At 32.0% G+C, this 72,089-nt stretch overlaps 4 protein-coding genes and 1 long non-coding RNA gene across 9 annotated transcripts in view; all 5 read left to right on the top strand.

Annotated features, from left to right (window-relative positions):
* The window catches only part of LOC135138866 (uncharacterized), a 4,863-nt gene extending 339 nt beyond the window's left edge, over window positions 1–4,524 (top strand). The window contains exons 3-4 of one of the 2 annotated variants that reach the window (XR_010282075.1): window positions 129–734; window positions 4,070–4,524. This is a non-coding gene — a long non-coding RNA (uncharacterized LOC135138866). Of the gene's footprint in view, window positions 735–4,069 lie in introns of both variants that reach the window. The other variant, XR_010282074.1, reaches the window with a different exon arrangement.
* A 26,495-nt stretch (window positions 4,525–31,019) lies between these two features.
* Window positions 31,020–32,744, top strand: LOC135138126 (cytochrome P450 6k1-like). Its single transcript, XM_064068001.1, has 3 exons — window positions 31,020–32,192; window positions 32,245–32,496; window positions 32,547–32,744. The coding sequence occupies exons 1-3, from the start codon at window positions 31,127–31,129 to the stop codon at window positions 32,708–32,710; spliced, it is 1,482 nt and encodes a 493-aa protein (XP_063924071.1). The 5' UTR covers window positions 31,020–31,126; the 3' UTR covers window positions 32,711–32,744.
* A 4-nt stretch (window positions 32,745–32,748) lies between these two features.
* On the top strand, window positions 32,749–45,666 carry LOC135138125 (uncharacterized). The gene is made up of 4 exons (XM_064068000.1): window positions 32,749–32,917; window positions 41,152–41,322; window positions 41,402–41,500; window positions 41,622–45,666. The coding sequence occupies exons 2-4, from the start codon at window positions 41,164–41,166 to the stop codon at window positions 45,414–45,416; spliced, it is 4,053 nt and encodes a 1,350-aa protein (XP_063924070.1). The 5' UTR covers window positions 32,749–32,917; window positions 41,152–41,163; the 3' UTR covers window positions 45,417–45,666.
* Window positions 45,667–47,474: 1,808 nt separating this feature from the next.
* LOC135138796 (uncharacterized) lies at window positions 47,475–53,269 on the top strand. 3 transcript variants are annotated; one of them, XM_064068816.1, is made up of 5 exons: window positions 47,475–47,566; window positions 48,885–49,067; window positions 49,149–49,256; window positions 49,411–49,900; window positions 49,958–53,269. In XM_064068816.1, the coding sequence occupies exons 2-5, from the start codon at window positions 48,903–48,905 to the stop codon at window positions 53,185–53,187; spliced, it is 3,993 nt and encodes a 1,330-aa protein (XP_063924886.1). In that variant the 5' UTR covers window positions 47,475–47,566; window positions 48,885–48,902; the 3' UTR covers window positions 53,188–53,269. The 3 variants fall into 3 exon arrangements, with proteins under 3 accessions (XP_063924886.1, XP_063924885.1, XP_063924887.1); XM_064068815.1 differs by having other exon boundaries at window positions 49,411–53,269; XM_064068817.1 differs by lacking the exon at window positions 49,149–49,256 and having other exon boundaries at window positions 49,411–53,269.
* A 3,247-nt stretch (window positions 53,270–56,516) lies between these two features.
* On the top strand, window positions 56,517–58,810 carry LOC135138324 (uncharacterized). Of its 2 annotated transcripts, none has more exons than XR_010282027.1 (4): window positions 56,517–57,746; window positions 57,799–58,024; window positions 58,103–58,431; window positions 58,483–58,810. XR_010282027.1 is itself a non-coding variant. In XM_064068275.1 (4 exons), exons 2-4 carry the CDS (start codon window positions 57,923–57,925, stop codon window positions 58,501–58,503), a joined length of 480 nt encoding a protein of 159 aa, XP_063924345.1. In that variant the 5' UTR covers window positions 56,517–57,746; window positions 57,799–57,922; the 3' UTR covers window positions 58,504–58,810. The 2 variants fall into 2 exon arrangements, 1 of the variants encoding a protein (XP_063924345.1); XM_064068275.1 differs by having other exon boundaries at window positions 58,075–58,431.
* The last annotated feature ends 13,279 nt before the right edge of the window (window positions 58,811–72,089 follow it).

The raw sequence follows: 72,089 nt of genomic DNA, 5'->3' as shown, positions 1-72,089 counted from the left end.
TTTACTGCACCTAGATATAGAATTAGATAAGAACAAGTACAAAAGTCTCCTAACGTATCAAACTGTAATGGTCGTATACCTCGTAAACATTACTTTAAGCGTAGAAGATATCGCTGCATTAATTTCAGAAAAATCGGCCGTTGGTCAGTATACAATTTGGGATGTCCCTCGTTTGAACTTGTCCCCATCATGGTTTTACCAATGGATTCCCTATGATGTACTGCGCTTACTAGATTTCTGCGTTAACCCAAAATTAAGAACTGCCATATTAACGATAGAAAACTTGCCGAAAGTTGTTGCAAAAAAAATAAACGTTCTTCCAAGGGTGCCTTCTTTGGTGGAACTGGCTAGAGACGCCTCCAGGAAACACATCGTTGAAAGATTTGAGGTGAAAACAGCAAAAGAGTTTTATTCAATAGTGAACGGTCTTCCTATAGGCGAAAGTAACAAGAAAATAATCAAATTTGAAACGCCGTTATACCATATGTACGTGCCTAGTGATGAGGAAGGTAATGGACATGGTCGATAACCGTTACAATTTATTGTCACCGCCATTTTCAGGTGACTACAACATTAACAGTGACAGTGACAGCGACAGAATTGAAGAACTTCTGTACGATATGTACGTGCCCACGGACAGTGAAGAGGTAGAAAGTGACGATGAGAGTGAAAGTGAAAATTTTGAAGAGGATATGTTGTGATTTAGCTGAAAAATGTCTCCCATTTGAAATTTGGTAAGTAAATTTTGTATATTTTTTAAACGTGCAAATTTCATTTTCTTTTAACACAAATGCGGCCGCTGATGTGTGTTATCAGAACGTGCTATATTATGAACATAAACAGTTGAAGTTATTTGATTTATACACATTTCATTCGTCTGCATTTGTGCGAACCGCCCCCTGCCACGTTAATATTTACGCCACTGGTTTTTACTGTATGGTTTTTCTAAAATTTCGGGTTACTTTAACCATTGTTTCAGTATATTGGAAAATCGTGAAAATAAAAAAAAAAAATGGACAATCGAAAATTTAAAAATTCCGAAAACTGAAAAATTGAAATATGAAAAAACTGAAAACTCAAAAAATCTAAAAAAATTAATAATTTAAAAATTGAAAAGTCAAAATTGAAAAATCGAAAAACTGAAAAATCACAAAATTGAACGAAATATTTAAAAGTATGTATTTTTCAATTACGCTCCACCCCTAACAACGGAGGGGTTAATCTTCGTGTTTTTTTTTTTAATACATAGAGCTTTCTTCCAACAACAAGATACTTCATATGTTTTCTGTTTCTTGGAAGGAAAAAAGACTTCGTATATTAAGAGAAAATGCACAATATATAAGCCCCACCCACCCACCCCTTCTCAATTGTGATGAATTTTTTTATTCATCCTGAGCTGAAGGAAGGAGCTTAGTTGCAAAATTTGCATTTCTCTACAAGAAATGACCATATGAAACATGTTTTTAAAAGGGTAGAACTTTCTAGGGAAATTTTTAAATTACATTTATAAAACTAGGAAAGATATCGCAGAATTGTATAAAAGAAAAACAAAAAATTGAAAAATTTCAAATGGAAAAATTAACGAAACGAAAAATTAAAGAAAAAGTGAAACTGAAAATCAAAAAATTATAAAAACTAAAACGAAAAATTGCAAATTCAAAAGTTGGAAAGTCGAAAAAACAAAACAAAAAAATGAAAAATTGAAGAACTGAAAATTTCAAGTCTATAATAAATTAAAAAAGAAAAGGTGGGGTGAGACGCACCATTTTACTTACTGCTAATTTGTCCCTTTTTTTGGTGCTATAAACATACAGATTTTTGGGGAAAAATTCAAAACTGTGTAACATTTTACAACTTAACTTTGAAATTGTAAGGCCTTCCCAAAAAATTATGAGATCATCTTGGAATTCTGCCGATCAAATGTTCTTTAAATTTTATAAAATAACACATTCTTGCATGTGTGGTTTATGAATCTGTGTCGAGTTTTTACCCTTAGCATCCAGGCTATTGGGAAAAAACAACATTCTATAACAATATTTTACAATGTAACTTTGAAACTGCAAAAACCGAATGCTGTGAAATCGTGAAAAATTTTAAAATTATTTGAAACTTCATAAATCGTTGGTCAAAATTTATCCGTCATCTTACATTTTTCCCGAATTTTTTCAAATTTATGAACGTTTTTGTGAAAAAAACTGGGTATGAATTAATCGATCAGTCCATTCCTCTGCGCTGAGGACACAAAATCAACCAAATTTCATTTTTTTAATCGGTGTTGTTTGTGCTAGTAGTTGAATTTCGTCCTTATCATCCTTTTTCGTCCTTATCGTCCTTTTCGTCCTTTTCGTATTTTTCGTCCTTTTCGTCCTGTTTGTATTTTTTGTCCTTTTCGTCCTTTTTGTTCTTTTAGTCCTGTCAGTCTTTTCAGTAGTTTTAGTCCTTTTAGTCCTTGTCTTTCAACAGGAAAGTTAAACATGTTTTCAGTTTCTTTTTGGGAAAAGACCTTTCATCCTTTCTTGTCCTTTTTACAGTTTTTCGTCTTTTTCGTTTTTTTTCGTCCTTTTTCGTCCTTTTCGTCCTTTTCTGTCCTTTCTCGTTCTTGTTATCCTTTTTCGTCTTTTTCGTCCGTATTATACTTTTTCGTCCTTATTCGTCCTTTGTCGTCCTTTTTCGTCCTTGTTCGTCCTTTTCGGCCTTTTTCATCCTTTTCGTCCTTATTGTCCTTTTTCGTCCTTTTTCATCCTTGTTCGGCCTTTTCGTCCTTTTTCGTTCTTTTCGTATTTTTCGTCCTTTTCCCCCTTTTCGTCCTTTTTGTATTTTCTGTCCTTTTCGTCCTTTTCATCTTTTGGTCCTTTTAGTCCTTTTCTTTCAACAACAGGAAAGTTAAACATCTCTTCAGTTTCTTTTTGGGAAAAGAAGACTTCGTCTATTAAAAAAATAGACAAAATATAATAAGCACACAATTTTTTGACACAAAGAACAAAAGATATAATAAAAAACAGTATCGATATATTATTCAATAATTTTGCAATGTACTTCTAATGTAAGCCACGTAGAATAACTTGAACTTTCTCGTGTTTCTCGAAAAACTGAAGAAATGAAAAACTGAAAATGTAAAAATTAAAAAATTAAAAATTCAAAACTCGGAAATTTCAAATCGAAAACTGCAAACTCTAAAAATTGAAACTCGAAAATTTAAAAATGAAAACTCGAAGAGATGCCGCAGAATTGTTGAAAAGAAGAACAAAAAATTGAAAAAAGTAAAATTGAAAAAACAAAAAATTATAAAATCGGAACATTGAAAAAGTGTAAAAATAAAGAAAATAAAAAACAACGAAAAATTGCAAATGGAAAAATTAAAAATTGAAATCGAAAAAATGAAAGATTGAAGAACTGAAAAATTCAAGTCAAAAAAGCTGAGAGACGGTTATTTACACAAATGGATTTTACTTTAAAAGGGATATCAGAAAACAAAAATTGCAAAAACAAAATAAAATTGTTCGAAAAAGCGGGATTTATTTGGCTGCACTTCAGAGGCGAGGAAAGTTCTCTTGAAATAACCTTCGACTAGTTTTTATTAACACCGAAATTTTCTCAAGATTGTTTAGAAAATGTATTTTCCCAAATTCGGTCAAGACATCCGGCAAATATTTTGTAATTTGAGAGATCATTTAAAGAATAATAATTTTTGCACTGGTAATGTTTTGGAAGTCCTGAAATGAGAAATTTGACAACAATTTTGACAGCATGAAATCCACAACGCATTTTATTTATTTATTTATTTATTTATTTATTTATTTATTTTTCTAAAATAGATATAATGTCAGGTTTATGGAATTAATTTCACCACATTAATAATAATCTATAGGTACTTACAATTTTCCCACAAGCTTTCAGAACAATTCGTCGTTTTCTATTTGAAAAACATCTTTGTTTCCATCCATTCCTTCAACTTGTCTTTTATGGACGATTTGACTTTGGACATTTTTAAAAATACTAGATGATAAATAATTGTTTGATAATTTACCTTTTTTAGTTACACAGTATTGAACTCTTTTTTTCATTTCAGGAAAGAAATACCTATTTGGCGTCCACCCATCTATCGCTTCAGAATGCCTGTATATTCGTACCTGGATGTCTCTCCATTTCATCTGCCTAGACCATGGCTTGGACCCAAATTTTATCCACAAAGACAAGAAGACCATTTTCCGCCTTATTTTGGATGGGTTTCATTGGAACGGAATCTACGATGAACGCCTAGACGAGACGGTAGCCATGTTACTCTATTATGGAGGCAACCCCGCAATAGAAAGTCGCACTGATAACTGCTCCGAATTGTTTGGTCCATACAGCGCGTTCGACTTTGTGTCGCTGCAGATGTATGATCAAGTATCAAATTTTGTTTTCCAGGAACTGTTCATGCATACCATGAACGATGACTCCAAGTATGGCAAACTGCGTTTGCAGACGTTTCTTCACCTAGTCTACAAGCAAAAGTTCTTGGAGAAATCACAAGACCGCAATCACGTGAAAATATTTCTAGTCGATAGATTAATTAACTACGATTTAGAATTTGTGATCAATGACAATAAAGATCACGCATTTTTGCTAATATGTTTGATGGGAATGGATTTCGAGCGCTTCTAAACAGTAGTCCGGAGACACCCGGAGGCTGTGAGAGCTGCTTTGGAGTCACAAGAGGTGCCGAATTGTATTTATAGATCCTTTTCTGTCTTCCAGGAAAGGATGGAATATTTATTGTCTACAAACGACTTCTATTTCAATTGCGTTATAGAATTCTTCGAAAGAGTGGACGGCAGAAGTATTTGTAAATCTGGAGATTCAGAACTAGAAGCCACAATATTCGTTTTGTTCATGGTCGAGTATGGTATGAAGTGCGATATGGACATGTGCCACATCGTCTACAGAAGGTTCGGTGATTGCATCCTCTTTCGGACTTTACTGCACCTAGATATAGAATTAGATACGAACAAGTACAAAAGTCTCCTAACGTATCAAACTGTAATGGTCGTATACCTCGTAAACATTACTTTAAGCGTAGAAGATATCGCTGCATTAATTTCAGAAAAATCGGCCGTTGGTCAGTATACAATTTGGGATGTCCCTCGTTTGAACTTGTCCCCATCATGGTTTTACCAATGGATTCCCTATGATGTACTGCGCTTACTAGATTTCTGCGTTAACCCAAAATTAAGAACTGCCATATTAACGATAGAAAACTTGCCGAAAGTTGTTGCAAAAAAATAGACGTTCTTCCAAGGGTGCCTTCTTTAGTGGAACTGGCTAGAGACGCCTCCAGGAAACACATCGTTGAAAGATTTGAGGTGAAAACAGCAAAAGAGTATTATTCAATAGTGAACGGTCTTCCTATAGGCGAAAGTAACAAGAAAATAATCAAATTTGAAACGCCGTTATACCATATGTACGTGCCTAGTGATGAGGAAGGTAATCACATGGTCGATAACCGTTACAATTTAATGTCACCGCCATCGTCAGGTAGAAAGTAACGATGAGAGTGAAAGTGAAAATTTTGAAGAGGATATGTTGAGATTTAGCTGAAAAATGTCTTCCAATTGAAATTTTGTAAATAAATTTTGTATATTTTTTAAACGTGCAAATTTCATTTTCTTTTAGCACAAATGCGGCCGCTGATGTGTGTTATCAGAACGTGCTATAATATGAACATAAACAGTTGAAGTTATTTGATTTATACACATTTCATTCGTCTGCATTTGTGCGAACCACCCCCTGCCACGATAATATTTACGCCAGTGGTTTTGACTGTATAGTTTTTCTAAAATTTCTGGTTGCTTTAACCATTGATTAAGTATATTGGAAAATCGTAAAAAAAAAAATTGGACAATCGAAAATTTAAAAATTCCGAAAATTGAAAAATTGAAATATGGAAGAACTGAAAACTCAAAAAATCGAAAAAAATTAATAATGTAAAAATTGAAAAGTTAAAATTGAGAAATCGAAAAACTGAAAAATCACAAAATTGAACGAAATATCCAAAAATTAGGAAATTAAAAAACTGAGGAACGGAAAAGTCAAAAAAGCAGAGTCGAAAAATCGCAAATTAAAAAATCGAAAAATTGAAAAATCAAAACCTGATAAAAGAAAAATTGAAGAACTGAAGAACTGAAAAATCAAAGTAGAGAAATGGGAATATAAAAAAAATAGATTAATTGAGAAATCCGGAAACTAAAATTTCAGAAACGTCAAAATTTGAAAAATAAAAAAATATTGACGAACTCAAAAATCGAAAAATCTAAAATTTAAAACATTGAAAAGTTAAAATATCCTAAAACTGAAAATGGAGAAATCCAAACATCAAAAAATTAAAAAAATTAAAATTCGAAAATCTAAAATTTAAAAATCGATCGAGAATAGAAAATTTAAAAAATTGGAAAATTGAAAAATCGAATAAATCAAAAATCGAAACATCGAAAAATCGAGAAACCGAAAAGCAAAAAATCGAAAAACCAACAAATCGAAAAATCGAAACATTGTAAAATTAAAATATTGAGACATCGAGAAATCGAAAAATCAAAAAATTGAGAAACCGAAATAGGCCAAAATCGAAAAATCGAAATCTTAAATATGGAAAAATTGATAAAGCTAGAGATTGAATAATCAAAGCATCCGAATCTCAATAATTTGAGATATCAAAAAATTCGGAATTTTGAAGAATTAAAATATAGAACTGGAAACTCGAGAAACCGAAAAATCTAGAAATTTAAAAATTAAAATATGGAAAAGTTGAAAACTTGAGAAATTGAAATATAAAACAATCGAAAAATTGAAAAATCCAAAGTATAAAAAACAAAAAACTGAAAATCCAAAAATAAAAAATTGAAAAATCTAGAAGTCGAAACATCAAAGAATCTAAGTATTGAAAAATCGAAACTTTGAGAAGTGGGAAAATCAAAAATAGATTAATTGAGAAATCAGAAAACTGAAAATTTAACGCAGAAATTTGAAAAATTGAAAAATTTAAATACTGAAGAACTGAAAAGTCAAAAAATCTAGAAAACGAAAAATGTAAAATTCAAAACATTGATTAATTAAAATATCGCAAAATTGAAGAATCGAGAAATCCAATTCAATTTGAAAAATTGAAAAATCAGGACGTTGAAAAATTGGAAAATCCAGAAATTGAAAAGCTCAAAAGGAAAAAATCGAAAAACCGAGAAATCCAAAAATCGAAACATCGAAAAATTCAAAAACTGAGACTTCGAGAAAAGTTAAAAATTAAAAAATTGAACAATCAAAACAACGAAACATCTGAATTCAATAAATTGAGAAATTAAAAAATTGAATAATCGAAAAATTTTAACAAAGAAAAACAGAAAATCGAAAATTAAAATTCAAAAAATCGAAAAATTGAAATATACCTAGAAGAATTGAAAACTCGAAATTTCGAAAAGCATAGAAATTTAAAAAATGAAATATTAAAACATCGAAAAGTGCAAAAATTGAGAAATCGAAGCATTAAACAGTCGCAGAATTGAAAAATCTAAAGTTTACAATAAATTGAAAATCCAAAAAGTAAAAAATCGTGAAATCAAAAAAAATCCATCAATTCAAAAATCGAAAAGTCGAAAAATCTAAAATTTGAAACATTGAAAAGTTAAAATATTCTAAAACTGAAAATGGAGAAATCTAAACATGAAAAAATTAAAAAAATTCAAATTCGAAGATCTAAAATTTAAAAATCGAAAAACTGAAAAATTAACGAATCGAGAAGTCGAAAATTTAAAAAATTGGAAAATTGAAAAATCGGATAAATCAAAAATCAAAACATTAGTATTAAGACCCACCACTGACCCGGAAATGACCGGCATTCAGGCAAGACTTCTATCATTACGGGTACTAAGACCAAGTAATGATATGAATTGATTAGATTAACAGAACAACTTTCGAGATTCTAGAATTACAGCATACAAATTAGTCTGCTATTATTCTCTAATCTCACCCCATCCCCAAAAGTCCAGCGTAACTACCGACCATTTATCCGCGCATCACATGAAAAGTGACCTACACTACTCTGACCTACTGGTGCTAATCTAATCTGACTGACATGATCAGACTGTTCAAGAAACTTACGAACAATATGACATGTTCCTAACAAAACAGCTTTTTGAATTTTGACAATTATTGAATCATTCAAATGCAAAGACTTTAAATTCTCAACTAAGCTATTTGGAACTACACCTACATTAGAGATAACTAGGGGTAGAATTGAAATTTTTTTAAGATTCAACATGGATTTCATTTCTATCGATAATTGTAGATATTTTGAAATCTTGGTGTCGTATGTTTGAATAATGTTGTTTGTGTTAGGAATAGCAATGTCAATAAGAATGGCTTCGTTCGTGTGTTTTTTGATAAGTATGATGTCTGGTCTGTTAGCTGTAATGTTTAAGTCTGTAAGTATTGTACGATCCCAGTATAATTTGTATTTGTTATTTTCAAGGAATGGAGACGGAATGTAAGTGTAATAGGGTGTCGTATCTTCGATTAAGTTCATAAGTGTTGCTAATTCTTTGTGAATGATTTTGGCTGCGTTGTCGTGTCTAGCTTTGTAATCAGTTTGTGCTAGGATGCTGCAAGAAGAGATTATGTGCTGGATCGTTTCAGGTTTTGCTTTGCATAGGCGACAGCAGTCGTTTTTTATGTTCGGATCTTTGATGATGTATTTTCTATAATTCTTGGTATTGATTACTTGGTCTTGAATAGCAAACACAAATCCTTCTGTTTCGGCATACAAACTTGATTTTTTTAACCAAATCAATGACATCTTCTTATTGACATGATTTTCTTCTAAGTCTTTGTAGAATTTTCCATGTAGTTGTTTTTGTTTTAGCCCACTTATTATTTTATCTATTGTGTGGGGGGTGTGGATTTCTTCGGTGTTCGACAGATTTAAGGGTGTGTGGTTCAAATCTGCTCTTGTGATGGTGCGAAACATTTCATTTCTTTCCGCTCGTTTCAAGAAATACTTCTTCAAATCTGAAATTTGTATCTGATTATTATTATTATTATTATTAATTATTTTATTATTGACTAGCAGTTACCCGCAGCTCCGCTTGCGTGGATTTCCCAATTAGGACACATTATTTTTCATCCTCTGATTTATTTTTTGATTTAAATTTTATTATCCACCCACCATCCTTAGGTGGATGAAATAAGGACTGAAAGGTTGGAGTTAAGAGCCCCGTGAATTTTTAAATCGAGGAGGGGGGTGAAACAAAGCTATTTTATAACATAGGAGTATAATATAGCGCATGGTCATAGCAATTCCCATGTTAAATTTTATACTCCATGTTAACTTATGTTTGAGTAAAGATTCAAAGCTGAAATTTTTATTGGATATAATTTGGGTTATCTTTTGTCTATTTTATTAAAAGTCATGTTTCAAATTAAAGGATATTTCTTTGAAAAAGTTAAAATATTTGGATATTTTTGTCGCTAATGGCTGTAGGCAGCCATGTAAAAACAAACATTTACCTAACCTATCTAACTTGGTTGTAAATTTGATATTATTCTGTATTTAATAAACTTTCGTTGTGCCTATAAAAGTATGTCATAGCTAATCTCTCTGAGATAGTCTCTATTTTGTATGACTTCTTCACGTCTTACAGATTGAGGCAAACCATAGTACTCTAAACATTGTCTTCCTAAAGACAGCACCGTGGATGGAAATCAGACACTTGTTGTACAGTTCATTTATAATCTGAACATTCTCTTGACACTCTGACTGAACTTGACAAACCCAAAGCTTTGCATGATGACTGGTATGTGGAATAAACGACACTATCAATAGTTTTTAAATCCGAGAATTATGTTGACCCTCTGATTGCATGAAGAAGAGGATCAAGGTAGAAACATTCGGCGTTATTAGGGTGAACGGTGTACACTCTACCCAAAGCTTGATCTCTTTTGACTCCCGGCGCACCATCAACATTATTTTCACGTTTTCATCTCTCAAATTTGGTACTTTTCCACACATAGTATGAAGGTACTTCAACATAAAGAAGGATGTTTGCAAAATTATCCGTTTTGCAAAGCTCAAAAAATGATAGAAGAGTAGTTTTCTGTGAATTATTTACCTTTTCAGTTACATTATTAAAGTCGTTAGGATTAAAATAGACAGCAGGCCATTTTCCAAGTGCACTACAAGATGAAAAACCGCTGGAAATTGTTGCTAATATATCGACCACTTTTATATAATTTGACTTCATATCATTGTCATTATCAAGACCAAATAATCCTGGTTGGATCCTTTATTACCATATTTGCATATACCTATATTTAATAGATTTTACAGAGTTACAATACTCTATGTTGATATGAGCAGCAAAAGTTCAAGACAAAACTGGATTGTACGGTACCACCCATCTGTTATCTAGGGTTACACCATGGAATTCAACCGTGAATCCACCATCCGCGGGACCTCTTCGCCGGTATTGAGGGTAACTGTCATCGCCTGTTTGGGTTTCTTTCAGGAGAATTCAAGGAAATTTTTTGCTACAACTGCCTCCTTTCATACATGGGAACACAAAATTAGAATACTTGGGGAGAAATACTCTTACAATTCGTGACATAAAACCGACCCTAGACCGCGTTCGCGTCGCAGTAGCTTACCCGGTGACGTCGCGCCCTGCCTATTTCCATACAACTTCTTAAATTTCGAAAGCTTACGACTGATTTTTCCAATAATCCTACTACGTCTAATATGCGAAAAACATATTTAACTACTTATGTTAAACTTTGATTTTTAACCACTTTTGGATTAATACTTATCTTCTCCTGTTTCTCACATTTCCACCCAAATTATATCCCGTTGGGGATGAATATCAAAAAAAAAAAATTAAAATCAGTGAGTCAAGACAAACAGTTTTACATGATTACCAAATTTCAAGTAACAAATGTGTTAGAGGGTATTAATACAACATTTCAAGTAAACATCGCCATGCAAATATTTTTTCTCATATAAACTTTGTCATCTCATTTGATCTTCTTAGGGGTAGAATCTCAAAAACAGCTGAAATACACGTTACATTATTTGTGTTGAAGAGCATTAATATCAAGTTCCACACAAAAATTTACAACAGAAATATTTTTCCCATACACAATTAGTTACCACTTTTCACCCCCTTAGGGGTTGAATCTTGGAAAATGCTGAAATACGTGTTTCATTATATGTGTTGAAGAGCATTAATAGCAAGTTCTACGTGAAAATGTACAACAGAAGTAGTTTTCCCGCACAAATTTAGCCACCACTTTTTACCCCCTTAGGGGTTGAATTTCGGAAAATGGTGAAATACGGGTTTCGTTATTTGTGTTGAAAAGCATTAATACCAAGTTTCACGTAAATATTAACAACAGAAGTGGTTAGAAAATAGTCTTCCTGTACAAACTTTACCACCCCTTTCCACCCTTTTAGGGGTGGAATTTCCCAAGTTCCTTCCTTAGTGGATGCTTACATCACAAAAGGAAACTACTGTCCAAAATTGATGTTCCTAGCTTCAGTAGTTTAGGCTCTGCGTTGATGAATCAGTCAGTCAGGACAAACAATTTTATATGTATAGATTACAGTGTCCAACGGGTAATAACCCAATTACAGGACAAGGGGAACAAGCAAATTCAACAAGCAATCAGAACTGACAGTTAGTAAGATATCGTCTAATGTCATTAATCGTGCAATTAAATATGTCTCTGTCATTCTTCTCTAGGCTTGTACAGTTAGATAGCATTTGCATTAAAGGAGAAGCAACAGCACTGAGAGGGCGGACTGCAGGAAGAAAAAAAATGATTTTATTTCGAGCATTTGCTCTGTTGATCTTAAAGTTTAAATTGAAGAGTATAGCCGGACATTCATGTACATACACCTTGAAGAATTTTAAAAAGAAGTATCAAGAAATGTTCAATACGCCTGGTCAACAAGGAAGAAAAAGAAAATCTAGCAAGCAGCGATTGCTGAGAAAAACCTCTGGGTGGATAAGTACCATCCACAATATAAACCATCGTTTTTAAAAATCTTCTTTGAATTCTCTCAAGAAAAGCAATATGAATATTATATATAGGAGACCATATAATAGAAGCGTATTCCATTCGCGTAAATAAATATTGTATGCTTCACGTATTTTGGACTTCAACTGAGCTCTGATGGTTTTAAGTATTAATTAATCATTTTGCGATTTAGATTTGTTGTATTTTTTCCAGGCTTTGTTTTTATATTTCAAATCTTTAATGACATCAGTGTTGAACCAAATGGGGTAATTACCACTAGGATTTTTTTTCTTTGGTAGGTACGTGTTTCTGAAAAATTTGATCCAATATAAGGTAGAGTTGGGAAAGTGCATCATCAACGTTGGAGTAGCCATTAAGAAAATACCAATTTACTGATAGTAGTGCTTCATAAAGCGAAATAAAGTTGCATTTTTTGAAGTTATAATCTGAATGAAATGAGGTGGGAAATTTCTTAATACGAGATTTTGACAAAAACAAATCAATTTCTAAAGCAGGGTGGTGTTCATCTTCTCTTATGAATGGTTCATTTGATTTTGAGACAGTACATTGAATTTCGTTGTTAATTAAAACTAGATCTAAGAGTCTATTATTGCCATTTAATACATTATTGTATTGCTTTAAGTCAAGAAGGATATAAAACTGTTGATGCATCTATACGAACTAGAAGGTGGCCTTACATTTAACGTTGATAAGACAAAATCAGCACAGTTAAAGTCACCAACAACAAAAAACTGAGATCCATATAGACAAGACATAGACATTAAAAGATCGAAAAAAATTATGTAATCATTGCAGATGGCATGTAGACGACTAGAACATAAATATCACAGAAATTTAAACATATTTTCACTATCAAAAAATCAATCAGAGGTAAAATTTCACAGATAGAGTCACAAATGGAATTATCACAGACATTAACAGGAATCGTACGATTAATGGCTAATAAGACTCCCCCACCTTTGGTATAATTACAGGATTTATAATTGCGATCTTTCCGAAAAACGTTATACCTTGTTAGATCAAATAATTCTGCATCTTTTACATTATCATTTAACCAAGTTTCGGAGAGAGCAAATAAAGTAATATGAGATGCAGATATAGAAGATAAATAAAAGTTACCGGTTTTTGTACATAGACCTCTAACATTTTGATAATAACATATTAAGGACGATGAATCGCACAAAACAGTAGATGAACATTCACTTATTCGTTCGTGAGAGGTAGAATTTACAATTGAAATATCCAGTACTGATTGCTGTGATTGCTATTTGGTACTCAATACCCTGGATTTAAGTTCTCCAATCGTTTTTTATAAACTACACAATTGTCATAATCATAGCTGGCATGATTCGAATTAACCTCAGGGTTACTTTTTTTTAAGATTATCACAATGTATACACTTACACTTACTAGTTTGTTGTTCAACACTTACAGTATTTGGTGGTTCTTTGTCAATTAACTTGTTCATAAATTCATTATGAGATTGAAGTGATTCGCTCTGCTTAACTATAGCAGATACACATTTATCCACAGATTCTTTAAGTACATCTAATTTTGATGTACCGTCAAATACAAGACAAGAATCACAGATAAAACGAAAATTTTCATTCTTACCCAAAATTTTTAGTTCAGCATCTTCAATTTTCAGATATTTCTTATGAACTTTATTGCCACAGGTAAAGCATTTTTGGCACTTATCAAAATTTTTTATATTAACATCACAAGTTTTACACATCGGCATTCTAGCTCACAAAAACTTATCTAAAGATAACCGCTTAGGTACACCTGTACCAAGCGTAGAGAAATTGCAAGAATCGCTCGCAATTGAAGTCAGTAACGAAAACCAAAGTGCTGTAATCACACCATTCTTCATTGAAAGTTCCTTCGTTATACCAGCGATTAACAATAAACGTAATTTAGATACAATTTTGCAGATATAAAACGCAGAGCAATTCACGACACATCTACACACTTCGACCACCACGAACGATTTCGTAAAATCGAATAATCGAGAAACCGAAAAGCAAAAAATCGAAACATTGTAAAATTCAAAAATTGAGACATCGAGAAATCGAAAAATCACAAGATAAAAAAATCGAGAAGTTGAAAAATCAAAAAATTGAGAAACCGAAATAGGCCAAAATCGAAAAATCGGAAACTTTAATATGGAAAAATTGATAAAGCGAGAGATTGAATAATGAAAACATCGAAACATCCGAATCTGAATAAATTGAGATCTCAAAAAATTTAAAAATTCGGAAATTTGAAGAATTAAAATATAGAACTCGAGAAACCGAAAAATCTAGAAATTTAAAAATTAAAATATGGAAAAGTTGAAAACATGAGAAATTGAAATATGTATAAAACAATCGAAAAATTGAAAAATCTAAAGTATAAAACACAAAAAACTGAAAATCCAAAAATAAATAATAGAAACATCTAGAAGTCGAAAAATCAAAGAATCTAAGTGTTGAAAAATCGAAACTTTGAGAAGTGGGAAAATCAAAAATTGATTAATTGAGAAATCAGAAAACTGAAAATTTAACGCAAAAATTTGAAAAATTGAAAAATTTAAATACTGAAGAACTGAAAAGTCAAAAAATCGAGAAATCGAAAAATCTAAAATTCAAAACATTGATTAATTAAAATATCGCAAAATTGAAGAATCGAGAAATTCAATTCAATTTGAAAAACTGAAAAATTGAAAAACTGAAAAATCCAGACATTGAAAAGCCCAAAAGAAAAAAATCGAAAAACCGAGAAATCCAAAAATCGAAACATCGAAAAATTCAAAAACTGAGACTTCGAGAAATCGAAAAATCGGAGGATCGAGAAATTGAGGAGTCGGAAGCCGAAAAGGAAAGTTAAAAATTGAAAAATTGAGAAATTGAACAATCAAAACAAAATAATTTTTCCAAAACGCCAATGTCTCCAGCAAAACCGAAAATAATAATAGTATTAATAATATCCAAACAACATCTGTATAAAATACGACAGGCCCCCACTATATAAATTCACGGTGGACCCCCATGTCTCTGTCTGTCTCTCTATCTATCTGTGTTTGCCCGTGTGGATTTTGTCTAGACATATAATAATCTCTAAAGCTACCGGACAGATTGTTACATTTTTTTTACTGAAAATTATATATATAATTACAATAATTGTGGAGTCCCATTTTGATTTACAATTTCGTGCTGAATAAAAAACAATTGCGCGAAACGGCATTTAAATAAATTGAATTTGGAAAATAAGTCAGCAATGCTAGTCACTAACATTGGCAAACACGCATAGATATTTTCGGTTAGAGATTATTAGGATTGGAAAGTACAGCAGGTAGAAAATTTAGGGTCACTCGACCGGCTTATTTCGTACCTGTAGTGTCCTAATCCCTTGACTGATAAGAGCACCGATGTAAACTCCACAAAAATTTTACCCGTCGCTATTGAAATTTCAAATTTAAAATTCAGAAAAATAACAACAAAATCGACATGCACTAACTAAAGAAATTATACAACGGCAGAACTTTATAACGCAATAAATTTTGCAGTCCAACGAAAACTGCATACGATTACAGGACCAAAATGTGTAGGAAATAAGTAACAACAAATGACTGTTTTACAACTGCGCCAGCGCAGTAGAAATCACCTTCTTCTCGTCCGAGAGCTTCTTATCATTGTTGTTAATATTCTTTGTCCAAAGCTCCAAGCTGACTGTAGACCGAAGTTGAAATATCGTTCGACCTTAATCACAGTTGAAGTTCTCCGGCTTTTTAGACGCGTTGCGTAATTTCTAGTGTATCGGTCTTGGTGTGGTGTTATAAAGGTACGTTAAATTTAGTTTTAGTTTCGTAAGATTGCAATTGTTTAGAGGGAAATACCGATGCCACAGTTTTTTTTCAAGTCAAACATGTAGTGTCAATGGTTTTTCTATGCTATATATTCTATAACTAACGTTTGTGGATGTTTTTTCTTAATCATGTAATACGTTATAACACACTACTTAATTTTTCACTCGAGATTGCTAGAAAGCACACAATAGCTACGTAGGTAGCAGCTGTTCTGAAAACAACATTATTTGACACGCAACATTTTTTTGTTTTGTGATATTTTAGCATCATACATTTTTAACAACATTATTTATGCTTCTAAGTTTAATATAACTACCTATTTGAAAATTTAATAACGGATCTAAAAACTATCTACTTAGAATTTGGGTCGTTGACAAAATTACCAGGAACCGAAATTTAATCACTTTAAGGACGTCGGCTTAAAATTTTTGTACTTGACCATTCTAGGTAACAACCCGGATTTTCCCGCTAGTAGTTCATTTATGGCATTTAAACTGATCTAAAACTTGGTCCATTTTGAGTTAAAGCACCTTGCAAATTGAATCTCGTGGACTCGAAAAACGGGAAGCTTTTAACATTTTCTTACAAGCGTAATAGTTTGTTTCGGCTTGAACTGAGCAATCATTTATTTGTGATTTTGATATTGATCGTAGTGAATATGTGTTTATTTTTTTGTTTGTACGTGGTGCTCATTTTTTCCTCAGCCCGAAATTGTAATTCAAGCTGGGACACCACAATATCGTAAATAAATAATGATTAGTTTTATTTCAATAATCTATATTAAGCAGATTTGCACTAAAATGAGATAATAACATGTTTTCTAACATTAATATTATTTTGTTGTTAAACCACGGTGTTTTGAAGTTTTTGTTAATTGAAATTGTCGTGTTGTTGGGTTAACACTTGTCTATCTGAAATTAAATGATATCTAAAATTAATAAGAAATAAAGGACCGTTTATTTATTTAACTCGAGAAGCAAATTTGGAAAATTTTCTTCTGACTAGCTTCCTATTTGGGAAGAGTTTCTTTAATAAATCGGTTGTAAATGTTATCAAACATTTGTTTCACCGTTGTCTTCAAAATTATTTCACACACTGAGTTTTTGTGTATGAAATACTGTATGCAAGATTGAAATAATTTGTCTACATGTTTTCACAATTTTCAGGAATGGTAACATTTTCTGTGAAAGTTTGGCGATTTGTTTCACTAGTCCACGAAACTAGTATTTGGACATCGTACAAAAAGTTTAGTCTTTTTCTCTTGTGTTTTTGTTTTGTTGTAATATTAAAACATTTATTTATATTAATTCGTGATTTCGCAATTATTTTTCCAATTTTCAATTTTTTTAATAATGCAATTCTGAGTTAACCGATTTTCCGATTTTTTATTTTCCAGTATTTCGAATTTACAATTTACGTTTTTTCGATTTGTAATGCCCGTTTTTACCCCACTTTTAATCACAGATTTGATAGATTTTTTACCATAACTGTAGCGTTCTTTTCACAAAAAAATACTTAAAACATGTTGAAAATGGTAAATTTTTGTAGAGAAATATGTATTTTGCAATTACGCTCCGCTCCTCGGTCTAACAACGAATGAAAAATTCCTCACCATTGAGATCGGGGGGGGGGGGGATAATCTTCGTGTTTATTTTTTTAATATGTATATAGAGCTTTCTTCCAACAACAAGATAGTTCATATGTTTTCTGTTTCTTGGTAGGAAAAAACACTTCGTATATTAAGAAAAAAAATGGACAAAATATAAGCCCCACCCACCCGCCCCCTCTCAATTGTGATCAATTTTTTATTCATCCTGAGCTGAAGAGTGGAGCTTAGTTGCAAAATTTGCATTTCTCTACAAGAAATTACCATATGAAACATGTTTTTAAAAGGGTAGAACTTTCTTGGGAAATTTTTAAATTAAATTGTATAAAAGAAAAACAAAAAATTGAAAAATTTCAAATGGAAAAATTGACGAAACGAAAAATTAAAGAAAAAGTGAAACTGAAAAAGCAAAAAATTATAAAAACTAAAACAAAAATTGCAGATGGAAAAATTAAAAATCGAAAACTCGAGAAACTCAATTCGAAAAAGTGCAAAATCTATAAATTGAAAAATTCAAAAGTTGGAAAGTCGAAAAAATGAAACAAAAAAATGAAAGATTGAAGAACTGAAAAATTCAAGTCTATAATTAATTAAAAAAGAAAATGTGGGGTGAAACGCACCATTTTACTTACTGCTAATTTGCCCCTTTTTTTGGTGCTATAAGCATCCAGAATTTTGGGGAAAAATTCAAAACTGTGTAACATTTTACAACTTAACTTTGAAATTGTAAGGCCTTCCCAAAAAATTATGACATCATCTTAGAATTCTGCCGATCAAATATTCTTTAAATTTTATAAACTAACACATTCCTGCATGTGTGATTTATGAATCTGTGTCGAGTTTTTAACCTCAGCATCCAGGTTTTTGAAAAAAAACAACATTGTATAACAATATTTTACAACGTAACTTTGAAATTGCAAAAACCGAATGCTGTGAAATCGTGAAAAATTTTAAGATTGTTTTAAACTTCATAAATCGTTGGTCAAAATTTATCCGTCATCTTACATTTTTCCCGAATTTCTTCAAATTTATGAACGTTTTTGTGAAAAAACCTGGGTATGAATTAATCGATCAGTCCTTTCCTCTGCCTTGAGGACACAAAATCAACCAAATTTCATTTTTTTTAATCGTTGATGTTTGTGGTAGTAGTTGAATTCGGTCGAAGTATAACATAAACAGTTGAAGTTACACATATGGTGCGAAATTGAAATTGTCTACATTTTTTGCGTTAGTTAGCTATATATATTTCATATTTAAAGACGTAGGGGTTGCGGGAATGTTAATTACGCCACTTTGTAGAGGTTAACAGTTATCACAAAACGAAATCGCAGAATCTAATTTTATATATTTTTAAAGAGGCGGAATTTATCGGACCGTACTTCAAAAGCGAGGGAAGTTCGGTCAAAATGACCTTCTACAATTTTTTTACTAGCTTTGTTTTCTTGGTAGTGTCATCAACATTCCAAAAACAACATAATTTTTCCAAAACGCTAATGTCGCCAGCAAAACCGAAAATAATAATAGTAATAATAATACCCAAACAACATCTGTATAAAATATACACTTTATAAATTCACGGTGGACCCCCATGTCCGCAGTCTCCGATACTGTCTCCGTCTGTCTCTCTATCTATCTGTTTGCCCGTGTGGATTTTTTAGACATATACTAATCTCTAAAACTACCGGACAGATTGTTACATTTTTTTTGCGCGAAACGGCATTTAAATAAATTTAATGTGGAAAATAAGTTAGGAATGCTAGTCACTAACCTTGGCAACCACGCCTAGATATTTTCGGTTAGAGATTATTAGGATTGGAAAGTACAGCAGGTAGAAAATTTCGGATCACTCGACCGGCTTATTTCGTACCTGGAGTGTCCTAATCCCTTGACTGATAAGAGCACCCATGTAAACTCTACAAAAATTTTACCCGGCCCTATTGAAATTTCAAATTTAAAATTCAGAAAAATAACAACAAAATCGACATGCACTAACTAAAGAAATTATACAACGGGAGAACTTTATAACGTAATAAATTTTGAAGTTCAATAAAAACTGGATACGATTACAGGACTAAAATAGGTAGGAAATAAGTAACAACAAATGACTGTCTTACAACTGCGCTTGCGCAGTAGAAATCACCTTCTTCTCGTCCGAGAGCTTCTTATCATTGTTGTTAATATTCTTTGGCCAAAGCTCGAAGGCGACTGTAGACCGAAGTTAAATTGTCGCCCGACCTTTATCACAGTTGAAGTTCTCCCGCTTTGTAGACGCGTTGCGTAATTTCTAGTGTATCGGTCTTCGTGTCGTGTTATAAAGGTACGTTAAATTAAGTTTTAGTTTCGTAAAATAGCAATTGTTAAGAGGAAAATACCGATGCCACAGTTTAGTTTTTTCTCGTGTCAAACATGTAGTGTCAAGTGTAAATTTGTAGATGTTTTTTCCTAATAATGTAATACTTTATAACACAAAACAACATTATTTGATACCCAACATTTTTTTGTTTTGTGATATTTTAGCATCAAACATTTTTAACAGCATTATTTACGCTTCTAAGTTTGATATAACTACCTATTTGAAAATTTAATAACGCATCTAAAAACTATCTACTTAGAATTTGGGTCGTTGATAAAATTACCAGGAACCGAAATTTAATCCTTTTAACGACGTCGCGTCGGCTTAAAATTTTTGTACTTGACCATTCTGGGTAACAACCCGGATTTTCCCCCTATTCGTTCATTTATGGCATTTAAACTGATCTAAAAGTTGGTCCATTTTGAGAGAAAGCACCTTCAAATTTTTTCTCTTACAAGCGTAACAGTTTGTTTCTGCTTAAATTGAGCAATCATTTATCTGATTTTGATTTTGATCGTATTGAACATGTGTTTATTTTTTTGTTTGTACGTGATGCTCATAATATTATTAATATAGTCATGGAATTAGAAAATTTCTATTTATGAATAAACACCTGCACAGAAGAGAACATGGATCAAGCGAAACGGTAAATGTACACAGGTAAATAATAATACAAAGGGTGTATGTACCCTAAGTCCTTCGGCGTTTTCTACCATACCCCTGTGCAAGTGTTTATTTATAAATAGCAAGTTAGGTATGCCACTTTTGCTTACCAGGAGTATACCAGAAATAACTTGCTACCTACATTCCAATCCTAACCATCTGCGACTGAAAGTCTCCACATGTTTATGACTAATATTATTAATTTATTTTTTAAATTCAAATTATCCAAATGCAGTTACGCGCGTTTTTTTTTTACAGCGCGAAATTGTAATTCAAACTGAGACACCACAATATTGTAATTAAGTAATGATTAATTTTATTTCAATAATCTATAATATGCAGATTTGCACTAAAATGAGATAATAACACGTTTTCTACTATTAACATTATTTTGTTGTTAAACCACGGAGTTTTGAAGTTTTTGTTAATTGAATTTGTCGTATTGTTGGGTTAACACGTGTCTATCTGAATTTGAAGAATACCTAAAATTAATATGAAATAAAAGGACCGTTTATTTATTTAACTCGAGAAGCAAATTTGGGGAATTTTCTTCCGACTAGCTTCCTATTTGGGATAAATTTCTTTATTAAGTCGGTTGTAAATGATATCAAACATTTGTTTCACCGTTGTCTTCAAAATTATTTCACACACTGAGTTTTTGTGTATGAAATACTGTATGCAAGATTGAAATAATTTGTCTACATGTTTTCTCAATTTTCAGGAATGGTAACATTTTGTGTGAAAGTTTGGCGATTTGTTTCACTAGTCCCACGAAACAATTCGCAATTATTTTTCCAATTTTCAATTTTTTTAGTAATGCAATTTTTAGATTTCTCAGTTATTCGATTTTCCGATTTTTTAATTTCCACTATTTCGAATTAACAATATTTCGGTTTTTCGATTTGATTAACGTTATGTTTTGTTTAATTTGACAGATTTGATTGACTTTTTTATCAAACCTGTAGCCTTCTTTTCACAACAAACACTTAAAACATGTTGAAAATGGTAAATTTTTGTAGAGAAATATGTATTTTGCAATTACGTTCCACCCCTCGGTCTAACAACGAATGAAAAATTCACCACAATTGAGATCTGGGCGGGTGGGGGGGTTAATGTTCGTGTTTTTTTTTTTAATATGTAGAACTTTGTTCCAACAACAGGATAGTTCATATGTTTTCTGTTTCTTGGTAGGAAAAAAGACTTCGTATATTAAGAACAAATGGACAAAATGTAAGCCCCACCCGCCCGCCCCTTCTCAATTGTAATGAATTTTTCAATTTTTTAAATTCTGGAGTTTCGATTTCTCGATTTGTCGATTTTTCAGTTTTTCGATTTTGAAATTTTAGATTTTCGAATTTTAATTTTTGATTTCTAATGTTTGGACTTCTCGACTTTTCAATTTTGCGATATTTTAATTGTTCAGTGTTTTAAATTTTAGATTTTTCGATTTCTCGATTTTTTGATATTTGACTTCTACAGTATTTCTATTTTTCAATTTTTCGAATTTTGACGTTGCTAAATTTCCAGTTTTCCGTTGTCTCAATTAATTTATTTTTTGATTTTCCCATTTCTCGATTTCGCAAACTTTCTATTTTTCAATTCTTCGATTTTTCGACTTTGCTTTACTGGTTTTAGATTTCTCAAGTTTCCAATTTTTTAATTTCTCAAGTTTTGGATATTTCTTTCAGTTTTGGAGTTTTTCAATATTTCGATTTTTTGACTTCTGGATTTTTCAATTTTTTGACTGTTTTATAATTCGATTTCTAAATTTTTCAACTTTTCCATATTTTAATTTTTCAATTTTCAAAATTTTTAAATTTTCGATTTTTCAATTTTTTGGGGTCTCGATTTATCGAGATTCGGATGACTCGATGTTTTGATTGTTCAATCTCTCGATTTATCAGTTTTTCAATTTTTAACTTTTCGATTTTTCGATTTCCGCCTATTTCGGATTTTCAATTTTTCGACTTCTCTACTTTTCGACTCCTCGATTTCTCAATCTTTTAATCTTTTCGATTTCTCGATGTCTCAGTTTTTTAATTATTCGATGTTTAGGTTCATCAATGTTTCGATTTTTGAATTATCCGATTTTTCAATTTTCCAATTTTTTTAATTTTTGCATTTTGATTTCTCAATTTGATGATTTTTCAGTTTTCGATTTTTTAATTTTAGATTTTCAAATTTTTATTTTCTAAATTTTTTGATGTTTGGATTTTTCCATCTTTCAGTTTTACGATATTTTAATTCTTCGGTGTTTTAAAGATTGAACATTTCGATTTTTCGGTTTTTTAGTTCTACAAAATTTTTTAATTTTGACGTTTCTGAATTTTCTGTTTTCCAATTTCTAAGTCTATTTTTTGATTTTCCCATTTCTCAACTTTCCAAAGTTTCGATCTTTCAGTTCTTAAATTTTTCGATTTTTCAGGTTTTGGATTTTTCAATTTTTCGATTTTTTAAATTTGAGATTTTTTGACTTCGCTTTTTTGATTTTTCGATTTCTCAGTTTTTCAATTTTTAAATTTCCCAATTTTTGGATTTTTCTTTCAGTGGGATTTTTCAGTTTCTCGATTTTTCAATTTTCAAAGTTTTAATTTTTTAGATTTCTCGAGTTTTCAGTTCTTACATATATCTAATTTCAATTTTTGGATTTTTTAATTTCGCCATCAAATGGAAAAATTGACGAAACGAAAAATTAAAGAAAAATTGGAACTGAAAAAACAAAAAATTATAAAAAGTAAAACGAAAAACTGCAAATGGAAAAATTAAAAATTGAAAACTCGAGGAACTCAATTCGAAAAATTACAAAATCTATAAATTGAAAAATCCAAAGTCGAAAACTCGAAAAATTGAAATCCAAAAAAATTAAAGATTGAAGAACTGAAAACTTCAAGTCAAAAAAGCTGTGAGACCGTTATTTACGCCACTGGATTTTACTTTAAAGGAGATATCAGAAAACAAAAATTGCAAAAACAAAATAAAATTTTTCGAAACAGCGGGATTTATTTGGCTACGCTTCAGAGGCGAGGAAAGTTCTCTTGAAATAACCTTCGACCAGTTTTTATTAACATCGACATTTTCTCAAGATTGTTTAGAAAATGTATTTTCCCAAATTCGGTCAAGACATCCGGCAAATATTTTGTAATTTGAAAGATTATTTAAAGAATAATAATTTTTGCACTGGTAATGTTTTGGAAGTCCTGAAATGATAAATTTGACAACAATTTTGACAGGATGAAATCCACAACGCATTTTATTTATTTATTTATTTATTAATTAATTTATTTTTCAAAAATAGATATAATGTCAAATTTATGGAATTAATTTCACCACATTAATAATAATCTATAGGTACTTACAATTTTCCCACAAGCTTTCAGAACAATTCGTCGTTTTCTATTTGAAACACGTCTTTGTTTCCATCCATTCTTTCAATTTGTCTTTTATAGACGATTTGACTTTGGACATTTTTAAAAATACTAGGTGATAAATAATTGTTTGATAATTTACCTTTTTTAGTTCCACAGTATTGAACCCTTTTTTTCATTTCAGGAAAGAAATACCTATTTGGCGTCCACCCATCTACCGCTTCAAAATGGCTGTATATTCGTACCTGGAGGTCTCCCCATTTCATCTACAATTAGATAGAATCCAACCCACTTTGCACAGCTTTCACCGCGCTAATAATCTTCCACTATACAACAGCACAGACCCTGCGGAAATAAAATTCTGCCTAGACCATGGCTTGGACCCAAATTTTATCCACAAAGACAAGAAGACCATTTTCCGCCTTATTTTGGATGGGTTTCATTGGAACGGAATCTACGATGAAAGCCTAGACGAGACGGTAGCCATGTTACTCTATTATGGAGGCAACCCCGCAATAGAAAGTCGCACTGATAACTGCTCCGAATTTTTTGGTCCATACAACGCGTTCGACTTTGTGTCGCTGCAGATGTATGATCAAGTATCAAATTTTGTTTTCCAGGAATTGTTCATGCATACCATGAACGATGACTCCAAGTGTGGCAAACTGCGTTTGCAGACGTTTCTTCACCTAGTCTACAAGCAAAAGTTCTTGGAGAAATCACAAGACCGCAATCACGTGAAAATATTTCTGGTCGATAGATTAATTAACTACGATTTAGAATTTGTGATCAATGACAACAAAGATCACTCATTTTTGCTAATATGTTTGATGGGAATGGATTTCGAGCGCTTCAAAACAGTAGTCCGGAGACACCCGGAGGCTGTAAGAGCTGCTCTGGAGTCACAAGAGGTGCCGAATTGTATTTTTAGATCCTTTTCTGTCTTCCAGGAAAGGATGGAATATTTATTGTCCACAAACGACTTCTATTTCAATTGCGTTATAGAATTTTTCGAAAGAGTGGACGGCATAAGTATTTGTGAATCTGGAGATTCAGAACTAGAAGCCACAACATTCGTTTTGTTCATGGTCGAGTATGGTATGAAGTGCGATATGGACATGTGCCACATCGTCTACAGAAGGTTCGGTGATTGCATCCTCTTTCGGACTTTACTGCACCTAGATATAGAATTAGATACGAACAAGTACAAAAGTCTCCTAACGTATCAAACTGTAATGGTCGTATACCTCGTAAACATTACTTTAAGCGTAGAAGATATCGCTGCATTAATTTCAGAAAAATCGGCCGTTGGTCAGTATACAATTTGGGATGTCCCTCGTTTGAACTTGTCCCCATCATGGTTTTACCAATGGATTCCCTATGATGTACTGCGCTTACTAGATTTCTGCGTTAACCCAAAATTAAGAACTGCCATATTAACGATAGAAAACTTGCCGAAAGTTGTTGCAAAAAAAATAGACGTTCTTCCAAGGGTGCCTTCTTTAGTGGAACTGGCTAGAGACGCCTCCAGGAAACACATCGTTGAAATATTTGAGGTGAAAACAGCAAAAGAGTTTTATTCAATAGTGAACGGTCTTCCTATAGGCGAAAGTAACAAGAAAATAATCAAATTTGAAACGCCGTTATACCATATGTACGTTAGTGATGAGGAAGGTAATGACATGGTCGATGACCGTTACAATTTATTGTCAGCGCCATCGTCAGGTGACTACAACATTAACAGTGACAGTGACAGCGACAGAATTGAAGAACTTCTTTATGATTTGTGCGTGCCCACGGACAGTGAAGACGTAGAAAGTGACGATGAGAGTGAAAGTGAAAATTTTGAAGAGGATATGTTGAGATTAGGCTGAAAAATGTCTCCCACCTGAAATTTTGTAAATAAATTTTGTATATTTTTTAAACGTGCAAATTTCATTTTCTCTTAACACAAATGCGGCCGCTGATGAGTGTTATCAGAACGTGCTTAATATGAACATAAACAGTTGAAGTTATTTAATTTATACACATTTCATTCGTCTGCATTTGTGCGAACCGCCCCCTGCCACGATAATATTTACGCCACTGGTTTTGACTGTACAGTTTTTCTAAAATTTCTGGTTACTTTAACCATTGTTTCAGTATATTGAAAAATCGTAAAAATAAAAAAAATTGGACAATCGAAAATTTAAAAATTCCGAAAATTGAAAAATTGAAATATGGAAGAACTGAAAACTCAAAAAATCGAAAAAAAATAATAATTTAAAAAAAGTTAAAATTGAGAAATCGAAAAACTGAAAAATCACAAAATTGAACGAAATATCCAAAAATTAGGAAATTAAAAAATCGAAAAATTGAAAAATCAAAAACTTGAAAAAACGAAAAATTGAAGAACTGAAGAACTGAAAAATCGAAACTTCAGGAAGTGGAGAAATGGGAACATAAAAAATAGATTAATTGAGAAATCCCGAAATTAAAAATTCAGAAACGTCAAAATATGAAAAATAAAAAAATATTGAAGAACTGAAAAATCGAAAAATCTAAAATTTAAAACATTGAAAAGTTAAAATATCCTAAAACTGAAAATGGAGAAATTCAAATATCAAAAAATCAAAAAAATAAAAATTCGAAAATCTAAAATTTAAAATTCGAAAAACTGAAAAATCAACGAATCGAGAAGTCGAAAATTTAAAAAATTGAGATATCGAGAAATCGAAAAATCAAAAAATTGAGAAACCGAAATAAGCCAAAATCGAAAAATCTAAAACTTAAATATGGGAAAATTGATAGAGAGATTAAATAATCAAAACATCGAAACATCCGAATCTCAATAAATGGAGATCTCAAAAAATTTAAAAATTCGGAAATTTGAAGAATTAAAATATAGAACTGGAAGCTCGAGAAACCGAAAAATCTAGAAAAATAAAAATTAAACTATGGAAATTCAAATATAAAACAGTACAGTCGAAAAATTGAAAAATCTAGAAGTCGAAAAATCAAAGAATCGAAGTATTGAAAAATATCAAAACTGAAAGAAATATCCAAAAATTGAGAAATCGTAAAACTAATAAAGCGAAGTCGAAAAATCGAAGATTTGAAGAACTGAAAAATCGAAACTTTCAGAAGTGGGAAAATCAAAAATAGATTAATTGAGAAATCAGAAAACTGAAAATTTGACGCAAAAATTCGAAAAATTGAAAAATTTAAATACTGAAGACCTGAAAATTCAAAAAATCGAGAAATCGAAAAATTTAAAATTCAAAACACTGATTAATTAAAATATCGCAAAATTGAAGAATCGAAAAATCCAATTCAATTTGAAAAATTGAAAAATTGAAAAATCTTGACATTGAAAAATTGGAAAATCCAGAAATTGAAAAGCTCAAAAGAAAAAAATCGAAAAACCGAGAAATCCAAAAATCGAAACTTAGAAAAATTCAAAAACTGAGACTTCGAGAAATCGAAAAATCGGAGGATCGAGAAATTGAGGAGTCGGAAGCCGAAAAGAAAAGTGAAAAATTGAAAAATTGAGAAATTGAACAATCAAAACAACGAAACATCTGAATTCGATAAATTGAGAAATTAAAATTCAAAAAATCGAAAAATCGAAAAATTGAAATATAGAAGAATTGAAATCTCGAGATATCAAAAAGCCTAGAATTTTAAAAAATGAAATGCTAAAACATCGAAAAGTTGAAAAATTGAGAAATCGAAGCATTAAACAGTCGCGAAACTGAAAAATCTAAAGTTAACAATAAATTGAAAATCCAGAAAGTAAAAAATCGAGAAATCAAAAAAAATCCATCAATTCAAAAATCGAAAAGTCGAAAAATCTAAAATTTAAAACATTGAGAAGTTAAAATATCCTAAAACTAAAGATGGAGAAATCCAAACATCAAAAAATCAAAAAAATAAAAATTCGAAAATCTAAAATTTAAAAATCGAAAAACTGAAAAATCAACGAATCGGGAAGTCGAAAATTTAAAAAATCGGATAAATCAAAAATCGAAAAATCGAGAAACTGAAAAGCAAAAAATCGAAAAACCAAAAAATCGAAAAATCGAAACATTGTAAAATTCAAAAATTGAGACTTCGAGAAATCGAAAAATCAAAAGACAAAATCGAGGAGTCGAAAAATCGAGAAGTCGAAAAATAAAAAAATTGAGAAACCGAAATAGGCCAAAATCGAAAAATCTAAAACTTAATTATGGAAAAATTCATAAAGCGAGAGACTGAATAATCTAAACATCGAAACATCCGTATCTCAATAAACTGAGATGTCAAAAAATGTAAAAATTCGGAAATGTGAAGAATTAAAATATAGAACTGGAAACTCGAGAAACCGAAAAATCTAGAAATTTAAAAATTAAAATATGGAAAAGTTGAAAACTTGAGAAATTGAAATATAAAACAATCGAAAAATTGAAAAATCTAAAGTATAAAAAACAAAAAACTGAAAATCCAAAAATAAAAAATAGAAAAATCTAGAAGTCGAAAAACCAAAGAATCGAAGTATTGAAAAATATCAAATCTGAAAGAAATATCCAAAAATTGAGAAATCGAAAAACCAACAAAGCGAAGTCGAAAAATCGAAGAATTGAAGAACTGAAAAATCGAAACTTTGAGAAGTGGGAAAATCCAGAAATTGAAAAGCTCAAAAGAAAAAAATCGAAAAACCGAGAAATCCAAAAATCGAAACATCGAAAAATTCAAAAACTGAGACTTCGAGAAATCGAAAAATCTTAGGATTGAAAAATTGAGAAACTGAACAATCAAAACAACGAAACATCAGTATTCGATAAATTGAGAAATTAAAAAATTGAATAATCGAAAAATTTTTAAAAAGAAAAAATGGAAAATAGAAAATTAAAATTCAAAATATCGAAAAATTGAAAAATTGAAATATAGAAGAATTGAAAACTCGAGATATCGAAAAGCCTAGAATTTTAAAAAATGAAATGTTAAAACATCGAAAAGTTAAAAAATTGAGAAATGGAAGGCATTAAACTGTCGTAGAATTGAAAAATCTAAAGTTTGAAAATCCAAAAAGTAAAAAATCGAGAAATCACAAAAAAACATCAATTCAAAAATCGAAAAGTCGAAAAATCTAATATTTAAAACATTGAAAAGTTAAAATACCCTAAAACTAAAAATGGAGAAATCCAAACATCAAAAAATCAAAAAAATAAAAATTCGAAATTCTAAAATTTAAAAATCGAAAAACAAAAATCAACGAATCGAGAAGTAGAAAATTTAAAAAATCGGATAAGTAAATCAAAAATCGAAACATCGAAACATCTAGAAACCGAAAAGCAAAAAATCGAAAAACGGACAAATCAAAAAATCGAAACATTGTAAAATTAAAAAATTGAGATATCGAGAGATAGAAAAATCAAAAGACAAAAAAATTAAGGAGTCGAAAAATCGAGAAGTCGAAAAATCAAAAAATTGAGAAACCGAAATAGGCCAAAATCGAAAAATCGAAAACTTAAATATGGAAAAATTGATAAAGCGAGAGATTGAACAATCAAAACATCGAAACATCCGAATCTCAATAAATTAAGATCTCAAAAAATTTAAAAATTCGGAAAATTTGACGCAAAAATTTGAAAAATTGAAAAATTTAAATAATGAAAAACTGAAAATTCAAAAAATCGAGAAATCGAAAAATCTAAAATTCAAAACATTGATTAATTAAAATATCGCAAAATTGAAAAATCGGGACATTGAAAAATTGGAAAATCCAGAAATTGAAAAGCTCAAAAGAAAAAAATCGAAAAACCGAGAAACCCAAAAACTGAGACTTGAAAAATTGAAAACTCGTGATATCGAAAAGCCTAGAAATAAATAAATTGAAAATCCAAAAAGTAAAAAATCGATTAATCAAAAAAAATCCATCAATTCAAAAATCGAGAAGTCGAAAAATTGAAATATCGAAAAATCTCATAACTTAAAGAAATATTAAAAAAATTGAGAAAAGAAAAAATTGGAAAATTGAGAAATCGAAAATCTAAAAAAGCAAAATCGAAAAATCGTAATCTTAAAAAATCGAAAAACTGAGGAATTGAAGCTGTGAAAAATCGAAACTTTAGGAAGTCCAGACATGGACAAATAAAAAAATACTTTAGAAATCGCCAAACTGAAAATTTAGAAACATGAAAATTTGAAAAATTGAAAAATCGAAATATTTAAAAACCGTAAAATTGAAGAGGACAAAAATTGAGAAATCGTATCATTGAAACATCGAAAGATTGAGAAATCGAAAAATAAAAAAATCGAGAAATAGAAAATTTGAAGAATGGAAGAATCGGAAAAGCCCAAAATTGAAATATTGAAAAATTGAAACATTTAAAGTTGAAAAATTAAAATTTGTATTAGGTTGTCCAACTATAATATACTTAGACAATGCTTTAACATACTTACTATCTCCTCTCAGCAACACTGCCAAATTCTGAGGTCATAAGCGTAACTGATAAAAAAGTTCATCGTAAAAAAAAATAAGGATCAAGAAGTATAGCTAAAAATACTACTTATAAAGTTAAAACAAAAAGCAAAAGAAAAACAACACAACCACGGTCTAACTCAGGCACTAAATTTGTATTATCAAAACAAAAAGCAAAAAAATATACTCGTACAAATTTTAAAAATAAAATAATTAAAGTTCGCATGCACTAAAGAACTAAAATTATCTGGTCAAGGTCTTGAAAGTGTTGACATTGGCAATAATGTGATAACTATAGTACTGTAGAGGAGAAGAGACAAAAATGGCCAATTTTTATTCACACTGTTTGAATTTTTTTTTCAATCGTTATTTAGAAGTTTTATGATGTATGATACACCATATATTTGAGTCATGTGTTTCTAAGAAAACACAAAAGTTAAGTGGGCCATATCTCTATCCGGATTTAGGTAATCACTTACGAATTTCCAATTCCACTTATATGCAATGATTGATCTTATCATGATTCATTTATTGTTTGCAGCATCTAATCTACGATCTAATCATCCACACCTGGCTGATCTTCCACAAACAAGTGATAATTAAAATTATGTAACATTAGTCAGCCTAATGTCATTTACTCTCCCATATCTGATTGCAAATTTCCATAAATCACACAAAAGCGACCGACCTATAAATTTATCGCCAGATAACACCGTCGCAAAGTTCCGCCGAAACTGATACCCACAATTTTTAAGCCAACCTCACGAAGAACACACGCTCCTCACCCGAAATGTTGGCCCTCATTCTAACGTGTTTGTTCCTCATCTTGTACTACCTCTACACCAAAAACTACAACTTCTGGAAGTCCCGGAATGTCCCTTACGAAAAACCGGTCTTCCTCTTCGGCAGCTTCTACAACATAGTCCGAAGAAAAGAGCACATCCTCGAACGCCTCTGCAACATCTACAACCAATTCCCCACACCCTACGTCGGAATGTTCATCTTCCACCAGCCAGTTCTGCTCATCAGAAGCCCCGACCTCTTGAAGAAAATCCTAGTCAAAGACTTCAACAAATTCCCCAATAGGAAAATCGCGGCGAACGAAAAAGCAGACCCTTTGGCATTCCACGCCCTCTTCATTGCACGAGATGCCATCTGGCGCAACATGCGTGCCAAAATATCGCCGGTCTTCACATCCGGGAAGATGAAGCTGATGTTTCCGCTCATGCAAGAGTGCGTAGACGACTTGTACGATTTTTGCGAGACGCACCCGAACGAAGAAGTCGACGTGAAGATGATGATGAAGAAGTACACGGTTGATATAATCTCGAGCTGCGCCTTCGGTATTAAAACAAACTGCTTCAAAGACGAAGAGTCCGAGATCTTGAAAGTTGCAACGAAAATGGTGGATTTTGGTTCAGTGGTTCGTGGATTTTCGATCTTCTGTTTCTTCTTTTTGCACAGTTTCGTCGACTTCTTTAAGCTGACGTTTGGTGATAAGTATTGTACAGATTATTTGTTTAACGTGTTCACGACGACGCTGCACGAAAGAGAGAAGAAGAAAATTGTGAGGAACGACCTCATCGACTTGCTGATTAATTTGAGAAAAATTGAGACGATTACTGATGGTTACAAGTTTGACGACGAAGTTAAGATGGCCGGTCAAGCGATTCCTTTCTTTTCAGCTGGAAACGACACGACTTCTATAACTCTAGCTTTGACGTGCTACGAGCTTGCTTTGCATACAGAAATCCAGGACCGGCTAAGGAAAGAAGTGACCGAAATCTTCCAAGAAAGTGGTACTTTCACCTATGAAAACCTCCAAGAAATGAAATACATGGACATGGTCATCAATGGTAAGTCGCAAGATTTTCGCATATCGTCATTTATTCCTATCTATGATTTTAGAAACCTTGAGGAAGTACCCTTTGGCACCATTTTTGATGCGCGAAGCCGCCGAGGACTACACTTTTGAAGAAACCGGTTTCACTCTGGAAAAAGGCGTTTCCCTTCTTGTTCCTATTTCTGGGTTACACTATGACCCTAAATATTACCCAGAACCGGAAAAGTACGACCCTGAGCGGTTCAGTGACGACAACAAGAGGAATTTGACGCCGTATACGTACCTACCGTTCGGGGAAGGACCAAGGAATTGTATTGGTAAGTCAGGTTTTTAAGTTTTCCGGTGTCACAAGTACGTTGTTTTGCAGGTCAAAGATTTGCGCTTCTAGTCAGCAAAGTGGCTTTGGCCCGTATTATCAAGGATTTTGTCTTTGAAGCCACCGAGAAGACGCCTGTGCCGCTACAGCTTGACCCTGGTTCGTTGTTTGTGCAAAACAAAGGAGGTCTTTATGTAAATGTGCGAAAAGTTTGAAATTTAGAGAAATTGAAATACAGTTTTATTTTTATGTTATGTGTTTTTATATTTTATTTACTATATCTTATCTTATCAATGGAACTAACCCATGTTGATTCAAATATATACGCCATGTTAATTTAACACCCATTCTCGTCGGTTAAAGTTGTTCCACATGGTATATAGTTTTGTATCCTGATTTTATACAATTACGTGGATCTTGGGGTAAGTTAAACTGAATAATAAATTAATAAATTAAGAAATTTAACCATTTAAATTCAACTCTTACAAATATTTTTCCTCATCCAAATTGTTATTAAGTATTATTTACTGCATTTTTATTTTTTATAACTTTAATTGTTCCACACACAATACCTATAAATTTGTAAGTACTGGATCAAGATAACAGAAATTTCTTGGTAATAAAATAATCTTTATCACATTGCTAATGATCAAACAATTGTTTGATACTTTTCCCTGATGACGTCATTAACTCTCTAGAGAGTAAATAAATATATAAACTGTTATCGTTGATTCGTAATCATTAAATCAATGTTAGTATATATTTTGCAAACATCCCAAAAAATCGTTTCATGAATCTGAAGACTAAAATTAGTAAAATTAGTTTTTATAAATTTTGTACTTTTTCACTTGTCGCTGACGTTGCTGTTCGCCGTTGACGTTGGCGTTGACGTGTGGTTTTCAACCAATCAAACTGCGATAGTGTGCAGTACTTCCAACTTGAATGGAGCTTGGGCTGGATATGGGTGGGGCTTAATTTTTAGCTTGTTTTGCAATTAAACTCATTTTTTTTTTAATGTTCAAAAGTTGTGTGCCAAATTTTAGTCGAAATTCACTGAAGAAACGTTTGATAATTTTTCTTCCAGTTGTCTACCAGTTAAAAGGGATAAACTCTTCAATTTGATAGCACTGAAGGTCATTTGTAAACGTTCTTATGAAACTGCATTATTTTAAAAAAGGACGACATAAACGCGAGCGCAGCGAGCACGTTCAGGTGTTAATAAAAATTAATCGTTACTCTCCTTGAGAAGCTAAATTACTAATAAAATTTGTATTGTTTAAAAAAGGCGAATCCTAAAAATATTTGTAGAAATTCTAAAGATTCTTGGGATTCTAAAATGCCCAAAATTTCCAAAGATTCGAAGGACTCAAAAAATTTTAAGAACATAGGCACTCTGAGGAATGTAGAAACTGTAAAGACTGTAAAGACTCTTGGAATTTTAAAAAAGCAAAAGTTCTAAAATTTCTAAAAATTCCAAAAATTTTAAATATTGCGAAATTTCTACAAATTCTTCAGGGATTCCACACACTCCAGAGACTGTAGAAATTCTAAAGATGCCTGAAAACTCTAGGTGATCCTGAAATGTCCAAAAATTCCAAAGATTCTAAACGTTCTGAAGACATTAAAGACCATGAGAACTCTAAAGGGTGTAGAGGTTCTAAAGATTCTAAAAATTCTAAACGTTTCAAAGTGTCTAGCGATTATTAAAATTGTAAAGGTGATAAAATCGCCAAAGATCAGAAAATTCTTAAAAATTCTAGAGATACTCTAGCCAACCCAATTTCTAGACCGTAGGGATACTAGAAATTTCGAGAGATTCGCCAGGTTTCAAAGCGTTCAAACATACCAAAGATTCTAAAATTTCCAGATATTCTAAAGATTTTGAAGACCCTATAATTAAAAAAAGATTCTAAACATACATACAAGAAAGATTAAGATTGTTAAAGATCCTGAAGATACTACAGATTCCAGAAATTCTAGACATCCTAAAGATCTGAAGATTCTAGAAATTTTAAAGATTCTAGAAATCCTGGTGATCTTAAAATGTCAAAAATTTTCAAAAATTCGAAAGACTAGAAAAATACTAAGAACTTTAAGCACATTTGGAACTGTAGAATCTGTAAACACTGAAAAGGGTCAAAAGATTCCAGAGACTGTAGAAATTCTAGAGATTTCTGAACTCCTGATGATTCTAAAATGTCTAAAATTTCCAAAGATTCGAAATATTCTAACAACTTTGAGGAGTCTGAGAACTCTGAGTACTATGGGGGCTGCAAAAACTGTAAAAATTCTAAAGACTCTTAAGTGTAAAAATACTAAAATTTCTAAAGTTCCGTAAAGTTTTAAAAATTCTAACGGTTTTCTAGGTACTAAAAATTCTAAAGATAATAAAGATTGGAAAATTTCGAAAGATTAAAGGGTTTCAAAACGTTAAAAAATTTCAAAGATTCTAATAACTACAGATATTCTAAAGACCTTAAAAACCCCATAAATTAAAAAATTTAGGGATATTACACTTCTAAATTCAAGAAAAATTAAAAAAATCTTAAAAATCTTAAAAATCCCGGAGGTAGAAATTGTTAACGTTTTAGAAATCCTAATGATCTAAAATTTTCAAAAAAATATAAAGACTGAAAAGACTGTAAAGATTCTAAAGACTAAGGATTCTAGGTAATTAAAAGTTCCAAGATTTCTAAAGATTCGAAAGACTCGAAAAATCCTAAAAACGTAAGCACTCTGAGGACTGTGAAAACGTAAACAGTATAAAGACTAAGGATTGCAAGTAATCAAAAATTCCAAAATTTCTAAAAATCCTAAAGATTTCAAATATGCACCCCAAAAATTCTACAAATTCTAGAGGGATTCCACTAATTCCAGAGCTTGCAGAAGATTCAAAAGATCCGAAAAATCGTAAGAACTCTGAGCACTCTGAAAACTATTGGTACTTTAAGGACTGTAAAACTGTAAATATTGTAAAGATTCTAAAGGCTGTAAAAGTTCTAAGACTCTAAAGATTCTACGTAATCAAAAGTTCCAAAATTTCAAACATTGTAAAGGTTTCTAACATTCCAGAAATTCTACAAGTTCTAGAGGGACTCCACAGATATCAGAGATTTTTAAAATTGTAAAGATGTTAAAATTCCTAAAGCTTGATTATTATTATTATTATTTCACATAGGATAGAAATTATTTTTCCGAGGTCTTTGCTAAAATGTTAAATAAATAGCGAATCTCAAGAATTTATTTTAGATTCGCTATATTTCATATTGTCATGAGTCACCCAAAGAAAAAATATTGTCCGAGGCGCAGTCGAGATCTGAAAAATATCCTAAAATTTTGTTTCTGGAACTTCAATTAAAGTTTACCAAACGTTAAATAAGTAGATGGCGTACCTCAGGGATTTATGTTAAATTTCTCATATTTTCCATTTTCATTAGTGATGTAATTTGATATTAATATTCTATATGGGATGGAAGGTTCTAGTGTATGGAAATTTTAAGATTTTTAGAATATCTAAAAGCTTAAGATTTTGTAAACTTTTGAAATTTTGAAATTTTGAGATTTAATATTTTTTATTTTCTTTTAATTTTTGGAAATCCTCGTAATTTGCAAAATTTTCAAAATTTCTAGAATGTTCAGATTTTCAAGATTAGCCCAATTTTTCAGATTTTCCAAAGTACACAAAATGGCCTGAATTTCCACATTTTTCCAAAATTTCTAAAGTTATCAGGCTCCAGTTATGTCAGAATTTTGAAATTCAACCGTTTCCAATATTTTCAAAATTTCTAGGTCCACCACATTTTTCCCGCTCTTTCTAAATTTTTTCTGATTTTCTAAAATTTATATATCTCGAGAGTTTAAATCTTTGGTATTTTTGGAATCTCTGGAAATCTCCAAGATTTATTTTGTTATTTAGGGTGTTCAAGGCCTTCAGTGCTTTCAAGATTGATAAAAATTGAACAAAAAAACATTTTTCCGATCTTAACGATTTTTAGGTCTTTAAGAGTTTTGTTTTCTTTAAAATAACAAAATACTTAAAATATCAAATGGTAAATTTGAACTTAGAATTATGTTTTAAATATCGTGTTGTTGAAAATAGGTATATATTAAAAAAAGGAAGCTAATAATTAAGCCCCACCCACCCGCCCTATCTCAATTGTGATGATTTTCTTTATTCGTCGTGAGCCAAGAGGGCGGCGTTTAACTGCAAAATCCTTATTTCTATACGGAAAATTAATAACGTGTTTTTGAGTATCGTGTTCAAAGAATACTATGTATATTAAGAAAAAATTAGAGCCAAAGATTAAGTCCCACCCATACCTGCCCTGATCTAAATATGTAATAATGAAGTTTTGATTCGTTCCCAGACCTAGGGGCGGAGTCTAATTGCAAAATCTATGTTTCCCTAAAAAATTTACCATTTTAAACGTGTTTTAAGTTTCTAATAATACAACAAATCATCACAATTGAGATGGGGTGGGTGGGGGGGGTTTATATTTTTTCTGTTTTTCTTAATATAAATAGTATTCTTTGAACAAAACGATACTCAAAAATTTGTTTTTAATTCCTTCTAACGAAATACATATTTAGCACTTAAGCTCCGCCCTCTTGGTTCACGGCGAATAAAAAAAAATAATCACAATTGCGAAAGGGCGGGTGGGCGGGGCTACATTTTGTCTTCTTTTCTTAATATGTGTAGTCATCTTTTCGCAATAAAAAACTTAAAACATGTTTAAAATGGTAAATTTGTAAAGTGAAATATCAATTTTGCAATTACGCTCCGCCCCCGATCTGACAACGAATGAAAAATTCATCACGACTGAGATCGAGACGGATAGGTGGAGCTTTTCTTTTAGTTTTCTTTTTTAATTAATACATTTAGTTTTCTTTGTATAACACGATTACCTAAGACATAATTCGCATGGTAATTTCTCGTAGAAAAATAAGGATTTACAATTAAACTCCGCCCCTCGACTTACGACGAATAAAAAGAATCATCAGAAGTGAGATAGGGTGGGGCTTATATTTCGCCTTTTTTTCTTAATACACATAGATGTCTTTTCACAACAAGAAACTTAAAACATGGTTAAAATTTTTGCAAAGAAATATGGATTTTGCAATTATGGGGCCTAGCCTAATTGCAAACTCGATAATTCTTTATACAAATTTTCCATTTTAAACATGTTAGAAGTTTCTTATGGTGAAAAGAAATCTACACATATCAAAACAAAAACACAAAAAGTTGGCCCGCCCACCCACCCTATCTCAATTGTGATGACTTTTTTAACTGCAAAATACTTATTATGTTATATCTGTAATTAGGCTCCGCCCCTACCTCTGTCAACGAATGAAAAATTCATTACTCTTTAGATCAGGGCAGGTATGGGTGGGGCTTAATCCTTGGCTTTAATTTTTTCTTAATATACATACATAGTATGCTCAGTGACATGAAAATCAGAACACCCAGTAATAATAAGCATATTTTAATAACTTTTGATATACGTGGTTATTACGGTTATCGAAGTGAAAATTCGAAGTGATTCAAAAACATAACGTGTTGATGGTCCTGAACCAAATTTTTCGAAAAATTCGATTTGAAATGAAACTTTGAAAATTGTCATTTTTCATTTTATCAGTTGCGACGAAATTTCGGAGGGGACGGACGGTGACGGTCCGGAATCTCGCCGATAACGTGTGGTGGCGGTGTACTTAGGTGCCAAGCTTCGGTCAGGAGCGCCGGGGTGCTCTAAAGCCGGAGACACGGAATTCAAGTGGTGAGCGCCCGCGAAAGCACGAGAATAAATAAAATAAAACGGCAAAGATATTTTATAACAATAAATAGGGTTTATTCCCTGCCACCAGCTACACGGTCTAAAATAATAAAACTTACGGCTAAACAACTTAAATAATTACAAAGCAAAAACAAATAAGAAAAGTAATAATACGTCCGGCACGGTCGTTCCTCCTGGGCGGCGACTTTCCTCAAGACGGGCTCCTCCTGGCTCTGGGTAGGGAAGCAGTAATTTACAAAAACCAGTTGAAATCTACAAGAAAATGTGTTTGAGTAATTTCCAATTGTGTAAAATACTCAAAAAAAATTGGGGGATATAAATCTCGACAGTTTATTTGAAAAACAAAAGTGTGAATGCCCCCGGACTAAAATTTTCGAAAAATTTGGTTTGATAATGAATTTTCGAAGAAATGGAACCGAAAATAATTTCTACAAATCTAAATTGATAAAAAATTCCTTTGGTTAATTTTCGAAGCGTTCGAAGAGCAAAAAACTGTTTTTTTAATCATTTTTCCGGTAGTTTCGGAGATTATCGTAATTATCGCTGTTAAAGGGTATGTCATTTGCCAAAATCAGTCTTATCATAACAAGTACTACTATGGATATGACAGAAAAACTAATCGTTTACTTATCTGACACTAATACACATGTATACAAAAAATTATTAAAATATTCTTATTATTACTGGGTGTTCTAATTTACATGTCACTTAGTGTATGTTTTGAATAACACGATAATCAGAAATATGTCTTATATGGTAATTTCTTGTAGCTCCTTTGGCTCAAAAAATCATCACAATTGAGATAGTGCTTGTGGGCAGGGCTTATATTTTGCCTTTTTTCTTTACATACGTAGCCGTCTTTTCAGAACAAGAACCTTAAAACATGTTTACAATGGTAAATTCTTGTAGACAAATATGGATCTTGCAATTAAGCCCCGCCCCTCGATCTGACAACGAATAAAAAATTCAACACAATTGAGAATTGAGACCGGGGTGGATATGGACGGGGCCTAATTTTTGGCTTTAGATTTTTATTAATATATATATAGTATTCTTTGAACAACACGATACTCAGAAACATGTTTTTAGTTTCTCGCAGAGAAATAAGGATTTTGCGGTTAAGCTCCGCCCCCTTGGCTCGCGACCAATAAAAAAATCGTCACAATTGGGGCTTATATTTTGCCTTTTTTTTCTTAAAATACATAATCATCATTTCACAACAAGAAACTTAAAACATTGTTAAAATGGTACATTTTTGCAAGAAAATATGGATTTTGCAATTATGGGGCGGAGCCTTATTCCAAATCGATAATTCTTTATACTAATTTTCCATTTTAAAGATGTTATAAGTTTCATATTGTGAAAAGAAGTCTACACACATTAAAACAAAAAGACAAAATGTAGGCCCGCCCACCCACCCGATCTCAATTGTGATGATTTTTTTTTCGCTGCGAACCAAGGCGGCGAAGTTTAATTGCAAAATACTTATTTCTTTACAAGAATTAATAACATGTTTTTGAGTATCGTGTTGTTCAAAGAATACTATGTATATTAAGAAAACAAGGCAAAATAATATCTCCGCCCACCCACCCTCTCTCAATTGTGATGATTGTTTTATTCTTAGAAACTTAACGCGTTTAAAATGGTAAATTTTTGTAAGGAAATATGGATTTGGCATTTAGGCTCCGCCCCTAGATCGGCCAACGAATGAAAACTTCATTACTATTTAGATTAGGGCAGGTGTGGGTGGGGCTTAATTTTTGGCTTTAATTTTTTCTTAATATATATAGTATTCTTTGATAACACGATAAAAACATGTCTTACATGGTAATTTCTTGTACAGAAATAATAAGGATTTTGCAATTAAATTCCGCTGTTTTGCTAATCGACGATTAGAAAAAAACATCACAATTGAAATAAGGCGGGTGGGCGGGGCTTATATTTTGCCTTTTTTCTTTATGTACGTAGTCGTCTTTTCAGAACAAGAATCTTAAAACATGTTTAGAAAGTTAAATTCTTGTAGACACATATGGATCTTGCAATTAAGCCCCGCCCCTCGATCTGGCAACGAATGAAAAATTCATGACAATCGAGAGCTGAGATCGGGGCGCGTATGGATGAAGTCTAATCTTTGGCTTTATTTTTTACTTAATATACGTAGTATTCTTTGAACGACACGATACTCAAACCATGTTTTTAATTTCTCGTAGAGTACATAATAAGGATTTTGCAGTTAAGTTCCGCCCCTTTGGCTCACGACGAATAAAAAAAAATCATGGCAATTGAGATAGGGCCCTTTAAATACCGCAAATTTGAACGGCAACTTGGCAACGGAGTTAATAAATGATAATTTTTGGCTCTAACAGCTCTCTGCTATACAGAGTGTTCTGTTTCTGACACACAGCAGTCAACTTATTTTTTTACTTCCCGAGCGTAAACGACTAAACCCTAACCGAAATTTAACAAAACTGATGTAAAATCTGTAAAATAACATACAGTTGTGGGTTATGAATCCGCATTGATTTTTAATGGTAAGTATCCCAGTTTTCGCAAAAAAAAAATCTAGAATGGCTCATGAATGGGCGTCTCCGTCTGGTAACCCGTAGACCGGGTGTTCGAAATTAAATATTATAATTTTAAAGAAGCGGAATTTGTCGTACTGTACTTCAGAGGCGAGGGAAGTACAGTCTAAATATTACGAACGAGTCACCCCATTTCCTATAAAATGTGACAATGTAGTTGTTGCGCCCGTCTATATTTAATATTAATAAAATAAAAATAATATTAATAATAATAATAATAATATTCAGAACATTTTGCTCCACTGTAGCTTAATAATTAGGGTACAATCGATTATGTTACAGCTTCAAGCGTGCATGACCATGGACACAGACTCAGACAATGAAAATGAAGAACATGTGCAACAGAATGGACAAGTGAAAAGAAAGTTAGAACAAAAAGGACTAGGGAAAAAAATAAAAACCGATTTAGAAGCGACTGCAAGATTTAACAACAACCTTCCTTTATTAAATCAAGTAAGAAAATTTTTATATTTTTCTTAATTGTGTAGTTGTTTTTGAAATCGCTCAATCGCTCATATTTTGGAAATTACAGATTCCAGGCAGTACAGACTCAGAAAGTCAACAAATGGCAAACATTGCAAACCAGTTGCCGTCGCCAACAACATCTTCAGACAATGTTAAAGAAAAAAAAGTACGTATTTCAACTGCAATTTTTAATGTCAATATTAGTAACTAAAATTTAAAATCTAGAATAAAACTAGCAGAACGCCAAACGAAATACCTATATATTATATAGTATGTTGTGATTTCAGCATGAAACACCTCGGTTTGCAACATATGAAAAACTTGGTGGAACAACAGATCAAGGAAAGGAATATGAAAAAATGATGTCTGCACACCTCGCTTTAAAACTGATAAAAAACAACGAAATTGTCGACTTCGGAATGACTACAAATGACAAAGCAAACGGCCTGTTCGACGACATCGGTCTCAAAGTTAAATTTAAAAATAAAAAAACAGTGAATTTTCTTTTTCAACTGAAACACAAAGAGAAACCGAAACATATTACACAAAGGGAGCTTTTCGGAGTAGACAAGAATTTCTCCGTTGAAAAATATTTCAAATCTATTATGGCGTCAGACAAGTTTTCACACGACGACGTGTGTATTCTTTATACGAACTGTCCCGTAATTATTGAAAATTCTACACACTCGGCTAAAAACTTTAAGATTGAAAAGTGTAAGCATCTAGAACACGAAGAATTGTTTCTGAACACCGAAAGCGCGCAAGAGTGTAGTATTTTTCGAATCATGAGAAAAGACAAGAATCATACATTTTACTTACTCGGAGGCCAAAGTAACCTTGCGAGTACTAAAAAGAAAACTAAACAAATGCTACAAGATTTGGTAGACCATGATGTCGATATTTATGATCGCTTCGTCCACTTTATGGGTGAATGGTGGTCACAAAATTTTGTTTTATACAAAAATGACGTTATTGCAAAATTAACGGAACTGGCTTTAACACCACACATGAAATCTTTGAGTGCTAGTAAACAAAATAGCAAAACTGTGTATATGGAGGAAGCTATAATGGAATTTCGGGTGACAATAGTCGACGACGATATGGTCAGCAATATTTGGCAAATTGATACACACGAACGATCTGGTGAAGTTAGAAAAAAGTTTGCGTTAAACTCAATTGCTGAAGACAAAGTTTTATGGTATCTTGGTAAAGTTCCTCTCGTCGTAAAAGTAGATGATATTAACCAAGCGAAGATTAAGCGCGTTCTGGAACTTATGAACAAATCTTCTGAAATGAAGCAAATAGTTTTAGTGGGGGATGTTACAAGTGACTTTTTTGAAGAATTGGACAGTTTTCAAAATTTGGCAGACCTCATAGAAAAATCTAACGACGAAACACATTTTCGTAAGATTTTGGAAACTTTTCAAGTTTCTTTGCAAGGAAGAAAACCCATGAGCTTGGAAAAGCTTATTAAGATTAATCCAGACATAGCGACGCATATTGGAGTTGGTGAACTGTTGAAGATGTCACAAGAAACATATCTGATCGGAAATCATCAAGAGAAGTTGCCCGATTTTCACATCCCACGAAGCGTTTCTTCAGTTTTTGTTAAAACCGAAACGATTTTGAGTGTTTTTGAAAAACAACGAAACCAAATCGTCGTGATTATCAATAGTGACTTAACTACCAGAAACTGGGTTTCAACAACTAGAAACTTTGACACCGTTGAATTGTCCGAGTATCTAAATAACAACTACAACAGAAGTGAAAACGTTCTTCTGTTGTCGACGGAAAAACAATGCAGTCTTGACGAATTTAATCAAGTTTGTACAAAAAATTATGGATGTCGCGTGTATCTCTTTCAAGTTTTTGATGAAGAAGTTTGCATCTTACTTTTACAGAACAACAAACAATCCCTAGATTGGTCTGCAACTGAACCTAAGACCTTAATGGAACAAGATATTTTACTCAAATTTGTCAATTCACCGAACGTAATTTTTGCTCCACCGGGAATGGGTAAATCAACCCTAATACAAGTTTTGTACAACAATTGTCCTGAAGACCATTGGGGGATTCGTGTTGATTTGATAAATTACAATTCGTTTTTAGCACAGAAACCAAGCGTCGAAGAAATGGAGGAGCGCTTTTTGGGAATAGACGATGCAATACAGAAATTTAGTACCAAACAAATTAAGCGGTGTTTACACACAAGCAAAAAAGTCTATTTCTTTCTTGATGGATTAGACGAAGTTGATCGTCAGTACGTGAAATACATTCTTGGTTTTGTACTTGAAAAATCAAAAGATAGCAAAATATGGCTCTCATGTAGGGAAAATTTACGAGATGAGGTGACAAAGATTCTACACACAGTACCAGTGGAGATAAACGAACTGAACAAAAACGAACAAAAAGATTACATACGAAAAAAACTAAAAAGAAAGTACAAAGGCAAAGAAATAGAAATAATCTTGAGTGCAGTTTCCACCAACACAGACTTGAGCAACAGTCAGGAATTATTAGGAATTCCTCTCCAATTGTACATACTAACAGAAATCTTCCTCAACAATGACGATGTTTACAAAAACCTGGAAGAAAAGAACATATTTGTGTTGACACACATGTACAAGATTTTTTTTGAGGGAAAATTAAACTCTGCAATTTGTAAAATTGTTGATAAGAGCCAAAGACACCAGCTCGGATATCTTAAACCCCTTTTGTACCCTTACGAAATTCCTGCTTTAAAGCAGTGTTTAGGCAGAAAAGATTTCGAGAAATTGAACGTGGAATTAGAAGAAACGCAAGAATTTGTCGACGAAATAAAAAATAAAGGCGACAAATTTGGAATAATCAAGAAAATCAACGAAAGCGGTAAGGCTATATTTGCCCATCAGACATATGCAGAATATTTTGCCTGTGTTTGGTTAAAAAAGAATAAATCGAAAACGACATTATTGGGAACAGTAATATTTTCTAAAAAATATGAAATGTTGCGACTGATGTTCAATGTTATGTTGGCTGAAAACAACCCGTTACACTTGTCTGTTATTTATAAAAACATGGATATGTTTGAAAAACATATAAACGAAAAAAACAGCAAAGACCAAGGTGGACGGACTGCATTGCATCTCTTGTGTACTTATGGAAAGGTAAATCCTAGTTCTAGGACAGAAACGATTTTGTTAAGTAGAAATCGTACTTGCTACCCAAAAATGACCGACAGAATGGTAACAGAATGCCCCAATACCGACAACAAAGACGGATTGTTTAATCTTGACTTAATAGAATATTCCCTAAAAGCAGAATGTTTGTATCCAATTGAAAGATTTTTAGAAATCGGATGTGCAAATTTCGAAGATATTAAGACAAAGCTTTATGATAGTTATGAAAAGATTAGTCTGCTGTGCTACTGTGCACAAGAAGGCTTCCCTAAATTATTCCACTCAGTTATTTCAGAAAATCCTGAGTTAGTAGATTGTCAAATTTCGTGTCATTCTTTGTTAGAAATAGCAGTTTGGGGAACACATATTGAGAATATTTGGCCACGAAGAGAAGGAAATATTGCTGTTGTCAAAATCTTGCTACAACGTGGCGTAAACATAAACAGTCCTCTACGTCGTAGCGGTTGCAGTCCTGAAACATTTAGAGATAAGACCATCTTAGACATCGCTTGTGAAAAGTGCAGATACGATATGATCGACGTATTAGTACAACATGGAGCCAAATGTAGCGACGGTTACACGGTATGGCACTGGATATCAGAATTAAAAAACTGCGACAAAAAACATTTGGACCAGCTGTTGAAAGAATTTGATGCAGATGTGAATGCAAAAAACGACAAGGGAACGACTGCACTACATCTTGCTTGCGAACGTAATTCTTTCTTGCCGCCAGGTATAACAACAGAAATTAAAGGGGACCACCGAGATATCGTAGAATTTTTGATTAAAAAAGGTGCTGACGTAAACGCTATAAATTGCGACGGAATGACGCCTCTAAGCATTGCTGGTAAAAATGGTGATATTGAAGTTATAAACATGTTATTGCAAAATGGTGCCTCGATAATTGTTATCCTGATGATCTGAAACATGCAAATCCACTTTCTTAGAAAAAGGATAAAATTTGATCTTCGTATAAATCCTACAATTAGTATTAGTGTTACTCTCTTATTATCTATAATTTTTACATGTGTTTGTTGGATGTTTTATACTGGTAATTTAAATTTTGTAAACACTAGTTTTAGCAGAAATTTTTCGAATGTACTTGATTTGTCTTAATATATTTATATCAAAATTGTAAAAAGCAGCTTTAATGTAATACATAAATTATAAGTGACTTTTCTACAATAACATTTTGCGATTATGTCATCAACTATTTAGCAAGGACCACCGCCTGTATTATAGTAGGGTCAATTAGTAAGTGCCTCCTAAAAATCTAAAACAAGGAATGAAAACTCAATAATACATTTTTTGCCAAAATTACATTTATCAGTGTGCATTCGAATATGAAATTGTTCAAAATTAAAAAAAAATGGTCGAAGGTTATATCGACAGAACTGCCCTCTTTTTTAATGTGAAATTTTTTAATTTGTGTATTTTTCAATTTTAAGATTTGAAATTTTTCGGCTTTCAATTTCTCGATTTTTCAGCTTTTAAAATTTTTAGTTTTCTGTTTTTTCAACTTTAGATTTTAAGTTTCATGATTTTTCGATTTTTCGTTTCTTTTCATTTTAAATTATGTAGTAACAATAATATATTTTTAAAAATTTCACTTTTTCCATTTTTCAGTATTGGATTTTATAACTTTTTCATTTATTCAAATTTTCGATTTGTAATTTATCGTTTTTGATTTTTTATTTTCTTGATTTTTTACAGTTTTTCGCTTTTACAAAGTTTCTATTAATTTTATAATTTTTTACTTTTGAAATTTACGAAATGCAACTATTAGTGTTTTCATTTTAAATTATTTTATTTTTCGATTTTTCAAAACTTTTGCATATTTCAATTTTTAGATTTTGAAATTTTTCGATTTGTAATTTCAGGGATTTTCAATATTTATTTTTAGAATTTTTCGATTTTTTAATTTTTAATTGCTTCACTTTTTCGATTATTTTTTCGGTCCTTTAGTTTATTTATTCTTTCAATTCTTCGGTTTTTCAGTGTTCTGATTTATAATTGCTATTTTTTTCAATATGAAGTTTTTCAAGTTTTGGATTTTCCAATTTTTCGGTTATGAATTTTTCGATTTTTCAACTTTCAGGATTTTTCATTTTTGGTTTTTTCAACTTTGGATTTTTCAATTTTGCGTTTCTTCAATTTTTGATGTGCAGTTTTACCGGTTTTTATTTTAAATATGTAATGTGAATTTACTTTTTATTTTTTAATTATGTTGCAGAATAAAATAATGTGTTCTATTAATGAAATATTAAATGTAAATGTAAATATAAATGAACGCGTACAAACCAACCTTTACATGCAAGTTATTACAAAAAATTCAAGTGTCCGATTTTTTTGGCTGGTAGTGTATTGCACTTTTTCAATTTTACGATTTTTCATTTTTTCATTTCTTCAGTTTTTCTATTTGCGATTTTTCAATTTTTCGGTTTTTTTTGTTTTTTCAGTTTCACGAGTTCACGACATGCAATCTTGGAGTTTTCATTTTTTCAATTTTCCAACTTTTAGATTTTGCAATTTTTCGATTTGCAATTTCACGAGTTTTCAAATTTTCGATTTGCAATTATTCGTTTCGGTTTTTTATTTTCTTTATTTTTTCAAATTTTTCGATTTTTCAATGTTCTCATTTTATAACGTTTCTTTGTTCTTCACACTGAACCAAGAAAAATTGTACAATTTTTTGATTTTTCAATTTTTCGATTTTTCAACTTTTCGAAACAAAATGGAAAAATTGTAACATTGTAAAATTAAAAACTTAATAACGAAAACTTTCATTATATATATATTTTTTTGCTCCCTCGATTAGTCAGTTTTTAGTAATCGAAATAGATTATCATATTATACAAAAATTAAAATATATATGATTATTGTTAGCAATATTTAGATGAATAATTTTATTTAATATATCTTATCTTATCGATGGAACTAACCCTTGTTGATTCAAATTTATGTACCTATATACGCCATGTCAATTTAACAGCCATTCTCGTCGGTTAAAGTTGTTCCACGTGGTTTATAAGTAGCTTTGTCGCTTGATTTTATACAATTCCGTGGATCTTGGGGTAAGTTAAATTGAATAATACATTGAGATATTAATAAGTGCATATTTAGAAAATAGTTAGGTGAAATAAATTTAACTATTTAAATTCAAATCTTACAAATATTTTTCCTCATCGAAATTGTTAATAAGTATTATTTACTGCATTTTTATTTGCACCACACATAATACCTATAAATTTGCAAGTATTGGATCAAGATAACCAGAATTCTCTTGGTAATAAAAAAGCAAACAACATTACGTCGCCATGGACATTTTTTGATAATTTCCGTGATGACGTCATTAACTCTCTAGATGGACTAAATAAATATATAAACTATTACCGTTGATTTATAATCATTAAATCATTGTTAGTATCTTGCAAACATCGCAAGAAAATCGTTTCATGGATTCTGAGACTATTTTATAATTTTTTGTGAGTAAAAACCCTGTCAAAGCAGGGCAAATATCAAGCAAAATTTCAACAGTGTAACATTGACTTAGATGGATCGTCAGCAACTGACAGTCGTATTATCTACAAGGTGAGCCACTAAGCGTAACATCCATTAAAGTTATATTCAACTATACAGAGTGCTCCATTTAAATGCTGAGATATAAATTTCCACGTGCTGAATCCAAAAATATGGCGTGTTCATGACCCCGGGGCAAGATTGTAGAAATTTTCCGTTTGAAATTCACTTTTTTTTTAGAAATCATAAAAATTGCAGTATTTCATAAGCTGCTCTGGAAAAATGGCAAGATTTATTGAAGGAGGCCGAACTAACTTCCGGAGGGCGAAATCTATAAGGAAATGTCTTTAGTTACGTTTCTAAAATGCTAGAAAATGGACCGAAATTTTCATAAAGATTTTGCTTTTGAAAAAGTTGCTAAAAAATTGGCAAAAAATTTAGTTTGAAGATTTCGACGTGCTAATTCCAAAAATATATCGTGTTTATTGTCTCGAGGCAAAATTTTTTAAAAATTGGGTTTGAAATGAGATTTTTTTTAAAATCCAAACTATTCTGGAAAAATTGCCAAAACATTGCTAAAATAATTCTGGGATATAGACTTCGACATGTTGATTCCAAAAACATAGATATTTATGGTCTCGGGGCATGATTTTCCAAATATTCACTTTGAAACATAAAATACTAGACAATATTTTTCGTAAATTAATGAGATATCGAGGACCGCATGTTTAGTGATTTAACAGTATATTAATTTTTTCATGAGATTCTCTGTAAGCAAACCCAAAACTGTCTAAGCAAGATCACATTTCAAAGCAAATAACAAATCAGATAACATAAACAACTTGGTAATAAATATCTATCTTGTTACTATAGCTTTAACTGTGCGTTACCATGGACCCAGACTCAGGTGGTCAAAGTGAAGAAGAAATGCGACAACTGGAAGAACAATTGAAAACAATCCAGGAAAAAATTAAGCAAAAGACACTGCGTAAAAAAATAAAATCGGATTTAGATGCCGCTTCAAAACTTGAAAATGACGCTCCTCTGTTAAACCAGGTATGGAAGTATTTATTTAATTTCACATCTTTCTTAGTCTTGAACTCGTTTTTCAAATTTCTCCTACTTTGGAAATTACAGATTCCAGACAGCGGGTCCCTCGAAACTCAAATAACAGATGTTGCAAAACAGTTAGAATCATTAACGTTACCACAACCAACATCTTCGAACATTATTACGGAAAAAAAAGTATGTATATATTTCTACAAACTTAAAAATTATTTCAATCGCTATACGTATGTCTTTGAAATTTTTATTACAGTGTTAAATAAAGTGGTTCTGTAGAACTAAACCAAAATTAGAAAAGCGTCATTCGAATGATTACAGTATTTTGTATTTTCAGCCTGAAGTGCCCTACTTTCCTGGTTATAGAAAAAATCGTGGAACCATAGATCAAGGAAGAGAATATGAAAAAATCATGTGTGCATTCTTCGCTTTAAAACTAATAGAAAACAAAATCGTTGAGAACTTCGAAATGACTACAAATAACAAAGCAAACGGCCTTTTCGACGACATCGGACTCAAAGTTACTTTCAAAAATAGAAAAACAATAAATTTTCTTTTTCAATTGAAGCATAAAGAAACGCCGACACGCATCGGACAACAACAACTTTACACAGAAAAAGGAAAGGGTGATTTCCACGTTAAAAAATATTTCGCATCTATGGAGTCAGACATCAAATTGTCAAAAGACGACGTGTGTATTATTTACACGAATTGTTGCACAAATATCGGAGATTATATGGAATTACCAGAAAATATTAGTGTTAGAAAGTCTGAGAAACTAGAAAAATACGAAGAATGGTTAGTGAATACCGAGAACATGGAGCAGCGTAATATATTTCAAATTAAGGCAGAAGATATGAATCATACATTTTATTTACTCGCAGGCCAAAGAAACCTTGAGAGTACTGAAAAAAAAATTGGAGATATGCTACGAGATTTGGTACACCATGATATCTATGGAACCTTCGACCACTTTATGGGTGCATGGTGGTCACAAAATTTTGTTCTATACAAAAATGACGTTATTGCAAAATTAACGGAACTGGCTTTAACACCACACATGAAATCTCTGAGTGCCGCTAAGCAAAATAACAAAACTGTGTATATGAAGGAAGCTATAATGAAATTTCGGGTGACAATAGCCGACGACAATATGGTCGACAATATTTGGCAAATTGATACACACGAACGATCTAGTGAAGTTAGAAAAAAGTTTGCGTTAAACTCAATTGCCGAAGACAAGGTTTTATGGTATCTTGGTAAAGTTCCTCTCGTCGTAAAAATAGATGATTCTAACCAAGCGAAGATTAAGCGCGTTCTAGAACTCATGAACAAATCTTCTGAAATGAAGCAAATAGTTTTAGTGGGGGATGTTACAAGTGACTTTTTTGAAGAATTGGACAGTTTTCAAAATTTGGCAGACCTCATAGAAAAATCTAACGACGAAACACCTTTTCGTAAGATTTTGGAAACTTTTCAAGTTTCTTTGCAAGGAAGAAAACCCATCAGCTTGGAAAAGCTTATTAAGATTAATCCAGACATAGCGACGCATATTGGAGTTGGTGAACTGTTGAAGATGTCCCAAGAAACATATCTGATCGGAAATCATCAAGAGAAGTTGCCCGATTTTCACATCCCACGAAGCGTTTCTTCAATTTTTGTTAAAACCGAAACGATTTTGAGTTTTTTGGAAAAACAACGAAACCAAATCGTCGTGATTATCAATAGTGACTTAACTACCAGAAACAGAGTTTCAACAGCTAGAAACTTTGATACCGTTGAATTGTCTGAGTATCTAAATAACAACTCCAACAAAAGTGGAAACGTTCTTCTGTTGTCGACGGAAAAACAATGCAGTCTTGACGAATTTAAACAAGTTTGTACAAAAAATTATGGATGTCGCGTGTATCTCTTTCAAGTTTTTGATGAAGAAGTTTGGATCTTACTTTTACAGAACAACAAACAATCCCTAGATTGGTCTGCAACTGAACCTAAGACCGTAATGGAACAAGATATTTTACTCAAATTTGTCAATTCACTGAACGTAATTTTTGCTTCACCGGGAATGGGTAAATCAACCCTAATGCAAGTTTTGTACAACAATTGTCCTGAAGACCATTGGGGGATTTATGTTGATTTGATAAATTACAATTCGTTTGTAGCACAGAAACCAAGCGTCGAAGAAATGGAGGAGAGCTTTTTGGGAATAGACGATGCAATACAGAAATCTAGTACCAAACAAATTAAGCGGTGTTTACACACAAACAAAAAAGTCTATTTCTTTCTTGATGGATTAGACGAAGTTGATCGTCAGTACGTGAAATACATTCTTGGTTTTGTACTTGAAAAATCAAAAGATAGCAAAATATGGCTCTCATCTAGGGAAAATTTACGAGATGAGGTGACAAAGATTCTACACACAGTACCAGTGGAGATAAACGAACTGAACAAAAACGAACAAAAAGATTACATACGAAAAAAACTAAAAAGAAAGTACAAAGGCAAAGAAATAGAAATAATCTTGAGTGCAGTTTCCACCAACACAGACTTGAGCAACAGTCAGGAATTATTAGGAATTCCGCTCCTGTTGTACATACTAACAGAAATCTTCCTCAACAATGAAGACGTTTACAAAAACCTGGAAGAAAAGAACATATTTGTGTTGACACAAATGTACAAGATTTTTTTTGAAGGAAAATTAAACTCTGCAATTTGTAAAATTGTTGATAAGAGCCAAAAACACCAGCTCGGATATCTTAAACCCCTTTTGTACCCTTACGAAATTCCTGCTTTAAAGCAGTGTTTAGGCAGAAAAGACTTCGAGAAATTGAACGTGGAATTAGAAGAAACGCAAGAATTTGTCGACGAAATAAAAAATAAAGGCGACAAATTTGGAATAATCAAGAAAATCAACGAAAGCGGTCAGGCTATATTGGTCCATCAGACATATGCAGAATATTTTGCCTGTGTTTGGTTAAAAAAGAATAAATCGAAAACGAAATTATTGGAAACAGTAATATTTTCTAGAAAATATAAAATGTTGCGACTGATGTTCAATGTGATGTTGGCTGAAAACAACCCGTTACACTTGTCTATTATTTATAAAAACATGGATATGTTTGAAAAACATATAAACGAAAAAAACAGCAAAGACCAAGGTGGACGGACTGCATTGCATCTCTTGTGTACTTATGGAAATGTAAATCCTAGTTCTAGGATGGCAATGATTTTGTTAAGCAGAAATCGTAGTTGCTACCCAAAAATGACCGACAGAATGGTAACAGAATGCCCCAATACCGACAACAAAGACGGCTTGTTTAATCTTGACTTAATAGAATATTCCCTAAAAGCAGAATGTTTGTATCCAATTGAAAGATTTTTAGAAATCGGATGTGCAAATTTCGAAGATATTAAGACAAAGCTTTATGATAGTTATGAAATGGATACTCTGCTTTTCTACTGTGCCCAAGAAGGCTTCCCTAAATTATTCCACTCAGTTATTTCAGAAAATCCTGAGTTAGTAGATTGTCAAATTTTGGATCATTCTTTGTTAGAAATAGCAGTTTCTGGATCACTTTTTGAGACTATTTTGCCACCAAGAGAAGGAAATATTGCTGTTGTCAAAATTTTGGTACAACGTAGCTTAAACATAAACAGACCTCTAAGTCGTAGCGGTTTTAATCCTGAAACATTTAGAAATAAGACCATTTTAGACATCGCTTGTGAAAAGTGCAGATACGATATGATCGACGTATTAGTACAACATGGAGCCAAATGTAGCAACGGTTACACGGTATGGCACTGGATATCAGAATTAAAAAACTGCGACAAAGAACATTTGGACCAGCTATTGAACGAATTTGATGCAGATGTAAATGCAAAAAACGACAAGGGAACGACTGCACTACATCTTGCTTGCGAACGTAATTCTTTTTTGCCGCCAGGTATAACAACAGAAATTAAAGGGGACCACCGAGATATCGTAGAATTTTTGATTAAGAAAGGTGCTGACGTAAACGCTACAGATCAAAACGGAATGACGCCTCTGCAAATTGCTAGAAAAAATAACGATGTTGATGTTATAAATGCGTTGGTGCAAAATGGTGCCGTCTAGAACAACGGTAAATTTTAAGTTGCTGTCTCCTGTAAAATAAAAGTATGAAACTTGATTGTCGTGATAAACCCTATAATTAATATTCGTTTTCCTGTCTTATTATCTAAAATTTTTATGTGTTTGTTAGTTATTTTATACCAGTGACAGTGACTATGTATTTAAACTTAGCATAACTTTATTATTGAATGACGAATTAAAAATGCAACTGTTAACATTTATAAAACAACTTTATAGAATACGATCTGCACCATATCTACTTGCTTAGCAAATTTTTGTTTTAACACGGCGCATTAAATTTCTGAAAGCCAATATTTTTGTCTGCCAAATTTTCAGCCATACACAACGCTTAATTCTATATGTGTGAAGGGTTCCTACCCTACATTTTTCACACAAATTCCTCTTTAGATTTCTCCAAAAGCGTTCAATTGGTCGTAGTTGTGGGACGTTCGGAACATTTTTGTCCTTCGGGATAAACTGAATATTTATAAGTCATTATATGTGTTACAGGTAATATCCGAAATCCGTTATTATGCATAATAACTAGACATTTTAGGAATTATGCGTAATAACTAAACTTATCAGTTATTATGCATAATAACCGGAAACATTAAGAATTATGCGTAATAACTGAAATTTTCATTTATTATGCATAATAACGGAAACGTTTAGGTAATATTGATAATAACTAATAAAGGAACAGGAATTATGCATAATATTTTCCAAAAAGCTACCCACCCTGCCTCGCTTTCCCCTACATATCACATGTACAGTTGATTTAAAAAAAAAGCGACAAATTACAGTTATATAAACGTCATATTCCCTTTGCTTTTCATTGATTTATGAAAACCTGAATTGCTCATCTTGTCCCGTTTTTTTGAAATCAGCTGGACATATTATAGACCAGTGCCGAAGCCTTTGAAAATGGTAATAAGTGAAAAAAAAATTAGAACAGGATGATACCCATTGGAAAAGGAAGAAAATATAACAAAAATAAAGGAAAACATTATTTACGGGCGATCTGAGGTCCGAAAGGGCAAGAGGGTGAGCTTTTAAGGGTAGAAAACGGTTTATCACGATTTCCGGCAAAACTAAGTCCTGTCGCAAAAAGTTAAATGGCAAAGTTGTAGGTAATGAAAAGATTTACAACTTTTGTATTTACACTTTCCTTACATAACCTCAAAATTTATGCGAAAAATGCAAATAACCGAGTTTTTGGTTTTTATTTTTGTCTCCCACAAAAAATTTTTTTTTAACGAAATTTGGTGAAAACTTACCTATTTATGTCCCAAACTCACTGTAATTTTTTTGATTCAAAATATTTATTTTTCCCCCTTATTTTGATTTAATATCGAAAAACCACCCTAATTTTCAATCGAAAATTCTCACGTCAAAATATTTGCTTTTTTAAAAAATCGGTGTGCTTTTTGTTCGCTGAAATCTCTACTTTCTGAAGGTGTAAAAAAATTATACATTACTATGGCAAATTTTCACAGGAAATGCAAAAAAACGAAAAAACTTGAATTCAAAAATTTGTGTTTTAATTATTATGTAAAATTTGGAGCTATTTATTAAAATGTACACGTTAATTACTCGAAAAATGTAATATTCCATGTTACATTGATAAATAAAAAAATTGCAAATCGAAATATACTAGGAGTACTATAATTAACAACCAAATAAGTTAATACACTTAATACTTTATAAGACATCTACAATATTTTGTTAAAGTTGTAGGATAATTTTTAAATTATATCCATAGGTGCCTATTTAGTGCTATTTTAAGATAACTTACATACCTGAATGGCCTACGGAAAATTTTAGCCCATCAGAAGAATGAACACATCGTCTATAAAAATACACGTGCAGGCTGAGTTACTTGAAGAGAATCGTGACGAATTGACTTATTTAAAAAAAACTTTTGGAATCTACAGACATAATTAAAATCTCGATAGAAACTGCCAGAGATACTAATAAAATTGTCATAGTTGTGGGTCAAGATATTTTGGTCCTTTTGAATCAATTGAATTCAAATAATTATGACATTTATTTTCTCAAACCAAGTTCTGGAAATGTAAAAGATCTATTTTTCACGTCCAATAGTTTCAAATATGAATCTTTCAAAAATATCGTTGCATTTCTGTATTGTTTTTCTAGTTGCGATACAATGTCTGGGTTTGCCGGAAAAGGAAAGAAAGACATCGTAAATTCATTGTCTTCTAATATATAAAATTCTCGTGTTACAGTGTGTGTAACCAAACTCTTCCGAAACGGTTTGACTGATTTTTATGAAATTTTCTGTCTATATTCGGTAGGTTTGAGAATAGGTCGCAAACTATTTTTATAACCCTAGGTGATAAGGGTGGCCCACCCAAAATTTTTTTTTGTTATTTTTCGGACAAAATTTGTTATTTTTATTTTTTTAAGATTTGGCTTCAAAAAATACATATAACCCTAAATTTTCACCCTTCTACCACCAACCATCATTTTGTAGTAACGATATTAGTATCTTTTCTTTCATCCACAGATACGCAATAGGGTTCAAGATGGCTGTTGAATATAATCATTCTCGTACGATAAATTCTTATGTATAATTTATACTTTAATTTAATTATAATTTATTTATTTATTTTGATTTAATTTTTTATTTAACTACTAAATTATTCACTAGAAATAATTTATATGGCAAAACAACATTTGCTGGGTCTGCTAGTTAGACGATAAAATTTTGTCAAATTTGGCCAATATTTGTTATAAAAAACATGGAAACGAAGAATATATCGCAAAAAATGTATTACAATTAATCAAATATATTTATAAATGTAAAAATGACAATATAACACTGAATCAATTAAGATTTCTGAAATCAATTGGCAAGAATTAAATCATCATTCATATTGACAAATCTCCCACCAACAGAAGGCGTTTGTTTCATGGATTTTAAATTTTTGAGTTTATCAGTGTAACATGGAATCTTACCTTTTTTGAGTAATTATAGTGTAAATTTTAATAAATAACTCAAAATTTTACATGATTAAAAAAAATTCGAATTCGAGTTTTTCGTTTTTTTGGATTTCCTGTGAAAATTTGCCATAGTAATGTATACTTTTTTTTAGACCATCAGAAAGTAGAGATTTCAACGAACAAAAAGCACGCCGATTTTTTAAAAAAGCAAACATTTTGACGTGAGAATTTTCGATTGAAAATTAGGGTGGTTTTTCGATATTAAATCAAAATAAGGGGGAAAAATAAATATTTTGAATCAAAAAAATTACAGTGAGTTTGGGACATAACTAGGTAAGTTTTCACCAAATTTCGTGAAAAAAAAACTTTTCCGTGAGAGATAAAAATAAAAAATCAAAAACTCGGTTATTTGCATTTTTCGCATAAATTTTGAGGTTATGTAAAAAAAGTCTAAATACAAAAGTTGTAGATCCTTTTATTACCTAGAACTTTGCTATTTAACTTTTTTCGATAGGACTTGTAGTTTTGCCGGAAATCGTGATAAACCGTTTTCTACCCCCAAAAGCTCACCCTCTTCCATTTCCCGACCGGAGATCGCCCGTAAATTATTTTTCCTTTTATTTTTGTTATATTTTCTTCCTTTTCCAATGGGTATGATCCTGTTCTATTTTTTTTTGTTCTCAAAATATCGGCCCTGGCCTATTAGGCAATATGCTTAATGACTAGTGTTTCAGGTATTATGCATAATTCCTGTTCCTCTCTTAGTTATTATCAATATTACCTAAACGTTTTCGTTATTGTGCATAATAACTGAAAAATTCAGTTATTACGCATAATTCCTAATATTTCCAGTTATTATGCATAATAACTGACAAGTTTAGTTATTACGCATAATTCCTAAAATATCTAGTTATTATGCATAATAACGTATTTCGTATATTAGCTGTAACATATGCATCAAAGCGCGGGCTAGGCCTCTGCCCGAACGCAAAATTAATAATAATAATAATAATAATAATAATAACGTTGGCTGCGTAATGATTCAGAATTTTTTTTAAATTTTTGCTTTTGTTCCAATTTTTGTTTTTCTGAATATTTGGGAATTGATTTTCGCTTTGCAAATACATATCATTTTATTCTCCCTTGGTAACATACTTTTGCTGATTTTAAATTTCTGTCCAAGTTTACCGTGGCTAGTGAGTATGGATGTTAAAAATAGTACACACTATTTACACTATTATGTGACTAAATTATTTGTTATAATGTTTCAATACATAGTTACTACCGTGGTTCTGACTGATTAAGGCTTCTCTCCTCTTCTATCATTTGTGAAGCTTCATAGTATCATAGTAAGATTGTTGTGTATTGTAACTATGACAAGTAAACAAATTTTGAAAAAAACAATTTTCATCGTCAAAATGTGCGAAAACTTTCTGGATGAAATTGCGAAAAAGGGAAAAGAATTGCGAAGCAATTTGTTACCCTTAAAGTCAAAAAATGCATACGAGAAAGTATATGTTTCGTTCCAAGACTGGAAAAATAAAAACCGCATCAAGGAAGTAACCGAAGATGTTATCTTGGCTTTTTTGGACATGAGAGTGAGTACATATTTAGTAAAATTCATAAAACTAAATTATTTAACAATTACAGTCGCAAAAGTTGTCACCTTGTTCTTTATGGCCAGAATATTCAATGTTAAAGGCCACTCTAAAGGCAAAAGAAAACATAGATATTGAAAAATTTGGTGCTGTTATTTCGTATATAAAAAAAATAAATGTTGGTTAGGTATCGTGGCAAAAAATCCAACGTTCTGACACGAGAAGAAATCAAAACTTTCTTGCAAGAAGCTGATGACGGAGAATATTTATTCGAGAAGGTAAGAATTACTTAATAAGAAGTATTTTTTATACATATGAAATCGTGTAGGTTGCTTTAATCTTTGGAATTGCCGCAGCTTGCAGAAAGGCCGAATTGTGTGCTATGAGATTTGACGATATACAAGATTGTGGTAATGTTCTGAATATTGTTATACCTGACAGTAAAACCCACAAAGAAAGAAGATTTAGTGTAGTTAATGAAGGCTTTGGTGTTAATACCATTGATTTGTATCGACGTTATGTTGCTTTACGAGCCACAAATTCACCATTGAGGTTTTTTTACACTATTATAACACCTTTGGAAAAATTCCCAGAAAAATTGCAACTTTCCTCAAACTGGAAAATCCAGCTAAATACACAGGTCATTCTTTTCGTCGCAGTTCGGCAACTCTCCTGGTTAACGCAGGTATTGTAATGATTACCTTTATTCTTCAAAGTAACTTTATATTCAATGCAGGCGGAGACATTACTTCGTTGAAGAGGCATGGCGGGTGGGAATCGACCAAGGTGGCAAAATCTTGCATACAAGAATCTTGTGGAGAAAGAGTGAAAATTGCTCAAACAGTTTTTGGAGATGAAAAGCTGGCACCGAATGAATTAGTTGACAATGAAATCGTTATGGACAAGCCCACGAACCTATGTTACAGTGAAGCGTGTGGCAGTTCCAATTCTAGGTCTAGTACTAGCAAGAACACCGCTCAAAATGTTTATTTTAATAATTGTACTTTTAACTTTGGTGATAATTATTGTAAAGATTCGAAATAAAAAACTTGAAATATGCGAAATCGTATTTTAAGAAGCTAGAAGATACGTTGCCATTGACAGCGTACTTTAAGAGAACAAAGTTATTTTAAATCAAAGTTAAGATACGAGTTCTTATAAACCATAGAAACAGTATAAGATGTTAGTGTTTGAAAAAAGTGATTAAATGTGAAGGGCTTTTTTAAATGCATACGATCTGTATAAAATTCGGCAAATACATTTCGGCAATTATTTTCATTTAAGTGTTCCATTTTCACATAAAATATTATAACTTCTAAGTGGAATTGACGATAACAATTATTGATAAGTCGTCGCCTGCGAACATGTTTGATCCACAGACCGGAGGGCGATCAGGCCAATGTCGACTCTATGCGTTCCGAATTGAAAAAAGAAATTGAAAAGTTCCCAAAACTGATAATGTTGAAAAAATTGAGAAATCGAAAACTTGAAAAATCGGGAAATCTATAAAACGAAAAGTCGAAAAATTTTAAAAGTCGAAAAACTAAGATGGCAAAATTAAAACTTGAAAAATTCAAATATCGAAAAATTGTAAGTGGGGAAGTCTAAACATGAAGTAATAAAAAAAAAAAAACGAGAAATTGAATAATTATTATTATTATTATTATTATTATTATTATGCGTGAGTTGGTCAACAGGTTGAAAACAAACCCAATGACAGACCAACTAAGTAGTAACGATGGAGGTGCAATGAAAGTAACTAAATTCATGTCAGTAGCTATAAGATTACTACTTTACCCAGATAGGAGGAGTTTTTCTTAATGAAATAATTCCAGATCATATAAGTTTTGATTATATAAGGAGCACATTTCATAAATAGGCGAATGTTTTACAATATTAATACGGGGAGTGGGAAGATAAAAATAAAACCGATTACGTGAGGATAACCGTGGTACATAAAAGCAGATTTTACTAAGAAGGTAAGAACAATCAATGTCAAAAGCAATAAGCTTTTTTAGGAAGTTTAAAGCTGCCTTGACCCGTCTGGTGTTCAAATCATCAATGTGAAATATCTGAAGCAAGGATACATGAGGAAATCCTCTAGGAGGGTAATTTCCATCAGCCCTAAACATTAAATATTTTAAAAATCTCCGTTGAATCTTTTCTAAGGAATCAATATAGGTTTTTTGAAAAGGAGACCAGACGACACTAGCGTATTCAAGTTTTGACCGCACGTAAGCGAAATATAAGATACGAAGACAATTTATATCTGTTAGATGATAACCACATCGTATAATAAAGCTAAGAGATTTGAAAGCTTCTGAAGTAACTGCATTAATGTGATTATGAAAAGTGAGTTTCGAATCAAAGATAACACCAAGATCTTTAAAAGTATCAACCCGAGATAAGAAAATGTTATTTAACGTGTAATTGTATAATATCTGGAAATTTTTATTTGTGTAAGACATTACATAGGATTTGTCAAAATTGACAGGAAGTAGATTACTATTGCTCCAGTGAAGAAATGTAGTAAGATCACTCTGCAGAATAAGGCAGTCCTCCATACTAGAAATCGTTTTAAATATTTTGATATCATCAGCATATATGAGAATGTTGGACTTAATGTTCACAATAATATCATTAATGAAAATCACAAAAAAGAGAGGTCCTAACACAGATCCTTGAGGCACTCCGGAACAAACTTCAACTTCATGGGATTGGTAGCCTTGATATTTAACAATCATAGATCGATTAAATAGGTAAGATCGAATTAATTTCACAAAAGAATCAGAAAGCCCAATGTTCAGTAGTTTAGCTAATAGAATATTATGATTCAATTTATCAAAGGCTTTCGAGAAATCAATGTATGCTAGATCCACCTGCAGTTTCGATTCAAAGGCGTCAGAAACAAATTGAGTGAATGCACACAGATTTGTGGTCGTTGATCGGCCATTCACGAAACCATGTTGAAATTCGGTAATTCTACTGTGCAGGGAAAAAAGAAGAATTTTATGTAATACAAACTCAAAAACTTTAGCACAATTGCAAACCAGCGAGATGGGTCTATAATTCTCGACTTTATCCTTTTTACCATTCTTGAAAATAGGTGATACCATCTATAATTTCCAGGTGTTCGGAAACGTGCAAGTTTTTAAAATAAGGTTGAATAATATCATTAGAGGATATGACAACGCAGAAGCACAATCAGACAAAAGAAAAGCCGGAATATTATCATGACCAGAGATGAAATTCGGTTTAATCTTTCTCAAAGCACTCAAGACGTCAGACTCTGAAATGGAAGGTAAATTGATTGTCAAATCGGACATGTGGTCGTATAATCCACTAGGAACAGTAACTGCAGATTTGTTAAAGTTACAGCTAAAATGTTTAGCAAACGCATTGACAATTTGTTCAGGATTGGCTAGTGAATCTTTACCATAAGTCATCTGTGAGGGAAGCCCATTCGACTTTTTCAGATCATTAATAAATGACCAAAAGTTCTTAGGGTCTGATTTGATTTTGGTCTCCAAATCATTAACATAAGCATTATAATTAGTTTTGATATCTCGCTTAATTTCAGAGCGAATATTTTTAAATTCATTGTATATAACATTGTCATTACTCCGTCTAAATTTGCGCAGTAGCTGCCACTTGCGTTTTAATTTTTTTATAATTTGCGGAGTAAACCAGGGTGGAAAATTGGAGTTACGAAAACGGCGGGTTTTAGGTACATATAAATCAAGTGCACTGACAATCTTACTATAAAAGAGGGAAACCGCCAGGTTCACATCGCACCTATCAGCAAGATCAGACCAATCAATACCAGAAATGTAATGATACAACTTTGGGAAATCGGCTTTTCTAAAATTCCATTGCATATTATTGATTTTGTTACATTTCATCAATCGTATATTTGGTTGCTTCAGATTTACAGTAACGCAAAGGGATGGATGGTGAGCATCCTCGTGCAATATATTATCAGCAGATTTCTTTACAAAACAATTAAAGTTAGAAATAATTAGATCTAAGTATCTGTCATTAGAATTAGGAACGCTATTATATTGCTGAAAATCGTAAAACTGCAAAAAGTTAAACAGTGATAACATTTTTTTACTCCCCATTGTAAAATTAGGCAAGTTAGGACGAAAATCTGATAAATTCAAATCACCGACTAAAATTACTTTTTGATTATAAATTTCAGTTAAATTAGCTAGTAAATCAAATAATAATTCATACTCCTCAACAGAGGCCTTAGGTTGTATGTATATCGCAAATATATATATATACCGTGATATAATTAAGAACAAGCTTAACACAAACCGCATCAGTAAACTGTAAAGAGTTAAAACCCCAATGCGATAAATCAATCATATACGCATCAAATTTACGTCGAATGGCTATTAAGACACCTCCTCCTCTACAAACCTGCATTCTCTGAAAATCACGGTCGGATCTATAGACATGAAAAATATTGGGGCAAAACTCAGAATCATGGATGGAACTACTGAGCCAAGTTTCAGAGAAACAGACAACATCAAAATCACAACATACAAGACCAGTGTACAGATCTTTACATTTGGTATTTAATCCGCGACAATTTTGGTAATACAAACGAGGGTCGCTACATTGGTTCGAATCGCAAGTAAAAATTAAATTTGACTTAGGTGTTAAATTATCAGTATTATTACTTGAAAAAGTCATACTGCTTGTAGCAGAATTAACAACTGTTGTGTACGAATAGGTCAAATAATGGGTGGTTGGATGAGTTGATTGCTACATGTTACATATTCCAAAGACGTCATGCTTAAGTTTGTTAAGCATGCGTTTATACATAAGACAAGAGTTATAGTCCCAACAGGCATGCGAGATATCCCTATCACTAAGATTTTCTTTCTCATGTATGTTCGCGCAGTTCACACATTTTAGTTGTTCTCCAGGGACTAAACAATTTTTCACCTCATGATCAGCAGCACATCTTGGACAAGAACGTTTTTTATTGCAGTTTTTGATGGAATGATTAAAGCCATTGCACTTATAACATCGCAGCACATCTACAGCATCGAAGATATTACAACTGTCTAAACCTATCAAGCAGTGTCCGTGGGAGAGCGCAAGTTTGTATGTAGAAATATCAACCTCAATAATTATCTGGGAGTAGTCGCTGCTATTTTTTATAGGCAGGTGTTTAAGTAATTTAGAGTGAGAAGAATCAGCAAAAATATGTTTATTCTGTCTCCTTAAAAATGTAATAATCTGTTGTTCACCAATGTCATTTGATATCCCCGCAATGCGCAGGCGCGGTTGGGGAGTTTTTAGATCACCAAATTCATATTTATCAGATAAGTCATTCTCCTGCGCCAACTTTTTTATTTCCCCAGGATTATGACACTTAAGTATTATGCCCCCATTTTTTATAGTTTTAACTTTGGCAATACCATAGTCATCAGAATTTTCCGGATTCATATTTGAAATAATATCAGCTTTAGTTTTTGTATTAGATTGATTCGTGTCTTTGGGCCTAATAACCATGGAAGAGGTATTTTTAAGCGAATCAGCGTAGGAGGAAGTATTTACTGCACTCTTTCCATTATAATTATCACCGCTGCGCATTATTTGCGTCAATCTTGCAATGTCATCACGGAGCATAAGGTTTTCGTTTTTCAAGTCCAAAACCTGCTGTCTGAGCAAAGAGAAATTTTCTGCGACTACACGAGAGAGATCGGTTATTACTGTTTTTAAATGTTCAGGAAGTTTCTGTGGCATATCATCGGCTATAACGTATGGTGAATTTTCCCTATTTTCAGAAGGTATAGAGAGTGGACTACAGAGACTACACCCCCATGTTTTTATCAGGTCAGCATCTTTAAGCAATTTAAAAGCCGCTTTGCTTAAATTGGCACATGCAATATGGTAACACGAGTTACACTCTTTCCGGCAGGTTATATAATCATCAGTTCTACCTATAAATTTATTGCATTTTCTGCACTTTATCGCCATGACTACCCTTATCTGTTAATCCCCTTTCAGGGGATCAACAAGGAAGCCGCCGATCACGAGAAAATAAAAAGTGGAGTAACTACGATAAGATGTACTCGTATATGATAAGGTTATCACAACAGACAAAAAGTTAGATAGCAAAGTAAAGTAAAAAATACTTCTCTTAATGAGTGGTGGGATATTAATGATCACAAAAGGCACACAGATATCGCATGTACACATTAGAAAATCACAGATACACCGGAGCACAGACACACGTCCGTCCGACACGATGTTCACAACTATAAATGAATAAATGAAAAATCGAAACATCGAAAAACTGAAAACTCGAGAAATCGAAAAACCTAAAATTTTAAAAACTGAAAAGTTAGAAAACGGAAATGTTGAAAAGTTGAGAAATCAAAGTATAAAACAGTCGAAAAATTGAGAAATCTAAAGTTTAAAAAACGAAAATTGAAAATTCAAACAATAAAAAGTCGAGAGAAATCGAAATATCCAAAATTAGAAAAATCGAAAAGCAAAGTCGAAAAATTGAAGAACTGAAGAACTGGAAGATCGAAACTTTGGGAAATCAAAAAGTAGATTAATTGAAAAATCAGAAATCTGAAAATTCTGAAACGTCAAAATTTGAAAAACTAAAATATCGTAAAATTGAGAAATGGAGAAATCTAAACATCAAAAAATAAAAATTGAAAAATCTAAAACTTAAAAATCGAAAAACTAAAAAATCAACAAATCGAGAAATTGAAACTCGAAAACAAAAAAAAAATGGAAAATTGAAAAATCGAATAATACAAAAATCGAAACATAAAAAAACCGAAAACCGAGAAGTAAAAATCGAAAAACCGACAAATCGAAAAATCGAAACATCGAAAAATTAAAAAACTGAGACATCGAGAAATCATCAAAAGATTGAGAAATCAAGGGGTCGAAAAGTCGAAAAGTCGAAAAATCGAAAAATTGAGAAACTGAAATAGGCCAAATCGAAAAATCGAAAACGTAAAAATGGAAAAATTGATAAATCGAGATCTCAAAAATTGAAAAATCGAAAATTTAAAAATTGGGAAAATTGAAAAATTGAAATATAGAAGAACTGAGTACTTGAGAAATCGAAAAATCGAGAATTTTAAAATTGAAAAATTACAATATCGTGTTCGGGTTTCGGGTTTTACCCAGCAACCCTTGTCAATAAGCGTCCCTAACTTTCTTTTTATGAGTCATTCACTACCTGCAATGTATCTCTTTCGAGTTTGTTCACATTTGTACATAAGTTCCGAACCGTCAACAACAAGAAAATACAGTGTCACACACTCACACAGCACATGTTTGTGTTTCACCTTTATCAATCATATTTCGGTATGTAGGTATGTATGAGTAACAATCATACATCCAACATATCGAGAAGTTGAAAAATTGAGAAATCGAAATATGAAACAGTCGAAAAATTGAAAAATATAAAGCTTAAAAAATGAAAAAATAAAAAATCGAATTATTAAATATTAAATCTTGAATAAATAAATTATTGTATGACTGCATCCAAATACAACAGTGCCTTTATTAAATAAAATTCTTTATTCCAAATAATTCTCTATTTTTTACCTTTCTGCTTATATTATTATTTATTGTATTATTATATTATATGTTTATTTTATTCAAATATATATCAACTTTTTATTTATAATTTGCAGTTTGTGTTCATTTATAAATTTTTATATTATACTCCTACTTTATAATAAAAATATTAATTAACTGTTCAAATTTAATAATTTCACAAAACTGCCAAAAATGATATTCATTCGTCATTGGTTAGATTTACGAATTATTGCTCCCGTTCGCGACATTTCGGCACCGATCGTTATATCTCGCTTTCGCAGCTGCTTTAATTTCCACCCCTATAAACGTTATTATTCTGTATTAATCTGTTCTTGTATCGGTTCCAACATCGCAAATCGCTAGTTTCACTTATAAAACCAGTTTTGTGGACTTATATTTTAAAGGAACAGATTTATCCCGAATAACTGTTCTTTTGAATCTTCGGTAACAACTTGTTCCTGTTCCACGTTGACAACAGTTCCGAAGAGGGGGTAGTCTGTGGTTCCGAAAGTTCCGAAATAACTGTTCCGTCAAATATTCCCCACCCCCAGCTGGCAACGCTCTTTTGACTAAACATGGCGAGTTTCATGAGCGTGGAACGTCGGTAAAACGTACATTAATACTACATTTAGTTTGAAAAACACATTAGGAGCGGGAATATCGAAAATTTTCAGGTAATTAACTTTTATTTATGCATAAATTGTGCAGTGCGTTTTTTCTAACACTGGCCATAGAGATTCCCATCTCAAGGTGTCTACCCCATACTAACTTATATTTTGGTGACTCGATTTTTGCCTTGATGGTTGAACACTGTCACTATTTTTCGTTTTTGTTGTATCGAGATGCTACTTGAGCATCAACTGTTACCTACTGAAGTATTAGCATCATCTAGAAAAACTAAAAATATTTTGATTTGATATTCGAGTAGATACTTCGTATTTCGAGTATGAGCATCTTCTGAGTTTTATTTATATCAACCATTGTCAAAAAATCGATCGAACGTTGTTTCGACAGAACTTCCTTCGCACCAAAAGTATAATGAAACATATTCAGCATTTTCGAGTTCCCAAAATTATATCTGCGAAAATCGAGTGAGCCATTCCATCAATTTTTGGGGGGAATAAATAAATCTTAACAATTTACCATATTTACATTAACTTTAAAACGTCTGCAAGATCTCAAAGTATTCATTTCTGCAACTCTTGAGTTATTCAATAAAATAAATTGACTGATCTATACATTTTTTTGAGTCACTGTAAAAGCAAATCTAAAAAATATGAATGCAATGATAAATTACGAAAATCTATTGGTGATATTTTGCACATTTTAGATAGGATTTATTCGGCAAAATCTTGAGATGACGTCATCAAGTTTTTGGACTTGATAAACAGATAAATTTTGATTAAAAACGTACCATGTCAAACAGTAACTTCAAAACGTCTGCAATATTTCAAAATTCAGTTTTGCAATTCTTGATTTAATCAATAAAATAAATTGACTCAGTGATTAATGTTTTTGAGACACCCCCTATAAACAAAACTAAAAAATATGAATGGAAAGATAAATTACAAGTATAGTCTCATCCTATTTTGGACATTTTAGATAGGATTCATTTGGCAAAATTTTGGGCTGACGACATCAATTTTTTGGAGGGGATAGGTAAATATATTTTGAATAAAAATTTATTATCCTAAAAGTCTAAAATTTTTACCAAGCAACAATTCGACAGTTTTTTGAGACAAGCTGATGATTTCAAATATTTAGCCATGAAAGTTGTTTTAATCATCGGAATTGCGGGAGCTCGTCGCTGTGACGACATGGTTAAAATGACTGTTGTTGACATTGAAGATCTTGGGTCGTTGCTTCATGTTAAACTGCCCAACACCAAAACAAATAAATCAAGATCATTCACAGTTGTTGGGGGAATGTATGTGACCATCTGCAGAAAATATTTTTCCTTAAGACCAAAAGAACTGTCTGAAAAAAGATTGTTTTTAAAATACAAATCGGGAAACTAAATTGACAATGATATAGGCAGCCCACAATGTCTCATGAGAATTTTTTCCAAGAGTAGTTAAAGAACTCACCGATAATATCCACCTCGACCCTGTGATTTACCTCAAATTGTTGTCAACTGCTAATGCAGCTCAACACACTACGCCTCCAACAACAGGATATGCAAGTCAACAAATCTAATAATTTCCAATTATTTCCACACAATCGATTAACAATCGTGCAACACATTCCTAAAATTAATCGAAATTTTCGAATGATTGAAACATTTTGTTTCTGACAAAATTTCCCAAAAAAAGGCAAAAAATTCTGGTATATATATTTCGTGCAGATGATATTGCGATAAAAATTGCAATAGTCCAATTCTGGAAAAGTTAGTAGAAGAACAAATGAGTCCGAAAATAACTTCCGCACATCGAAATCTATAAGAAAATGTCTTTGGTTTTTAAAGTTTTTAAACTTCTAGAAAATGGACCGAAATTTTCATAAAGATTGTGTTTTTGAAAAAGTTGTTAAACAAATTTTCAAAAAAATCTGGTTTGAAGATTTGCACGTGCTAATTACAAAAATATATCGTGTTTATTGTCTCGAGGCAAGATTTTCCAAATATTCATTTTGAAGCATAAAATACTAGACAATTTTGGTCTTTAACCTATTTATGCATGCTTAGTGATTTACCTGTATATTAATTTTTTCATGAGATTCTCTGTAAGCAAACCCAAAATTAAAACAATATCGCTGTCTAAGCTAGATCACATTTCAAAGCAAATAACAAATCAGATAACATAAACAAGTTGGTAATAAATATGTATCTTGTTACTATAGCTTTAACTGTGCGTTACCATGGATCCAGACTCAGGTAGTCAAAGTGAAGAAGAAATACGACAACTGGAAGAACAACTGAAAACAATTCAAAAAAAAATTAAGCAGAAGACACTACGTAGAAAATTAAAATCGAATTTAGATGCCGCTTCAAAACTTGAAGATGACGCGCCTCTGTTAAACCAGGTATGGAAGTATTTATTTCATATCATATCTTTCTTAGTCTTGAACCCTTTTTTCAAATTTCTCCTACTTTGGAGGGTTCCCAGAAAGTCAAATAACAGATGTTGCAATACCGTTAGAATCATTAACGTTACTACAACCAACATCTTCGAACAATATTACGGAAAAAAAAGTATGTACATATTTCTACAAACTTGAAAATTATTTCAATAGCTATACGTATATCTTTAAAATTTGTATTACATAACAGTTTTAAATAAAGTGGTTCTGTAGAATCTAAACCAAAATTAGAAAAACGTCAGTCGAATGATTCCATTATTTTGTATTTTCAGCCTGAAGTGCCCTACTTTCCTAGGTATAGAAAAAATCGTGGAACCATAGAGCAAGGAAGAGAATATGATAAAATCATGTGTGCATTCTTCGCTTTAAAACTAATAGAGAACAAAACAAACGTTGAGAACTTCGAAATGACTGCAAATAACAAAGCAAACGGCCTTTTTGACGACATCGGACTCAAAGTTACTTTCAAAGATGAAAAAACAGTAAATTTTCTTTTTCAATTGAAGCATAAAGAAACGCCGACTCGCATCGGACAACAACAACTTTACACAAAAACAGGAAAGGGTGATTTCCACGTTAAAAAATATTTCGCATCTATGGAATCAGACATCAAATTGTCAAACGACGACGTGTGTATTATTTACACGAATTGTTACACAAACATCGAAGATTGTATGGAATTACCAGAAAATATGATTGTTACAAAGTCTGAGAAACTAGAAAAATACGAAGAATGGTTAGTGAATACCGAGAACATGGAGCAGCGTAATATATTTCAATTCAAGGCAGAAGACAAGAAACATACATTTTATTTAATCGCAGACCAAAGTAACCTTGAGAGTACTGAAGAAAAAGTTCGAGATATGCTACGAGACTTGGTACACAATGATATCTATGGAACCTTCGTCCAGTTTATGGGTGCATGGTGGTTACAAAGTTTTGTTTTATCCAAAAATGACGTTATTGCAAAATTAACGGAACTGGCTTTAACACCACACATGAAATCTTTGAGTGCCAGTAAACAAAATAACAAAACTGTGTATATGAAGGAAGCTATAATGAAATTTCGGGTGACAATAGTCGACGACGATATGGTCGACAATATTTGGCAAATTGATACACACGAACGATCTAGTGAAGTTAGAAAAAAGTTTGCGTTAAACTCAATTGCCGAAGACAAAGTTTTATGGTATCTTGGTAAAGTTCCTCTCGTCGTAAAAATAGATGATTCTAACCAAGCGAAGATTAAGCGCGTTCTAGAACTCATGAACAAATCTTCTGAAATGAAGCAAATAGTTTTAGTCGGGGATGTTACAAGTGACTTTTTTGAAGAATTGGACAGTTTTCAAAATTTGGCAGACCTCATAGGAAAGTCTAACAACAAAACACATTGTCGTAAGATTTTGGAAACTTTTCAAGTTTCTTTGCAAGGAAGAAAACCCATCAGCTTGGAAAAGCTTATTAAGATTAATCCAGACATAGCGAAGCATATTGGAGTTGGTGAACTGTTGAAGATGTCCCAAGAAACATATCTGATTGGAAATCATCAAGAGAATTTGCCCGATTTTCACATCCCACGAAGCGTTTCTTCAATTGTTGTTAAAACCGAAACGATTCTCAGTGTTTTGGAAAAACCACCAAAGCGAATAGCCGTGATTTTCAATAGTGACCTAACTACCAGAATCAGATATTTAACGAATAGAAACTTTGATACCGTTGAATTGTCACAGTATCTAAATAACAACTCCAACGGAAGTAAAAACGTTCTTTTGTTGTCAACGGAAAAACAATGCACTCTTGACGAGTTTAATCAAGTTTGTAAAAAAGCTGAAAGATCTCGCGTGTACCTCTTTCAAGTTTTTGATGAAGAAGTTTGCATCCTACTTTCACAGTGCGAAAAACGACCCATAGATTGGTCTGTAATTGAATCTAGGACCGTAATGGAGCAAGATATTTTACGCAAATTTGACAATTCACCGAACATAATTCTTGCTCCACCGGGAATGGGTAAATCAACCCTAATGCAAGTTTTGTACAACAATTGTCCCGAAGACCATTGGGGGATTTATGTTGATTTGGTAAATTACAATTCGTTTTTAGCACAGAAACCAAGCGTCAAAGAAATGGAGAAGCGCTTTTTGGGAATAGATGATGCAACACAAAAATCTAGTACCAAACAAATTAAGCGGTGTTTACACAGAAAGAAAAACGCGTATTTCTTTCTTGACGGATTAGACGAAGTTGATCGTCAGTACGTGAAATACATTCTTAATTTTGTACTTGAAAAATCAAAAAATAGCAAAATATGGCTCTCATCTAGGGAAAATTTACGACATGAGGTGTCAAAGATTCTACGCACAGTACCAGTGGAGATAAACAAACTGAACAAAGCCGAACAAAAAGATTACATACGAAAAAAACTAAAAAGAAATTACAATGGCGAAGAAATTGAAACAATTTTAAGTGCAGTTTCTACAAACACAGACCTGAACAACAGTCAGGAATTATTAGGAATTCCTCTCCAATTGTACATACTAACAGAAATGTTCCTCAACAATGAAGATGCTTACAAACACCTGGAAGAAAAGAACATATTTGTGTTGACACAAATGTACAAGATTTTTTTTGAGGGAAAATTAAACTCTGCAATTTGTAAAATTGTCGATAAGAGCCAAAGACACCAGCTCGGAAATCTTAAACCCCTTTTAAACCCTTACGAAATTCCTGCTTTAAAACAGTGTTTAGACGGGAAAGACTTCGAGGAATTGAAGGTGGAATCAGAAGAAACACAAGAATTTGTCGACGAAATAAAAAATAAAGGCGATCAATTTGGAATAATCAAGAAGATCAACGAAAGCGGTGACGCTATATTTGTCCATCATACATATGCAGAATATTTTGTCTGTGTTTGGTTAAAAAAAAATAAATCGAAAACGACATTATTGAGAGAAGTAATATTTTCTAGAAAATATGAAATGTTGCGATTGATGTTCGATGTTATGTTGGCTGAAAACAACCCATTACACTTGTCTGTTATTTATAAAAACATGGATATGTTTGAAAAACACATAAACGAAAAAAACAACAAAGACCAAGGTGGACGGACTGCATTGCATCTCTTGTGTACTTATTCAAACGTAAGTCGCAGTTCTAGTACTTGCTACCCAAAAATGACTGACAGAATGGTAACAGAATGCCCCAATATCGACAACAAAGACGGCTTGTTTAATCTTAATTTAATAGAATATTCCCTGAAAGCAAAATGTTTGTATCCAATTGAAAGATTTTTAGAAATCGGATGTGCAAATTTCGAAGATATAAAGACAATGCTTTATGATAGTTATAAAATGGATACTCTGCTTTGCTACTGTGCCCAAGAAGGCTACCCTACATTACTCCACTCAGTTATTTCAGAAAATCCTAAGTTAGTAAATCGTGAACCTTGGGGTCAATCTTTGTTAGAAATAGCAGTTTGTGGAAGACTTTTTGATAATATTTGGCCACGAAGAGAACGAAATATTGCTGTTGCCAAAATTTTGCTACAACGTGGCGTAAACCGTCCTGGAATGTTTAGAGACGACACCATCTTAGACTACGCTTGTAAATATTGCAGATACGATATGATCGACGTGTTAGTACAACATGGAGCCAAATGTAGCGACGGTTACACGGTAT

The sequence above is a fragment of the Zophobas morio genome, unplaced genomic scaffold, assembly GCF_036711695.1.
Source record: "Zophobas morio isolate AGI-343-1 ecotype UQ-CSIRO unplaced genomic scaffold, CSIRO_AGI_Zmor_V1 ptg000030l, whole genome shotgun sequence".
Classification (NCBI taxonomy): domain Eukaryota; kingdom Metazoa; phylum Arthropoda; class Insecta; order Coleoptera; family Tenebrionidae; genus Zophobas; species Zophobas morio.
Note: the sequence above shows the minus strand (reverse complement) of the source record. Positions and strands in the feature narration are given on the sequence as shown.

Excerpts from the sequence above, each read along its gene's own strand:
- LOC135138126 (XM_064068001.1), top strand. The coding sequence starts at position 31,127 with ATGTTGGCCCTCATTCTAACGTGTTTGTTCCTCATCTTGTACTACCTC. Across the intron at positions 32,193-32,244 it reads CATGGACATGGTCATCAATG|AAACCTTGAGGAAGTACCCT; the intron begins GTAAGTCGCAAG and ends CTATGATTTTAG. Across the intron at positions 32,497-32,546 it reads AGGACCAAGGAATTGTATTG|GTCAAAGATTTGCGCTTCTA; the intron begins GTAAGTCAGGTT and ends GTTGTTTTGCAG.
- LOC135138125 (XM_064068000.1), top strand. The coding sequence starts at position 41,164 with ATGACCATGGACACAGACTCAGACAATGAAAATGAAGAACATGTGCAA. Across the intron at positions 41,323-41,401 it reads ACCTTCCTTTATTAAATCAA|ATTCCAGGCAGTACAGACTC; the intron begins GTAAGAAAATTT and ends TGGAAATTACAG. Across the intron at positions 41,501-41,621 it reads ACAATGTTAAAGAAAAAAAA|CATGAAACACCTCGGTTTGC; the intron begins GTACGTATTTCA and ends TTGTGATTTCAG.
- LOC135138796 (XM_064068815.1), top strand. The coding sequence starts at position 48,903 with ATGGACCCAGACTCAGGTGGTCAAAGTGAAGAAGAAATGCGACAACTG. Across the intron at positions 49,068-49,148 it reads ACGCTCCTCTGTTAAACCAG|ATTCCAGACAGCGGGTCCCT; the intron begins GTATGGAAGTAT and ends TGGAAATTACAG. Across the intron at positions 49,257-49,410 it reads ACATTATTACGGAAAAAAAA|CCTGAAGTGCCCTACTTTCC; the intron begins GTATGTATATAT and ends TTGTATTTTCAG.
- LOC135138324 (XM_064068275.1), top strand. The coding sequence starts at position 57,923 with ATGTTGGTTAGGTATCGTGGCAAAAAATCCAACGTTCTGACACGAGAA. Across the intron at positions 58,025-58,074 it reads GAGAATATTTATTCGAGAAG|GTTGCTTTAATCTTTGGAAT; the intron begins GTAAGAATTACT and ends GAAATCGTGTAG. Across the intron at positions 58,432-58,482 it reads AACTCTCCTGGTTAACGCAG|GCGGAGACATTACTTCGTTG; the intron begins GTATTGTAATGA and ends TATTCAATGCAG.